General features: G+C 34.5%; 5 protein-coding genes and 1 long non-coding RNA gene across 7 annotated transcripts in view; 4 read left to right on the plus strand and 2 right to left on the minus strand.

Annotated features, from left to right (window-relative positions):
- The first annotated feature begins 8,354 nt into the window (after positions 1–8,354).
- LOC120211402 (probable protein phosphatase 2C 60) lies at positions 8,355–10,666 on the plus strand. Its single transcript, XM_039209943.1, has 4 exons — positions 8,355–8,736; positions 8,975–9,342; positions 9,790–10,026; positions 10,187–10,666. Exons 1-4 carry the CDS (start codon positions 8,418–8,420, stop codon positions 10,454–10,456), a joined length of 1,194 nt encoding a protein of 397 aa, XP_039065874.1. The 5' UTR covers positions 8,355–8,417; the 3' UTR covers positions 10,457–10,666.
- Positions 10,667–16,563: 5,897 nt separating this feature from the next.
- LOC120211404 lies at positions 16,564–17,966 on the plus strand. Its single transcript, XR_005524595.1, has 3 exons — positions 16,564–16,671; positions 16,860–17,083; positions 17,161–17,966. It is a non-coding gene; the product is annotated as an uncharacterized LOC120211404 (long non-coding RNA).
- A 1,231-nt stretch (positions 17,967–19,197) lies between these two features.
- On the minus strand, positions 19,198–23,239 carry LOC120211401. 2 transcript variants are annotated; one of them, XM_039209942.1, is made up of 8 exons: positions 23,155–23,239; positions 22,704–22,831; positions 22,308–22,487; positions 21,487–21,558; positions 21,204–21,403; positions 20,553–20,968; positions 19,839–20,023; positions 19,198–19,691 (listed from the first exon to the last, which is right to left on the minus strand). In XM_039209942.1, the coding sequence occupies exons 2-8, from the start codon at positions 22,783–22,785 to the stop codon at positions 19,318–19,320; spliced, it is 1,509 nt and encodes a 502-aa protein (XP_039065873.1). In that variant the 5' UTR covers positions 22,786–22,831; positions 23,155–23,239; the 3' UTR covers positions 19,198–19,317. The 2 variants fall into 2 exon arrangements, with proteins under 2 accessions (XP_039065873.1, XP_039065872.1); XM_039209941.1 differs by having other exon boundaries at positions 23,167–23,212.
- A 9,168-nt stretch (positions 23,240–32,407) lies between these two features.
- On the plus strand, positions 32,408–35,168 carry LOC120211405 (putative wall-associated receptor kinase-like 16). Its single transcript, XM_039209944.1, has 3 exons — positions 32,408–33,300; positions 33,399–33,566; positions 33,896–35,168. The coding sequence occupies exons 1-3, from the start codon at positions 32,439–32,441 to the stop codon at positions 35,104–35,106; spliced, it is 2,241 nt and encodes a 746-aa protein (XP_039065875.1). The 5' UTR covers positions 32,408–32,438; the 3' UTR covers positions 35,107–35,168.
- A 31,840-nt stretch (positions 35,169–67,008) lies between these two features.
- LOC120211291 lies at positions 67,009–68,411 on the minus strand. Its single transcript, XM_039209867.1, has 4 exons — positions 68,406–68,411; positions 67,804–68,240; positions 67,500–67,573; positions 67,009–67,391 (listed from the first exon to the last, which is right to left on the minus strand). Exons 1-4 carry the CDS (start codon positions 68,409–68,411, stop codon positions 67,009–67,011), a joined length of 900 nt encoding a protein of 299 aa, XP_039065798.1.
- Positions 68,412–71,004: 2,593 nt separating this feature from the next.
- Positions 71,005–72,089, plus strand: part of LOC120211406 (dnaJ homolog subfamily C member 17-like) — a 2,760-nt gene continuing 1,675 nt past the window's right edge. Inside the window, exons 1-3 of the mRNA XM_039209945.1 lie at positions 71,005–71,129; positions 71,281–71,339; positions 71,485–71,543. The gene's annotated coding sequence lies outside the window, so the exon portion shown is untranslated. The remainder of the gene's footprint in view (positions 71,130–71,280; positions 71,340–71,484; positions 71,544–72,089) is intronic.

Raw genomic sequence — 72,089 nt, forward strand, 5'->3', positions numbered from 1 at the left:
AGATCAAAGGCGTTCGAATGGAATTTTTATGGTCGATCAGTATTGCACGGAAATCGAGGTAATACTTTACTACCTCTTTATGCTTTATAGAACATGTTGGTATTGGTAAATGCATGAATGGAAATGTTTGGTCTCATATGTGTAATGAATGAAGATCTACACTAGATACGAATACGGTAGAAAGTAGATAACTGAATATGGCTCAGATGACTATTATAAGAAATTGGAGGACAGTTTGAATTAAATTACAAGTTCTGGAATTAAGTGATAAAAGAATCAACCATGGATTGTAGATTATAATTTATCTCATTAAAGGTACTTAGATGATAAATTATGATAATATTTCGATTTGGTAAAATTACGAAATTACCCTTATGTTGGAAAATGGCAAAAATTGTCTCTGGAAGTGGATTAATAAATTTGAAAAGAATTATTGATCTATTAAAACTATTGATGTGCATAAGAAATGTTAGTTTTACTTGGAAATTATGGATAACCGGTTTTTAACCCCAAGAAGGTTTATGCTAGATACTAGAAGTCTTTTAAGGAATCATTTCAAGATCAAAGAATGTTCAAGGAAGCAATTAATCAAAGGATCTCTATGTTATATTATTTTCGTTAAGAGCTAATATCGAAACTATATGGTTAAGAAATTACAAAAATGCCCTTGAGAGATAAAATAGTCTGAATTGACCCTGAATGAGAAAGTACTTTGAGGATTTGTAATTAACTCGATTAAGTACGAATTTAATTGTTAAGATCATGTCTTTGTACAGAAAAATTCATGATATTCCGTTTGTAAAATCTGAGAAGACACTTGACCCGAAAATATTCGAATAATGAGTAAATACTTGGAGAGTAATTTATCGGGGGTATTCTGCTGTCAGAATTGTTCGAAAGGACTGAAGTAAATGATAAGATTGAATTAAATAATAAGATCGGATGGTAGGAAAAGATTGAAATACCGTAGATCTGTAAAATGACCAAAATACCCCTATAATGTAAATGACTCAAGAATGTCACTAAGCTCAGGAATGATTGGATATCCTCGAGCTCTGAAATGAATGGGATAAAACTGAACACCAAAATTACCAAAATACCCTTATGGCCTATATTAAGTAAATGTATTGGATTAATTAAGGAATCCAAATAAGCATAGGTGTTGGACTACCTTTAAAAAATTATGGAACACAACTTAAGTAAGCCGATCAACTTTAATGATATGTCAGTACCTGAACGACATAGATATTACTTGAATGCGTGTTCGTCTACTCAAGTTTAGCTCGATGATAATTTTAGAAGTATTCAGCTCAGCTCAACTCTAGATCGCATTCAGTATTAAGAATTGGACGTTTGTTCGACAAATCAACCAAGAAGACCAAATTGAATGGATATGAAGTACAATATATATCTGAAATTCAGGAACGTTTGTATTACTATGGAAAATCCCGAAGTAACTGGAATGGACTTGAATGCTAAATGAACTAAGTAACTTCAATGACTGAGGATTAAGTAAGTGATTAGGATAAGCCTGGAAATTCGGAAGAATTTACATGATGTATCGTCCTTATGGAACATGAACTACAAATCAAGCACATTAGTATTTCATGATATCGTGGAAGCTTGGAAATGAAATAAAGACCATTGGAATATCTATTCAGCGATGATTCTGAAGATGATCTATGGACAAGAATTTGTGGTATTAAAGAGTAAATACCCTGGAAGGAAAATGAATTGACCAGTCGACATAGATTGTTAAGGTTCTGAATCTTCGTTCTCAAGTTGTTCGATTATCCAATCAATTGACATGGATGCAAAGGATTCTGAATACCCTTATGATTACGTACAACTTCTGAAAATTGTCCGAATAAGATATGATCCTGATAATTCACATTCTGAATAACTGATGATTCCGTCAGTTATTGAACATTTTACAATAGTGATTCTAAATTCTGACATACTATCGGTATACTGAAGATCCATATTTCTCTACTTGCTAAGATTATCCAGTACCTTTGAATAATATTTGTAAACACTGCTGTGTTCCCTACTTATATGAATAATTTATCTAATTTCTGATTTGAATTCTGTTTTGACATCTGATCTGAAATCTGTTCTGATTCCTAACATGGATTCTGTTCTGATATCTGATCTGAATTATGTTTTGATTTTTGATATCTCCGTTTACCGACGGAGAAATGTTTTAAATGGGGGGTATTGTTGAAGGAAGAATTTCCGCAGGTTCCTCGGCTTTGTGCTCAGGGCCTTATATGATGTGTTGGGTTGGGTGTATGGTTTTGGGGTACCTACACATTATGATGTGTTGGGATGGGGGTATATATATATATGTTTTAAAAAGATCTGAAAAGTTACATGGTTTTTGGGAACACACTAGAAAACCTATTATAATCTCCTGAACCTAGACATCCGAAATATTTCCATCTGAAATGAATACTATTTGTTACTACCTGAAATATCCGTAGAATCTCTGCTCAGTATAAAGATCTGTAAATGTCTGAATCGATAAGGAAAAATATGTTTATCTGTATCTGCACGTTCTTCAGCATCATCTGGTAGTTCTGTATTACTGAGCTTTCCAAAGCTCACTATATTACTCACCTTTTCAGGTTAAAAGAATTGTACCAGTGCATCTATCGACTTCAGTAAGGGAGTTCTTCCGGCGTGGTTGCAGAGTATGGTACATGTGATTAGGGGGCATGTAATTGTATTTTGATTTATATACGAGTTTGGAAATCTGTTTTATTTTTAAATAGTGATAACTGATTTTATAAGTTACACGTTTCAATAAAAGTTTTAAATTTTCCGCTATTTTTACAGTGGGTTGCTGCGGTGGCCCAAATGTGACACCCCAGATCGGATCTGGTTACCCGCATCGGCCTGTGAGGGTTACATTTAGTGGTATCAGAGCTATGGTTTGAGTCAAAATTTTTCAAGATAGACCGACCGGTCGAATGTCAAAATATGTTTGATCAGTACATGCCCTAGACTGCAATCGTACCTCTCTGAGCCGGAACTCCAAGGTTGAGTCCCTATATGTAATGAGCAAACCTAAGCTTCTATTCGTTAAGACTCTATCTTTGCAAAAAGGAATACATTAACATCTGTATAAATGATGTAAAGTACCTCACGAGCCATGTGAGAGTTAATTATCCGTGAAATTTTGAATCGACTTCGAAAATGAAATATGGATATGCTAATGCTCTATGAGCCTATTCTCATGACCAAGACTGAATTGATTACTCAAGGAAATTTTCGTTCGGATTCTTTTATTGAAATATTGAAAATTTATGATAAAAATGTATACTCACCTGGTTAAGGATAAGTGGAGGAATCGTACTTTTGTAAAAGCTATTGAAAGATTTGAAAGAACTGTTGGAAGTTTCATTTATGCAATTATGTGACATGAATGAATTTCGAGGACGAAATTCTTTTTAAGGATGGGAGAATTGTAACACCCCAAACTAGGGGCTAAAATTAAGAAATTATAAAGTGGTGGATTTAATTTGGTATTTTGAAAGAAACAGTGGGTTAAATTGTAAAATTTTAAAGTTGGCAGACCGTTTTAAGAAGTGCAGGAAGTTCAGTGACTAAACTCATGGTTTACCCATTTTTATTATGAGTTGAATTATAAATCCCCCATTCCCGTATGTTTTCTGGAAAATTTTCCAGATTTTCCCCTTCATTAAATCCTCTTTGAACTCCGATCTACTCGTCGTCTGACCTCCGATCGACGAGCCGAAACCACCATCGTGTTCGTTGTCAACCGAGGAACAAAACCCCTCAAACCTTTCGTTGTGAATCATCTCCATTCGTCGTTAATTTCAGTCGGAAGTATCGTCGGTAATAACTCGGTTTTAGTTGGTTTTTCATCGATTCACGACGATCGGGTCATCCGTTTACGACACCTCCTGCACCATCGTGTTCATTGCATCGTTCCGAGTTCGTCGGTGTCATCCTAAGTCTCCGTCGACGGCGGCGCGTGAGGATGTGAAGCGGTCAAAGTTTCCAATTTATTGAAATCGAGCTCTCCGCCGTTCAAAATTGTGAACTGAGCTTTGTAAGTATCTCGAAATCGCTCAAAATAATTTTTAGAAATTTTTCCGGGATTTTAGCAATGTTCACGCGCCGCCACTGCGCGTGGGGAAGGAAAAAGTGACCGGTTTGACAGGTTTTGGAACTGTTTTGACCGGTTTGACCGGTCATAACCCGACCCGACCGACCCGTTGACCGGCGTTGATCACTGTTGACCAAAACTTTGATCGGCTTTGACCAGGCATTAAACGACCTTTGACTTCGACCGAGTATACCTATCCTGACATTTTTCGACGTTCCAAATCTGATTCCGCTATCCGTTTTTCGAAATTCGAACCCGAAGATCTCGGAATTTCCGGTCAAACCCGTTGACTTTGATTTTGACCAAAAATTCCAGATTTCCGAAAAAGTCATATTTTATGCTTTAGACGTCCTGAATCCGAATCCGAAGTCCGTTTCGCCAAATTCGAACCCGGTAAGCCATCTTTCACTGATTTATCACCCGATTCGATCCGTTTATCGTAATTAAGCTCCGTTTCTGATATAATTTATATTGATATGTATCTGAGGAATTATTGGAAGTTGAATTGAAGATCAAAGGCGTTCGAATGGAATTTTTATGGTCGATCAGTATTGCACGGAAATCGAGGTAATACTTTACTACCTCTTTATGCTTTATAGAACATGTTGGTATTGGTAAATGCATGAATGGAAATGTTTGGTCTCATATGTATAATAAATGAAGATCTACACTAGATACGAATACGGTAGAAAGTAGATAACTGAATATGGCTCAGATGACTATTATAAGAAATTGGAGGACAGTAGGAATTAAATTACAAGTTCTGGAATTAAGTGATAAAAGAATCAACCATGGATTGTAGATTATAATTTATCTCATTAAAGGTACTTAGATGATAAATTATGAGAATATTTCGATTTGGTAAAATTACGAAATTACCCTTATGTTGGAAAATGGCAAGAATTGTCTCTGGAAGTGGATTAATAAATCTGAAAAGAATTATTGATCTATTAAAACTATTGGTGTGCATAAGAAATGTTAGTTTTACTTGGAAATTATGGATAACCGGTTTTTAACCCCAAGAAGGTTTATGCTAGATACTAGAAGTCTTTTAAGGAATCATTTCAAGATCAAAGAATGTTCGAGGAAGCAATTAATCATAGGATCTCTATGTTATATTATTTTCGTTAAGAGCAAATATCAAAATTATATGGTTAAGAAATTACGAAAATACCCTTTAGAGATAAAATAGTCTGAATTGACCCTGAATGAGAAAGTACTTTGAGGATTTATATTTAACTCGATTAAGTACGAATTTAATTGTTAAGATCATGTCTTTGTACAGAAAAATTCATGATATTCTGTTTGTAAAATCTGAGAAGACACTTGACCCGACAATATTCGAATAATGAGTAAATACTTGGAGAGTAATTTATCGGGGGTATTCTGCTGTCAGAATTGTTCGAAAGGACTGAAGTAAATGATAAGATTGAATTAAATAATAAGATCGGATGGTAGGAAAAGATTGAAATACCGTAGATCTGTAAAATGATCAAAATACCCCTATAATGTAAATGACTCAAGAATGTCACTAAGCTCATGAATGATTGGATATCCTCGAACTCTGAAATGAATGGGATAAAACTGAACACCAAAATTACCAAAATACCCTTATGGCCTATATTAAGTAAATGTATTGGATTAATTAAGGAATCCAAATAAGCATAGGTGTTGGACTACCTTTAAAAAGTTATGGAACACAACTTAAGTAAGCCGATCAACTTTAATGATATGTCAGTACCTGAACGACATAGATATTACTTGAATGCGTGTTCGTCTACTCAAGTTTAGCTCGATGATAATTTTAGAAGTATTCAGCTCAGCTCAACTCTAGATCGCATTCAGTATTAAGAATTGGACGTTTGTTCGACAAATCAACCAAGAAGACCAAATTGAATGGATATGAAGTACAATATATATATGAAATTCAGGAACGTTTGTATTACTATGGAAAATCCCGAAGTAACTGGAATGGACTTGAATGCTAAATGAACTAAGTAACTTCAATGACTGAGGATTAAGTAAGTGATTAGGATAAGCCTGAACCTAGACATCCGAAATATTTCCATCTGAAATGAATACTATTTGTTACTACCTGAAATATCCGTAGAATCTCTGCTCAGTATAAAGATCTGTAAATGTCTGAATCGATAAGGAAAAATATGTTTATCTGTATCTGCACGTTCTTCAATATCATCTAGTAGTTCTGTATTACTGAGCTTTCCACCTTTTCAGGTTAAAAGAATTGTACCAGTGCATCTATCGACTTCAGTAAGGGAGTTCTTCCGGCGTGGTTGCAGAGTATGATACATGTGATTAGGGGGCATGTAATTGTATTTTGATTTATATACGAGTTTGGAAATCTGTTTTATTTTTAAATAGTGATAACTGATTTTATAAGTTACACGTTTCAATAAAAGTTTTAAATTTTCCGCTATTTTTACAGTGGGTCGCTCCGGTGACCCAAATGTGACACCCCAGATCGGATCTGGTTACCCGCATCGGTCTGTGGGGTTTACATTATTTCGGCTAGTTAAGAACTCAAGTCGAGCTCGAGCTCGACCCGTGTCTATTCAAATCGAGTATTTATCAAACTTTAATCGAGTCTATTTCAAGTAACTCATGGTCTATCTCGTCTCATTTGCGACCAATAACGGAGTACCAATCATATCAATTTTATTGTCTTTAAGTGTTGTTAATACCATTACAATCTTATTGGATGTGATCCGAGTAGTTGTGTTTGAATGTAATAAATCATTACTCATTACTGAAAATAGAATGTGCAAGAAAAATAAAAGAATATAATTTAGGGTTTGTTAAAGCAATTTGAGTAATTAACTAAAGGGTTATTCCTCGTACGATTTAATAGAACGAAATTTTAAACTTAAAAAATATGCATAAAAAGATTAAGTTCAATACTAACAAAAGTGGTAAAATTATCATATAGGTCCCTGTACTATAAAGTGGAGTTCATTTTATTCCTTGTATTTTTAAAATGAACAAAACAATTGAGGTCAAGTTCAATAGATTAAATTAAAAGATAATAAATTGGATAAATATGCCGCATCACTTAAAATATATAATAATTAAAATCAGTTCTCATATAATTAAGTTCATCTAATAAAAATGTATTTTTCAACCATTTTTCTAACAAATATTTATTATCATTATTTTATTTTTGAAGTAATAATTCCAAAACACACTCTACCCTGTGAGAGACTACATCAACTAAAATAATACATTACATTATTATTTTTAAAAATATTTTTGCACATCAATTACTATTTCTAGTTAATCTATGATTAATATAATAATAATAATAATAATAATAATAATAATAATAATAGGAGAGGGAAAAGGAAAGAAATAGATTTTTTATATGTTGTTAGGGCCAAACCCCAAATCCTACATATAAAGAAAGACTTCCCCTTTTTGAAGAACAATGGAATAACTAACCCATCCATTTCAATTTCTCTGTTTATGTTCTATTCTTGTTCCACTCCAGTTATATCATCGCTAGCTGAAACCAACCAAAACCCAAACTTCGCCCCCCCCCTCTTTTTGATGTGATTGATCCATAGATCTACTGATTCTGGTTTTGAAGCTCGCATGAAGCTTTTGCCTTTTCTGTTTCCGGATCCTCCTTTCAAAGTATAAAATCAAAGTGGTCAAATAAAAAAAAAGGGTGAGCTTCTTTTTCTTATTATTATTTTTTTAATTTTTAGTGTGGGAATCATGAGTTGAATTATGATGATTGATGAGTTTAAGGGTTCTGTGAAACGTTCTTGTTTAAAGTTCTCAATGTGAAACTTTAGACCTTCTGGATATCGTAATGGCTGACCAACTACTTTGTTAGGTAAAGAATTGAGCTTTGACTGATTCTGTTGTCTGAAAAAGCCCTTCATTTTTTGTTGATTTTTCCAGCAGAGGTATGCTCATGTCTTTCCTTTTTTACACTGAAACAAACTAAAAGAAGGGAGCTTTTTGTACACAATTTATTGCTCTGCTAGCTGTTGGTTATATAGTTATCAAGTTTAGTGTACTATCAAGGCTTGAGGACTAGTGAAAGATACTAATTTCTGCTTGAGGTTTGCTTGATTTGGTTGTTTTTGAGTTGTAATTTCATATTGCAGTATTGTTAAACCTTTTGGTATGCTTTGTTGTTTGTGTTGCTGTAGTGTTCCGTTATCGTGTTGAGATGCAAAGGAGCGTAAGTCCTGGTTGTATTCGGTGCTCATTTAGATGTAGAGAATTTGGAGGTTTTTTTTGGAGGAGATGAGGGATGTTATCTGGGTTTATAAACTTCTTGAGGGCCTGTTTTCGGCCAAGCTCAGATCGAGATATTCACAGAAGCTCGGATGCTGGAGGTCGCCAAGATGGGCTTTTGTGGTACAAGGACTCGGGGCAACACTTTAGTGGTGAGTTCTCAATGGCAGTGGTTCAGGCCAACAATTTAATCGAGGATCAGAGCCAGCTTGAGTCTGGTTGTTTGAGTTCACATGAGTGCGGTCCCTATGGTACTTTTGTTGGTGTGTATGACGGGCATGGGGGCCCAGAGACTTCGTGTTACATCAATGATCATCTCTTTCAACATCTTAAACGTAAGTAAAAAGCCTTTGCTCGGTCAAATTCGAGTTAAGTTCTATTTACCGATTATGTAGATGAATGAAATATTCAATAGGCAATTGTTTTGGAATGATTGAAGGATTTACTGTGGTGTCCTTCTCGTTTTATGCCTCACTGCTTACTTGGCTGTAGTGTCCGATTTTATCTTTGATATTTTTATCTTGCACTTTTTTACCGATATGTTTGTTATTCTGTAAAATTTGTTATGTTCAGGGTTCACATCAGAGCAACAGACGATGTCAGCTGAAGTAATACGAAAAGCATATCAAGCAACAGAAGAGGGTTTTTTGTCTCTTGTTACCAAACAGTGGCCTATGAAACCACAAATTGCAGCTGTTGGATCCTGTTGCCTGACTGGCGTTATCTGTGGTGGAACCCTCTATGTCGCCAACCTCGGCGATTCCCGTGCTGTTTTGGGTAGAGCCGTGAAAGCAACAGGAGAGGTTCTAGCCATTCAGCTCTCGGCCGAGCATAATGCGTGCATAGAGTCTGTGAGACGGGAGCTGCAATCATTGCACCCTGATGACCCACAAATTGTAGTTTTGAAGCACAATGTGTGGCGTGTAAAAGGTATCATACAGGTAAGTTTCACTATACTAAGTGGTCACATTTTTTATTTCGAGTAATTAACCGCTTATATCGTTTAAGTAATAACATCAAATTCTAAACTGTGATACTTTTTTCATGGCTGTCATAAATGGTTAGGGAAAAAGAGATGAAATAAGACTTTTTTTTTGAATTAATCACTGGTATCCGATCTGTTGACCGACTAATCCAGATCGGGTATTACAGAGGCGAGGGCGACCCTCCCAACCTAGTTTGCTCCATTCGCAAACACTAGGATTCGAACCCCTGACCTTGCTTATGGGACTCTCTTTTATTTGTTGCTTACATCTCAATTTTCTACTAGAGTAACCATATGAACAAAGGAGCTAGAATAACCAGTTCTTGTTCAGATTGAGAAATATTGAGTATGCTAGTAATTCTTTTTGTTGAGAATTTTATTGATAGAATTCTCAACGTTTCAGATTTCCAGATCTATCGGTGATGTATATTTAAAAAAGGCTGAGTTCAACAGAGAGCCTTTATATCCTAAATTCCGCCTTTGCGAACCTTTCAAAAAGCCGATATTGAGTGCAGACCCGTCGATATCAGTGCACCAGCTGCAGCCACATGATCAGTTCGTGATTTTTGCATCTGATGGGCTCTGGGAGCACCTAAGCAATCAAGAAGCTGTCGGTATAGCTCAGAATCATCCTCGAAGTGTAAGTTTCCGCCTCGGTGTTTAATGTCATGAACTGTAATCTTTTCTTTTATCCCTCTGATACTTTCATTTGATTGTAGAATATAGAATTTCATCGTAAAATAAGGATTCGGAAAGAACAGAAAAGTTTTAACTTTTTATTGGCTTTGGTCTACATGAAGGGAATTGCGAAGAGGCTGGTAAAGACTGCTCTACAGGAGGCAGCAAAGAAGAGAGAAATGAGGTATTCCGACCTGAAGAAGATTGACAGCGGCGTCCGTCGCCATTTCCATGACGACATCACGGTAATCGTGGTATTTCTTAACTCAAACCTCGTGAGCAAGGCAACCTCCGTTGAGGCTCCTAATATATCCGTTCGAGGCAGTGTAGTTACATTGCTTCCGAGTACACTGGCTCCTTGTGCCATGCCAACCGAAGCCGGCAGTACCTGATGATACCGGAAAGCGACAAAAGGAATAAGCCTTCAATTCTTTAATGTACACTGTGACTTTTAACTAGAAACTAGTACTTTTCATTTCGCATCGGTGCCGAAACACTCGAAAGAGAACTAGAAAGGAGTAAAACAAGGTGACGATGAATATAGTTTGAATTTACCTGAGAATAGTTCCCTTACAAGTCTATGTAATAGTCTCCTTTTGTTCTTCATCTGGTGCATTTTGTCCATCAATGATTCTGTAAAAGCCATGGCTTGTTGTACGTACTGATCAGTGAAGAACAACTCCACGTTTCATGTCAGGTTTATATCAAGATCCCATTAATTAATTTAATGTTCATGAACATGTTAATTTAATGTTCCTTCATTGTTCCGCAACCAAAACTTCCTTTTCACCATTTTCTTGCAGGTCAAAGAAAAATAAGAAATTACACCACTAGTTTTTAAGTTTCTTGGGTTTGGCAGTTTGAATTTCAAAATTTATCTTATGTTCAATTTAATCCCTATATTCACTAATATTTAAAATGTGAAAATTAAAAGAAAATGAAAATTGAATAAACGAGCTTATAATCGAGCTAATAAATGAATTTGTTCATGCATATATACGAATTAAACACATTTGTTTTGTGTTTGTTCATTTATTAAATAAAACATACAAATTTTGTTCATATTCATTTATCTAACTTGATAAATGGATATTATATGAACGGTTCAATAAAAATAATTAACTAGACGATACGTTGATGTACACTTTACAACTGAAACCAGGTTGAGGTTGTCCAAGATTTTTAACTATTTGCTCCACTGAACGAAGAAAAAAAGAAGCCTTCAACTCTCTATTCGACTAGTGTCGTTAGGTATTTTGATTTCTTGTTCTATTCAAAGGGAGAATTAACCAAATTGAATCGAGTTGAGCGAAGGTTTTTAGTACCAAACTGATAAAAAATTCAATTTTTTCGAGTTGAGTCGAATTTTTCAAGTGAGGGTGATGACACTTGTCGGAGGTTTTTCTGGAATAACATTATTCATTTATGGACCATACATTGGATCAGAATGTTGGGCAACCAAGAAGGATCATGTAAGGAGGATAGAGACCGCAGAAATGAGAATGCTTCGATGGACATGCGGTAGGACTCTGTGGGATATGACAACAAACTCTGCTATTAGGATGTCCTTGGGGGTGGTGTCTGTTTCCGAAAAATTGAGGGAAGGAAGACTACGGTGGTTTGGGCATGTCCTTAGGCGACTACCGTCTGATGCGGTCAGGAGGGTAGAGTCGATTACAGTCGACGGTGCCAGAAGGAGAGGACGACTAAGGCGGAAGTGGGAAGACTGCTTGAGATCTGATTTGATTGATTTAGCCCTTACCGAGGACATGATCTCTGATAGGAAAGTATGGAGACTTAAGACTAGGATAGTCGAGTAGTGTGGGTCACATCTCTAGGGTGTATCATCTCTGTCTTCTTTTAATGCCTTTGTAGTAATTTCCATGACTTTTATTTTTTATTCGTTTCTGTTATTGGTATTTATGAAGGCTTAGAACTGAGCTTGCTATCTTTTGACTTCTGTGTATCATTCTCTCCACTTTTAAATTTAGTCGGGTCTTACGTTTCTGTCTATATACAGAGATTTTTTCGCAGGGATTTTTTTTTTTTGCAGGGATATATGCCCAGTACAGACGCGCATATGATATTAATGACTGCATATGAATACTGTTCAACTATGTATTTATGTATTTATTTATATATGCATTGCATTTTATCTATATTTTTAATTTTCTGACTGCCGGAGGTCTTCCACGGAAGTTACTCTCAACCTGGCGTTGAGGGCAGCCTACTACCCTACCTCCCCCTTACCCCATTACATATGGGAATTGGGTTTTGTTGTTGTTGTTGTTGTTGTTGTTGTATTTATGGACCATACAAGAACCTTCATTTTCTAAACATGACCACTCAAAACTCCAAATCCATGCAAGAAAAAAAATACTGTTATTCACCAATTGCCCAGAAAACAATCTTTGTTAAAGAGATTTGTCAATAGCAGTAAAGACCAGTACAGTCAAGGTTAAATCTTCTGATTTTGTGAATTCCCCACTTAATAACTCATTAAAGATTTAATATAAGCTTAATATAATACAGAATCTAACATGAAACACTATATGATACGAAAAAGATTCATCCATTACATACTTCTAAGCAAAAGACAGAACTCTCTTACCTTCTCTGGGGTTGTTGCAGTGGTGTGATCACTCTCCTTCAACTAGACTAGATTTGACCGTTCTTTTTTACTCACCAGGAAACATGTCTGCTTATAAAATGGAAATGATAATATATTTTTAATGTTTTTAGCACTGTTCTTTTCTAATCTCTTTCCAGTACCCATTAAACTCTGTCATTTACTGTTCTACTTGCCCTTTCTCTTCATTACAGTTATATATTAATTATTATCCAAAACTAGATATAGTTTAAGTTTTGCTAGTAAGTGTCTAATAAAGTAACTTATATTAACAAGTGCATTTATATTTATATTACTGTACTTCTGCAGGTTCTAGAACTGCTCATAAAGCTACATTAAACCCTTGTAAATCCAACTCATTATTTTTCTTCCATTATTGTTACAGACAATCCTTCTTTTTATCAGAAAAGAACACTTAGATTCCCCCAAAAGATTACCTTTCTTTACCCTATCCCCATATATTCAAAAGTTAGTAGCTTCTACGCCTATTGAAACCAGCAGAAAAAGAGAAAGAAAAAGAAAAGGCAAAGCAAAACACTCCCCACTCAATGGGTTGTGTTGCTTCAAAACTTGAGGAAGAAGATGAGGTTGTGTCGAAACGCCTTATTAAGTTAGCCGTAGATAGAAGATATGCACTTGCAGAAGCACATTTTAGGTACGGCCGAGCTCTTTTGTGGTGTCAGCTGCCATTAAGCTCTTTGTAGCTCGCCATTCTTCACCTGCTTCACATTTTCTCATCACTTTTCCACCGCCTTGTCCGCCTACGCCACCGGCCACGGACCAAAACGTGATAACCAATACAATGTTGCTTCAACAAAGACCTTTAGAGTCCACCACCCACGAAGCCATTGCTTGTGAGTCTTGTGGTTCTTCAACAAGCTCGGATAGTTCAGATGAAGTGACTGAACAACAAAAACAACAAGAATATTGTGGGTACTTTTATATGCAAATGCCACCACCAATGCCATCACCGCATAGGAATTTTGGCTGGGACTTTTTCAATCCGTTTGATGTTGTTAGACCAGAGATTATAAGTGGATATAAGAGGCGTTCTGAGGATGATTTAAGAGCGGCAGAGAAGAAAGTTGTCATTGTTGAAGAGAAATATACTAAGAGAGAGCATGACGAGAGTGAAAGTGGTGTATTGAAAGCGAAGGAAGAGGCACATGTGAGCCAAGGAGAACAAAAAAGGATCACAGTGACTGATAGCCCAGATAAAGGGAGGGAGCTTTAGAAGCCTTGAAAGCTATTGAGGATTATTTCATCAGGGCTTATTATTCTGGGAAAGATGTGTCAAGAATGTTGGAGGCTAATATGCTTCATTTGCAGTCTGGTTTGGAGGGAATTAAAGGTGAATACGAGCTTTACTCAAGCTTTAATAATGTACGTTTAGTTAGTTTCTGCTTGTTCAACAAAAACTAGCTTTTTTTGCTCAAAATCTTTGAGTCTCATGCCCTGCGTTTGCACATATGGGTCTAACATAAGTCCCATCCTACTCATCGCCGAGTTTGAATAACATGGTCCTTAGCACGATTTGATGGCCTTAATGTTCATATTGTAACAAGTAACCAATGTGATGTGATCATGCCTAGGACCAAACTTCATCAACACATGATCACACCATGGACGTCTACCTTACTAATTCTAAGGTAGTCTTACCTAATTTTGTTACTTATCTACTTATTTATGCTTTACATGTCATGTGAATATGCTTGACTACTTATTTTAGACTATGCTTGTGAATTATACGCTGTCATTTATATGTATAACATATTATATTCATGCATGACTTATTCATTCACATCTTTACTTAGCTCAATTCATACACACATATCTTATACTTAGCTCATATAATACTTACGTCGTGTTTTGCATTTAATCCTAACTCATTTGCATTCATAACCTTCAAGGTAGCAAGCATTCATCATTATCCTAGCTCAATTCCTATCTAAATACTTGTTCTTATGCTTTGCATAGGTATATTGGAAACTAAGGCAACTTATGGCAGCTCATCGATTGAAAACACAAGCCCGGGCAACTCATGTTAGCTCACAAAAGTGTCATGCTTGCTCACTTAGCTCAAGGGAGCTTAATGGAGCTCTAGGTTAGCTCAAATGATCATCCAACTCAGTTGGTAGAGCACAAGGTTCTTAACCTTGAGGTCGTGGGATCAAGTCCCATGGAGGGCATTTCATATTTTGGAGGTCTCCTACGGAAGCTGTTCTCAACCTAGTGTGGGGGCAGCCTACTATCTTACCTCCCCTTACCCCATTACATATGGGAACAAGGGACATCCATTAGGTTAGCTGAATGAGCTAAAGGGGAGCTGAACTTAGTTGGAGAATAGCTGGGAAGACTAAAGGGAGCTGAATACATTCAAGGTACACAATATGAACACATTAATCCAGGGGACAGTTCACATAAGTCAGACTGTTCGCGATTTTTGAGCTGGTTCCAAGCATATCTGGGTGATTATGTCTTCTTGACTCTTATTCCCGTCTCTTAGCTTTCCAACGCACTTCGAATCACATAAATCCGACCTTGGGAGCTCGAGATATATCCAAATTACCGAAGACAGTACAGGCTGGAAATCCATACGGGATTTGCATTAAAGAAGTCTAATGTGAACACACTAAGTGGCAACAACCAAGTGAAGAGAACAATTCAACATGTTTATGAAAATGAATCCATTTAATTCAAAGATCCATTCATGAATGGTGCATGTGCATCCAAGTACATTCAACCAAGGCAGCCAAGAGTCTTGTTCACACTTAAGAAGGATGAATTCATTTAATCCATGTACATTCATCCAAGCAAATTCATTCAAGTAGCCGAATGGTTTGGTGCACATAAGGGGAGATAAATTTCAGCCAAGATACATTCATGAACATTCATCCAAGAAGACAAACCATCACGTTCACACTTGGTGCATGCATTTTAAAGGGAGCCGAACCTACATGGATACATTCCTCCAAATCCATGCAAGGAAATGAACCAACATGTTCACACCAAGGGAGGATGAATTCGGCTATGAAGATACATTCACTTAAATGGATGAACATTCATTTATTTAATTAGTCCATGAACTTGCATAGGGGCTGTGCATTGTATCTACTTAAGGATGAACATTCATCCATGAATGTTCACTCATTAAAGCCTTGTATTCACACCATGCGTCCTTAGGCTTATAAATAGCCTTAATATACAACTTTAATTTATAAAATATTTGTGAGAGTTTTTCTATTTAGTTCTTAAGTGAACTTTATCAACTTATCAAGCTTATGCTTGTGGCGTCACCCCCATCTATTTCCACCTTGATACTTATGATTCTTTTGGTTTAATATACCTAAAGGGTCAAAGTCCTTAAACACCACCCCTCAAGTTTCTATAAGGTCTAGGGTTAAGCTTTAATATAGTTTAGTTTGATTCCTTTGTTATTTGAGATACTACCTTCATTCTTCACTACCATTTCCATAATTCTTTCTTTCATCACCATACCACCATTCCTCCATACAAATACTTCTCTAAATCCTAACAAACATACCATCATCATTATCTATTCCACTGCCATTTTTTATCTTTCCATTTCATTTATTTCCATCTAACCATTCTATTTTGAGTTTTCTTGCTTGTAAAGGATCCTTGTTGTCTTCCTAGATTCAAACAATCAAAGGGGCAGCCTTGACTTCACCAACATCTCAAGTGAAGATAGGGCGACCTATCTCACAATGGCTCTGCAAATTTTCTTGCAGAGGACTCAACTAAAATCATCCAGGCTGTTACATGACATCGGTCGACTTTGTCTAAGCCTCAATCATGTATAAGTCTTGTGGCATCCAGTTCAAAGAGTTCATCAGCATGTACAGAATATAAGACTGATATTTTTTTTATCGATATGGAGGGATGGATTCAGGGAGTCATTCATTAACACTAGGCTGACTTTATGCTTGGGAAAAGACTCTTTACGACGAAGTTAAGGTAAAAAATAGTAATTAATCTTAATTTTTGTGAAGTTAACGTTTTGTTCTTACAAAGAATTCAGGGTTTTAGGTAATGTGTGAATAGTAATAACTCAGGCTTCGTTTTGAGTTCTTAATAATGCTCGTGTTCTAACACATATTCGAACATAATTATTCGAGTGTTTGACGTGTTGATTTACTATACAGGCTGGTGATAGCACAAGGAAAATTTACTAGAGAAAATATTATCGACTAAGAAACCAGGATGTCAAGGGATATGATGAGCTTACAATGGATAAAACCAGAGCTGCAGTGAAGGATTTGTATGCATGAATCTTGATCCCGATTTGAAGTGAGGAATCAATCTCGAAGAGAATTCAGAAACTCAGAGATGAAGAACTACTGCCTCAAGTTATTGAACTGTTGAAGGGGTAGGTAAAAGAATCTTCATAAAATCAACATTTTCATCTGAACTTTGGATTTTGATTCAACCTTGCCTTTGATGCAGCCTAACACGAACCGGGAAAGTTATGCTTGAATCTCATGAAACCCAAAACAAAATTCTTTCTGAAGTGAAATCTTCGCCTGCCCTTCATTAATTGGAAAGTTCAGCAACGATTCTCATCGACTTGCTACGCTTCAACTCGAAGCCGAGCTTCGAAATTGGCGTGCTTCCTTTTCCGAGTATGTTGCAGCTCAAAGAGCATACATTCAAGCTCTTCATGGTTGGCTAACTAAGTTCTTGGTTCCTGAAGTCGAATTTTATTCCAGGGGGAGGAGCTCTGGTGCACCATATGGAGGTACTGGGCCTCCACTTCTTGTGATATGTTATCACTGGTTAACTTCGATGGAGGAGTAACCGGATAAGGCGGTCACCTTTTCATTGAAAAGCTTTTCTAAGGAGGTGAAGGAACCGTGACCACAGAAAGGGGAGGAGCAGCAACAGAAGAGGAAAGTCGATGGTATGGCAACAGAACTTGATAGAAGGACCATGGCATTCCAGAAAGAAGAAACCAGGTTCTTGGAATCCAAGCTGCTTACGGAGTATAATTGTATAAACCCGAGCCGGAGATGGAGCAGGAGGATGAATATCTAATGGAGAAGAAAGATCAGTTGGATATGATGAGGAAGAGGTTGGATGTAAACACCACAATTACATGTCTAATGACTGTTGATGAAAGATCTTTGCAAGAACATCAAGATTATCAGTTTCCTTTTCTTTTCCGGGCCGATTGAGACCTTCTGCAAGTGCTGCATTTAGCTAAAACTTAGAGTTACAATAAACCCAAAATCATTAGTAGGAATGCATGAAAGTAATGGAGCCAACCAAGGAAACAGATACGCGAGTCATTTCCTCTCTGGACAAAAGAATAAAAGAAAAGCTGATCTTCCTATTGAAAACAGCAGAATTTACAAAGAACAAAAAACATAGTATTACAAAAGCTAATTGTCGAAGAAGGTTTTAATAAGCACCCGGGAGCCAGACTGCGAATTCTCTATAAATACATTCACTGCCGTTTAAAATCTCATCGTCCCAAACCTCAAATCTTGCTGAAACACACACAGACAAAGTCCGATACCCAGGACCATAACTAAAGTTTAAACATTTACTCAAATCTTAAAAAAATTCAAATCTCAAACGGTGGGGCAATGAATCAACCTGCGGGATAGCTTCTTGATTATCCTTACTAGAGGGCCATCATCGAGTCCATTCTAAAATCAATCTATTAACCTTTAAAATTTTTAAATTATTGAATTTTATTTTGTAATAAATTAAATAAAAGAAATTTAGTTTTTTCAAGTCGAATCTTATTCCCTTCTAATTAGGTGGTGAGGGAGCTGTGACAGAGACGATTAGGCCGGACAGAGTGTGTTGATGCAGCCATTTTCGAACCCAAAAACAGAAAAAGAAACAGAAAATAATGCCAATGTAATACTAGTAACGGCATGTTTCTGTTCTTTGGAGACCTATTAATTCGTGCAACTTTTATAACTTCTTTGTCGGTTTTAGTAAAAATACTCTCCGAGTCCCTGTACTAAACACACACAGCTTGATCTTGTACTTTTTCAAAACGAACATAGAAAAACAAGCAAAAAGAGATTATTCTTTTAATCATCAATCAAACATCAGTTAATTAATCTTAATTGACATTTTTAACTAATAACTCATTGTAGTTTAATTCAAACTGTTACATTCAATTTAATACTTATGAATAAAATTCTCTTTCTCCTCCCCTAAGTAGAAACCGATAAAAAGAAAAAAACGCTTAATATAGATATATTCTTTGGTGATACAAACAATCTCTTTAACCACTGAGGTAGTTTAAAATAGGTATAAAATTAAATCGAATCAGATGCAACAATTCAAATTAAACTAAAAATGGGTTAAATGAATCTCCTACCTTGCTTAAAATTATTACGTCATATCTTCTAATTAAGTGCGTCTAACAATTTTTTCTATTTGTTAAAAAAATAATTAATCTACTTGTTTTTCTAACTTGCATGGACCAAAATGCTTATTTCACTCGCTTATGCAGTGTTCCCATCTATCATACAGTCATTTATACAAGGCCATCAGTCTTAAGCAGTGATGGATCCATAAAAGGTATCATTCGATAAATAGTTTCGAGCTCGATAGACAATTCGAGATAGCTACTGAGAAGCCTCAGCCTGCTTTTGATGTTCTTACCGCTGGTGGGAGGGTAACCGAATCAAGGTTTTTTGGATATGGAGTCCACAAGCCGAATCCTCCTCTACTCTCTTTCATGCTACTACCACTTCCCTTAAACTCGCTCAAATTCTTAACCCACTCTACTTTAGAAGAATGCTCCCTAGTATGCGGGTGCAAGACAAAAAGTGAATAGTATTCACAATTCCGAAACATAAAGAACTTAAACAAGCCCCTTAACCTGTAAACGACGTAGCCAAAGCTCAGCTGGTCTCTTGGTGTGAATAGATTAACCTCGTTGAACCACAAGCAGTTGAACAAATTATTGAGTGCAGTATGTTCCCTTATGATTATGGCTCCCTCGGGCACATCTGCATTTGGTTATGAAGACGTATATTAGCTTGCACCGACAGAACTATAGCCTCAATACTACACATTCTTCATGAACCCAGATGACTTAATAAAAGAGGGCATACAAGAAATACATTCTTGTAAGCAAAATGATTATCCCTTCATACCGCTGATAGTGTTTTTCTTCGAACTCCATGGCTCCATTCCTTCATAATAGTATATCTTCATCTGCAGATCAATAAGAGGTCTGGCATAACGCTTTCTCCGCTTGTTTGCATCAGCCTCCTCATATATGCTCCTATGATGTTTGTGCTGAGCTATCGCATAAGTATGCTTATCACGCCATAGGTACCTACCAATAGGAAATGATTCAATCCAACTGTTTCTACATCGAGATGATAATTCAAGCTTCACATAGCTCGTGAGAAAATAAATCAACCAGGATGGTTCTCGATCAAAAATTCCTCTCAAACAGGTAAATGTTATGTTTATATCAAAGGATCGATATGCGTGCTTTTAAGTAATATCTTTACTCAGTTTATCATCAATCATCAATAAAGTTGTCAACTATTGCATTCAATATAAAAATTATTACTATAAACAGAAAATTAACCAATTTTAAAGAGCATCTTAATATGGCCACACTTTGCCAAAACCTATAAATCTGATGTAATTGTATTCCCGTCTCAATCATTCACAGGGAATAAATATGTAAGCTGCAAAGTTCTTAAGAATTCAATAACATTATAGTATGCCTAATTTATAAAGATTTCCATGATGCATGCTAAATTAAAAGAGATCGTCTTTTGTCTCATTCATCAACAGGTAGAAAATATGGAAACGGCAAAATTTTTTAACGATTCAATAACACGTGAACATACCTTTCAAGCATAAGCAAAGGATCAACTATCAGCTCCATTTTACCATCAATCCATATGCTGTACTGTGCTTCAGGGAATAACCTGTGGGTTAAAATCTTGGGAACCTTCCCATTCCTTCTAGGCTCATCATAAGGGGGATGCTTCAGTGGGATCAGACGCCATATGCCTACCCACATCCCCTTATCTCTATCTTTCCTGATGGTCACATTTTTTTTAATAAACTTTAGAGATACTTCATCAACAACCATAAAAAAACAGAAGAGCTTCTTAGAACGAGCGCTTATATTTGATGGCTGGTGAGGTACATCGTATCCGTCAAAAATCCCAGATGCAACCACAAACCTACATTTCTTGACATATTCAATATCCAAAGGATTCATGTCAGCGCCGCCATTTCGCAGAAATCCGCAGGGTACCTAAAGGAAAAAAATGAATACAAAAGATCACTTGATTATATTTTCAGCCATCTAAAAGAGGTAAGCAAAGGCAAGTGTAGAGGCAAGAGTGAGGCCATTTTCACCCCAAAAATATATGAAACTTAACAACTAATTATGGGAAAAATAACCTTTTCAATCCTCACAATCTAGAGCCTTATTTGCTTTAGTTATGGATAAGAGCAGAGGATTAAAAGAAAATAAAAAAAAGTTTTACCTTCATACTTGGCTTTAATTTGAAACTCTTTTCTCTTTGCTGCCAGTTTTGGTTACCTCCAAATACTGGGAAGGAATGAGATCCGTTGTTAACCAAACTCTCCTCCTCAATGTAGATTAAATCTTTAACAATTACATTTGGTGTTTTTCCCTCTGGAATAACTATTTTATCAGGGTCATCAGCGACTGGAATTGGACAACCTATTTGATCAATTTACAATCAATACTAAAAGTAAAAGCAGAGAGATTAGTATTTGGAAAAAGAAGAGTTCGCATGACCTTACGATGTTCTGCTTTTGGAGTCAATCCAAGCGAGTCCTTTGAGATGATTACCTTGCCCTCTTTCTTGCAAATCGCTGCATAAAAAAGGAACAATATATCATCTCGAACGAATGATGAAACATGGCTACAATTTCTAAACCATAATTTCATATTGCACTGGACATTTCACCAAGAATGGATGTAAGTGAAGCACACAGAAAGGAGACAAAGCAACTTCTGAATTGTTTCGAGAATTCCCTAATATAGGAAAGGACCCAACCAACCTTTTTTCCAAGTATTTACCAGACCAATTAATTAAAAAATGAAAAGGACATCACTACGTCAAGCCATGTCTTAGCATACATGTTGACGTAACAGCACAATAGTCCAATGCAGAAACATAATTCCAGTCAACTTTACAATAAGGGTTATTACTTGATACATTTCCAGTAGAAAATAAATAAGTCCACAAGCGGTCTTAAGATGATGACTGGCATATTTAAATCCTTTTTTCACTGCTTGTGGAATTATTTTTTCCACTGGTGGTGAATCAAATCATAATCTTTATTAACAGTTTCTGGAACAAAAAATAGCTCGGTGAAGGAGGTCAACATCTTTCAGGTTTTAGGACCCAAAAAAAGCCCACCAAACTGAACCTAGTTCATTCACTGAGCTCATTGGCAACTAGAGCAGTGTCTGTTCAAATTTTAGATCAAGATACCAGAAAAGTAAGTATAATACTCCGTTCATTTCATTCTCATTCTTCTAACTCATATACAAACAAATTTGTATTTCTTTTCCAAAAACCAACAGAAAGCTAACAAATAGAAGAATGAAATCATACCTGAAAAGGAAGATAACAAAGATTGGCAAGACAAAACATGGAATAGTAAAACAATAAGAATAAGCAACATCCATAGAATGGCTGCGACTAAAACCAATCGAAAAAAGCCCTGCTTCCACACAGTTTTCATAGGATTATCTTGTGGCAACCTTACCGAAGAGAACAAACCACCCCCATCATCTGCATCAAGACAAATAAAATCCCCAAAACTACACCTCATCAAGTAATTCCAAAAATCATAATCCGTAAACCGAAACAAGTAACAAATACAAATTACCCTCCATTTTAAAGAATACAAAGATATAATATATACAACATAAACAAATGCCATAATAATAACCCAAGTTTTCATTGCACCAACCTAAGTGAAAAAATAAAATTAGGGATTTCGTTTACCTTCAGCACATGATCTTTGATTACTACGATCTCCTCTGCGGTTTAAACGGAAAGAAAGAGGCCGTTGAAGCTCAGTATCCATTGTTACCTTTCTTTCACCTCATCGCTAATAAAAAACTTCAAGAATGCTACACATAAATATATCAATCAGATAAGGTAATTTACTAAGGAACTATTTGAAACCTTAACAAACGGTAAGAGAAACTAGGATCCGAGCAAATTAAACACAAAAGGCCAACAACAAAAACGAGTTTTGAGTGCATAAGATAAAGTAACAAAAATAATCAACCAACTCATGCCAGAGAAATTCACAGATAAATACATAATAGACCTAAGAGCTTGCCAACTCCTGAGAAAACAAAGGATTCTAACAGTGAAAACTAAAGAAATTGCTGCCGTTAAGCATTTGTTCCTACAGGGATCGAGTGAATTCCAAGGAAGAGATGCTTACTGAAAACTCGCCAGTCGCCACTGACAGAAAGGAATAGCCGCCTATTAAACCCTTCTTTTATTTGGAGGCGTCTGCTGTGTGGAAACTGGAAACTGCATTAACCATTGTGGCAAATATAAAGATGGTAAAATATGGAGTACACGGTCGTTAGTCCCATGAATGTTTATTTATAAAGCTGGAAAAATTCATTACCTGGTCCTCCATATTTGCTCTAAACTCATCATTTTATGTTAAAAATTGATGATTATTTGAGTTAAATGTTAACAAACTGATTGAGATATAAAAAAATTATATTTTAATGATATCTACTGACCTCACCGTTACTTTCAAGTACTGGCTCGACATCATAATATTCCAAGCACCAATTCGAATGTCATAATATAAACAGAGACTCAATTCACAAAATACACTTGAAACATTTCTGGGATAAGACTTTATCATATCTCAATCAACATATTAACGTCCAGCTCAGAAGACCGTTAAATTTTTTTAAAAAAATAATGAGTTTGAAACATATGAATATAAAAAAATGAAAGGGGTGATAAGTTCTCGTACTTGTATAAAATCAAGAGAAAGAAAATGTACGGCTAGGAGATAAATGTCATTGAGCTATTTCAATAAACTGAACACCAAAGAGGTTCAATTTAGGAAGAATATAAAATCAGTGACGATATGAATGACAATGAATCTGCTGAACACACACTTAGAGACTGCATTATTGTCAAATTCGATTGTAAATGTACTATTGAAATAGCGATTGTTTTATAACGATAAAAGTATTGTCTTAAACTCTTATTTCACTATCGTTAAATCTGTAACAATAATATAACACCAGCTATTTTCATAATTACAATAACTATAACGTGATCATAAATGTAATTTAAATCTCTGATTATGAGTAAACTGTAGTTTAATCAAGCTTATGGTTTATAGAGTACAGTGGGAAACCTGCAGTCCTTGGGGTGTGTGGAAATACAATTAATGTTAGAAAAAAAAATGTGCACATTAATATGAGAATGATATAAAAAAAATAAATAAATATTATTATAAAATATCAAAAGTACAAAATGATAAAAAAAATGAACGAGTTTACTCTTATTTTTGAGATTGTTATCCGAAATAGTAATTTGAGACAAAATTAATCATGAGAAAATAAAAAAAAAATGTTAAACTTCTTAGAAGATAAGATAAAAATAAATAGAAATAAAATACCCCTTTTATTTTGATTTATCGATTGGAATCAGTTGAGGCCTGTCGCTATACAGTTTCCTTAAGATAGATTTTCGGCCACTCTTTTGGTGCTCGAGTTCGTTAGTCATCTGTCTACCAAGATACAACAACTAATGATCAACTATAGTAGCACATCTGCACATATCACGAAGGATCCTTGCCTTCGACTATCACCGAAAAAAACTAAGAGAATTTTTTTTCAAAATAAGAGAGATTCTTGAAAAACTGAGTTGTGAGATCTGTTAAGATGTGAAAAACCTAATAGGTTTACTCACTATTTATAAGAGATTTTTAAGAGAGATTTAATCAAACCAAATATCTTTTAATTTTCAACATTAAACAGATAACAATATCTTTTAATTTGAAATATTCAAAAGATAAAACTCATTTTATCATTTAAACTTAAATATGTATTATTTTAATTTGAAATAAACAAAAGTATATAATTATCTTTAATATTCAAAGTTAAAAAATGTAACAACTATTTTTTTAAGTTAACATATTCAAAGAGTAATTATCCTACTAATATTCAAATTAAATAATATATTTAATTTACAATGGTCAAAAGGTAAACTCATTTTACTATTTAAACTTAAATAAATATCATTTTAATTTGAAATATACAAAAGTATATAATTATCTTTTAATATTCAAAATTAAAAAAGATAACAAATACCTTTTTAAATTGACTTATTAAAATATAATTATCCTACTAATATTCAAATTAAAAATTATATTTTAATTTGCAATAGTCAAAAGGACTATGAATTTAGTATAAATATTAAATTCACCATTTTTTCAACAATCCCCCACTTGAATGAAATTGATGGTTTAATCAAAAATATTTCGGCACGATATGGTGATAGCCTCTATGATTGATAGTTGCATATGATAGATAGGTGTTCTCCTTAAAACCTTCCCTTGTGATAGTATGTTTACTTTACTGGTTAAACAATAGACGCAATGTCCTTGAACTGTTATACCATTTGATGACATACTTCACACAACTATCCATATGATAAGAATTTAATTATCATGGGTATGTCCTTAAAACCATGGACATTCCCTGGTTCTGCAAGAGTTTGAAAGAACTATGGCTAATAGTCTCCTTGAAGCGGTCTCACTTCACTGCCACATAGGTGACTTATGTTGCTCGGCTCACTGAAGCACACAATGGTCATTAAAAGCTTTTTGCTTAGCCTATACCACTTTGATCATTGTTTACATCATATGAATGAACTTGGGATAAAAAAACCCCACAGTGACCGTACACAGGTTATTCAATTAGGTTGTTCATTTTAACCTAGATCTTGGGATCTCCAGTCAACAAGGTAGGGTTTTCCTTCACATAACACCTTTAAATTTCATGGGCTTTAGTCACGTTCCTTTAGATGTTTTCTCAACTTGATCTCGATTTAACCCTTAGGTTAGCATATCTGTAATGTTATCCTTTGTTCTTACAAAATCAACAGAGATAACTCAATTTGAGATCAATTGTATATGGTATTATGTCGATGACGCATATGTATCGACTTACCATTATACTTGCTAGTCACAGTATAAACATATTGTGGGCACATGTTTAAGTCATTTAATAATATCCTCCAAGAAATTCCAAAGAGATGCGAATTATTCTTTAGACTTATCTAGAGCTTCAAACTCAGATTTCACTATGAATCTGGTTATAGTCGTTTTCTTAAGAATTTCCATAACACGACTTTTCATTCTAATGTGAAATATATTCACTTGTGTCGTTGATATCATAAATATCAAATTCCAAATAGCATCAGACTATCTTTCTAAATAATAGGATAGTTAAAGAAAATACAATCCATTGTTTAGAACTTATATTCATTTGTTTTGGTAATATGAAAATTACTTTCTCAAGACTACCCCACATTTTCAAGTGTTTGTGTGATATAGGTTTTCACCTTTTCATAGCTCATGTGGTGTCTTGTTCTTTTTCTTTCCTGGGGACCTTATTTAAAAGGTAATTAGTTGACAGAACAACTTATTTTTCCCCCACATGTTTTGTGACAACTCAAAACTTCTTAGCATTGCTTTCAATGTTCAATTCTTCCGCTTTGCTACTCCATTTTTTAGGAGAATATAGTGATGTCACTTCATGAGTAATATCATGTTGTACACACTTCTTACCATCTTAATTTATTTATTAAGTTGATTTTCAACTTCATGTTTATAAAAAATATTTTTTTCTATATAACTTCGTTTTGCTCTTTTAGCAAATACACATAACAATACTTTTACTATCATCAATGGAGATAATAAAATATTTATTCTCCCTCGTCTATACCATTATTATGAAGTTTAAGAACTTGGTCACTAATTATTTATTAGTATCAGCATCTTCTGTTTTGTATATATGATTCAGTTGTACACCTTATATTGTGTATATGATAATACATTCAAGATGCATTTCCAACATAGGAAGTCATAATACTTCCAAAATCCGGTAACAACATTTACCTCATCCTCTGTAATTAGAAGGATCGTCTAACATTTGGTCAAATTCACCATGACCAAATAAAACAACATATTATGTTATCATAACTTAAAATTATGTTCATAGAATTTTACAAGCTTTTATCATAGCTCATGACCACTGGCAATCATGATTTCGTTTAACATACGAAACTAGAATTAATAATAATTCCAACAATAAACCAAAGTTAAAATTTGATTTATTCTATCAACAAAATTTAGTCATGAACTAAAATTTTGAAACAAATCAGTAACACGATTTTTACTTTCTAACGATTTCTATAGAAATCAAATAATTCTGTTACACGACATAATTAAAATCTCAATTCATTTCAAATATGAAATCAAAGATTCCAATAAACAGAAAATTAATTATTGTTTATTTTTTATTTTGTTATTGAATAGAATCAAAATACTGAAACAAAATCAATAACCACAGTTACTTTCACGACAATTTCTGTTATACAATTTTGTACACCTTGAGATTTTAGCAAACCCCTTAAAACAATAGGATAAATCCTGAAATAAATTTATTTGTTATTTTATTATCCACGATATCTGAATCATTTAAGATTAAGAAAAGTAGAAGAAAGAGTTTCAAATCGTTTCAGGTTAAAGGGAAATATTCAGATTTCACCTACCTGATTGATTTCATCGTTGTTAATCAAAACTTGAATTCTTGATCATCTTTATTAACTTTACCATTGTTAATCAAAACCCAAACCATCAAGATTCAAGGTGTGGCTCACAAAGTGTGCAACAACAGAGATGTTGCAAAGATATTAGAATCCAATTATTTAAATCCCTACACAGAAATTAATGGAGCCATATCTCACATTAAAATTAACTTCAAAATTATTCCTCAAAGAATTTGAAATCATAAATTCAAAAATTGAACGAAACTTGTATTTGGCATAAAATCCTCTTGATTTTCGTCGAATATTTGTTTTACCGAATTTTTGACACTTCCCTTATACACAACAAGGATTAAACTCAAAATTTTTATATCATCTCGGAAAAATAAGAGAATTAAATATGTTTTAAGATTGTTAGGAAAAACACACACATTAATCCGAGAATGATATAGAAAAATAATAATGAATAAAAATCATTATAAAATATCAAAATTACAAAGTGATAAAGAGAATGAAAGAGTTTATTATTATCTTGAGACTGTTATCCGAAATAACAATTTGAGACAAAATCAATCATGAGAAAAATAAACAAAAAAGGTAAGCTTCTAGAAGATAAGATAAAAACAAATAGAAATAAAATACTCATTTTATTTTGATCTATCGACCAGAATCAGTTAAGGTATGTCGCTACACAGCTTCATTAAGACATATTTTTTGCCACTATTTTGGTGCTCGAGTTCATTGGTCATCTGTCTACCAAGATATAACAACTAATGATCATCTGCAGTAGCATATCTACACATATCACGAAGGATCATTGCCTTCGACTATCACCAGAAAAACTAAGGAAAAGAAAATTTTTTCAAGATAAAAGAAGTTCTTGAAAAATTGAGTTGTGAGATATGTTAAGATGTGAAAAATATAACAATTTTACACATTATTTATAGGGATTTTCAAGAGAGATTTAATATAATCAAATATATTTTAATATTCAACATTAAACAGATAACAATATCTTTTAATTTGAAATAAACAAAATTATATAATTATCTTTAATATTCAAAGTTAAAAAGGTAACAAATACATTTTTAAGTTGACATATTCAAAGATTAATTATCCTACTAATATTAAAATTAAATAATATATTTGATTTACAATGATCAAAAGGTAAACTCATTTTACTATTCAAACTTAAACAGATATTATTTTAATTTAAAATATACAAAAGTATATAGTTACCTTTTAATATTCAAAATTAAAAAGATAACAAATACATTTTTAAATTGACTTATTCAAAGAGTAATTATCCTACTAATATTTAAATTAAATAATATATTTAATTTGCAATAGTCAAAAATAAATTCCTTTTACTATTCAAACTTAATTGATTTTATTTTAATTTGAAATATACAAAAATATATAATTATATTTTAATATTTAAAATTATAAAGATAACAAATACATTTTTAAAATTAATTATTAAAAGAGTAATTATTCTACTAATATTTAAATTAAATCCATCAATTAAAAGATAATTAAATCCATCAATTAAATTCACCATTTTTTCAAAAATAAAACAAGTAGGAGTGTTTACTATTCGGTTTCAACCAAGTTAATCGACTGAATCGAATTAGTCCAGTTAATTTGGTCAGCCATCGAATTAGTTCGGTTAGGGAACAATTAATTTTTTACTATTTGTTTAACGATTAATTCGGTTTAAAAGCGGTTAATTAACCGAATTAATCAAAATTCTTAAATATTAAATATATATTAAATCCATATTTTAAGCTTAAACTCATTAAGAATTAAGATCCAATTATTTTTAAACCACGCTAAATTCATTAAATTATCAATACTTAATTAAATTTTAACCCAAATAAAAAGTATCTCAATTATAATCAAATTAATCTAATTAAAAAATTATAAAAAAAAATCTGTTAATTTAGTTAACCGATCAAAATAATCAAACTTTGTTCGGTTAAAAAAAGTTTGATTCGATTAATAGTTTTTTTGTAATAACGGTTTGCATATTTTATTAACTAAAACATAAGCAAAACAAACATCAATTCGAGTCTCGTTAAAAAACTTCTCTAACTTTAAATGAAAGAAAAATAGTACGCCATATATCGACAAATAAGATACAAATCGTTCAAAACGATACTCATTACTGATGAAATTTCTCCAGAACCCAAAAACATGGCAACTAGGCATTACCTGATCTGCGACCAATCCACCTCTTTGCAGCAGCACCTGTACGCTGAAAAGGCACCTAAACGGGCGGAGCTTCACACAAAGCTCTTCACAGCACCGTGGTTTAGGCTTAAAAGTCAATTTGCCTCTACAATAGCACACACTCTGTGCCCACATACATATGTTTGTTCTTACCATAACCAAAAAGTAGCACAAAAAGAGTCTGCACCACCGCTACCACACCCTCCAAACAATCAAATAATAATAGAAAAAAAATTCGATTAATTCAGTTAATGATAATTCGATTCGGTCGATAACCAAACTAATCGTTTGAACGCCCCTCAAAATAAGTTACGGTATCAACCTCAGTAGGGGGTTTGATCTATGATGATAATGGCCGATGGATAGGAGGTTTTATGTTGAAGATTGACAACATTGATGGTGTAGGTCCCATATTTTAATAGTCAATCCAACCAATCATTTTATCGAAAGGATAAATTACGTGTTTAATACCTAAACTATTAGTTTTGATCATCTTAGTACCTAAACTTTCAATTTTTTCAAGTACATACATGATTTTCGGTTTTTGTTTGGTTTTAGTATCTTGCCGTTAAAAACAAAATGGTGATTTGCATATGGCATCTTTTTATTGGTAAATTGCATCATTAATCACTCAACTATCTTCTCACTCCTATTTTGGTCACTACAGTTTAATTTTTTTTAATTTAATTACTTAAATTTCAAATTACTCCTAATTTAATCACTTTAACTTTCAATTTTATTTTTATTTTTAATTATATATTAATAAAATAATACAAAAATTCATTTCACAAAATTATTAATAAAATAAATTAGAGCTATTAAAATAGGAGCAATTTGAAAGTTGAGTAGTTAAATTGAATTTTTTTAAAACCAAAATAAGAGTGAGAAGATAGTTGAGTAAAGAATGATGTCATTTACAGTGTCATTAAGTTTTTAATGTCAAGGTACTAAAATAAAACAAAAAACTAAATGTTAGTATGATTTTGAAAAAAAAAAAATCCAAAGTTTAGCTACTAAAACATACCAAAATTGATAGTTTAAGTACTAAATGCATAATTTACCCATATATAAAACTGTATTTATTTATATTAATATGGCGTAAATACAATGTAGTATCTATTCAAAGATAACTCTCAACCATTTGACATTAAGCGCTCACACCTCTGCTATTCCTAGTGCTCGAACTCAAGACCTCAAAGAATAACAACAATTCCTTTATACCGAGTTCGATCGGTTTGTGCATGTATTATTATATATTTCTCGAGTGTAGTAAATGATACTTAAGGGAGCCGTAAAGATAAAAAAATTAAGGATAAATTACACAAATGATCCTCTTACTATAGAGTGATGCTTTGTTGATTCCCTGATTATTAAAAGTTACAAATTGACCCCCTCAACTATAGGATGATGTTTTGTTGAGTCATTCGACTATTAAAAGTTACAAATGGTCACCCGACTATTCATATGTTTCAAACTCATCCTTTTTGTTAAATAAATGGTGGTCGTCTGAGTTTTAAGTTAACATGTTGACTGAGATATGATAAAATATGATCTCAGAACTATTTGAGATGTATTTTTTGGATCGACTCTCCATTTATATTATGTCGTTGAGCAAATACTTGAAACATTCTGTCCTCGGGCCAATGTTTGAAAGCAACGACAATGTCACTAGACATTATTAAAATATAATTTTATTATATCTTAACATGTTAATGTCAAGCTCAAACGGTCGTCAAATTTTTAACAAAAAATGATGAATTTGAAACATATGAATAGTCAGATGATCATTTTATAACTTTTAATAGTCGAATGACTCAACAAAGCATTACCCTATAGTCAAGGGGTCATTTTATAACTTTTAATAATTAGGGGACTCAATAAAATAACATCTTATAATTAAGGACCATTTGTATAATTTATCCAAATTTTAATGAATCAAAATATAAAATTCATCTGAATATATAATTCATATATATTTGTTTTAGAAATATAGGAGCTCCGTTTTTTATGAGATGTATTAATATGAAAAAGTATGTTTTATACGTATTTTGCACGAATTAAACAATTTTAATAGTAAAAAAATCGTTGTTATTTCTTGAAATATCGGATTCAAGCATAAGAAATATCAGGGATGTAAGAGTTCAATGTCAAATGATGGATAGTTATCTATAAATAGTTAATGTATTGTATTAGCTCATATTAATAAAAAAATATTTTAAATCACTTGAATATTTAGAATACATACGTTGTAAACTTTAGTTTGGTTAAAATTATATTTTAGATTACATTATAATAATTAAGTGTGACAGTTGTAAGTTCATTGGATGCTTTAAATTGAGTTTAATATGAGAAGGGTTTGGTAGAAGTATTTTCTGATAAAATAAGTGAGTCAATCACTTAGCAAATTCGACACATGATCAAGTTCATGGCATGTTAATTCTTTGAAGAGTCAATAATTCCCCTCCTACAAGTTGATGTTACAAATTGACGTTAGTGGAAGGTATTTAATTTTATTAAAAGGAAGACCGGGTGAACAGGTTAAGAGGACAAAGACCTGGTGAACGCGTTACGAGGACTAAGACCTGGTGAACAGGTTACGAGGTTTGAATTTTAAGCATTTTTTTCTAATAAGAACCAATAGCATACGATTCGAAGTTCTCAGAACCATCATCTTATTTTCTTTCCATGAAAATGGGTTCAATCGGAGAGTTCATCATGCTTATCACTATATTGGCTGCAACAATGGCAGCAGAAGAAGCGAAGCCCGGCTGCCAAAGCCAGTGCGGCAACCTCACTGTCCCATACCCTTTCGGCATGGAACAAGGTTGTTTCATGGAAAGCAAATTTTTCATCAGATGCGACACTTCCAACACTACAGAGCCTCCCAAAGCGTTCTTAAACAACAGCACCATCGACGTCCTCGACATCGATCTCAACGGCGGCGAGTTGCGGGTCCGTAATTGGGTAGGCTATGACTGTTACGATTTATCGGGCAGCGGCAGTTTCCAATTCGAGACATGGCTGAGAACTGGTCTATACAACATATCGAGCACCAAGAACAAGTTCACCGCCATCGGCTGCGACACGATTGCCTTCATCATGGGAAGCACCGGACAAGCTTACGCGACCGGGTGTTTCTCGTTGTGTAATGAAATCGGTGATGTAACAAACGGTTCTTGCTCCGGTATCGGCTGCTGTCAGGCGAATATTCCGAGGGGAGTGCGTGATTATAACATCAGCCTCACGAGTTCTTCCAACCATTCGGGATTATTAACCTCCAATCCGTGTTCCTATGGATTTGTGGTGGAGGACGGAGAGTACGAATTCTCTACTTCCGATCTTAACAGAACCGATGTGCACTGGAAACTTCCGATGGTTCTTGATTGGACCATTGGGAATCAGAATTGCAGTGAAGCGAAGAAAGGTACTGAAACGTACTCTTGCAAAGAGAACAGTATCTGTCGTGAACCGGAGTTTGGTAATGGATATTTGTGTAGGTGTAGCGATGGTTTTGAAGGTAACCCTTACCTCTCCAATGGCTGCCGAGGTAAATTACTAAACTGTCCCTTTTTATGTTAAATCACAGCATCAGTTGGTTGTTTCCATGGCTATCGAAAGATAAAAACTTTTATTGGGATTTATCAGATGAAGACGAGTGTGAGACTTTGAAGCCATGCACATCTGCATGTCATAATACGTTCGGAGGTTTTTACTGTTCGTGTCCGAAAGGATATGATGGTGACGGCCACCGGAATGGAACTGGTTGCAGTCCTAAGGTCAAGGGAACGCACGTTGGTGCTCAGATTGCCATTGGTCAGTATGCGTCTATCGATTAGACTTTTTAATCCGTGAAATTAAATAAGATTTAAGATAAATATATATTAGAATGATTTTTCTAGTAAAAGAAAAATTCGTTAGTTTAGAGAACTCAAATTTAAATAATTATATTTATAGAATACGTATACATAATCAATGATTATAAAGAATTTTGAATATATATTAATGTATATTATCATTAAATTTTTGGTTGAATTTAATGTCGTAAATCAACTCGACGCCGATGCAATTGCAAAATACTTAAAAAACCTTACTGAAGTATATTAATATTATTATAAATATTTTAATTCTGAATTTGAATACAGGGACGAGCATCGGCTTTTTGGTTATCTTCGTGTTCATTTCGTGGTCGTTGGCATTTAAGCAAAGAAAAACTGCGAAGATGAGGGAGAAATATTTCAACCAAAACGGTGGGAATTTATTGCAACAACTTTCAAAAAGCCGAGGGAGCTCTGAAAATGATAAAATATTTGCAGCCGCAGAACTCAACAAGGCCACCGACAGCTTCCATGAAAGCCGGATTTTAGGACAAGGAGGGCAGGCAACTGTTTACAAAGGAACTCTACCGGGGAATAAGGTGGTCGCCATTAAGAAATCGAGAATCGGAGACCAAAGCCAAGTCGAACCATTCATCAATGAAATCATGGTGCTCTACCAAATCAACCACAAGCATGTCGTCAAGCTCCTCGGGTGTTGTTTGGAGACCCCGGTTCCTCTGTTGGTCTATGAATACGTGACCCACGGTTCGCTTTTCGATCACATCCACGACGTTGTCGTCCCTGGTGCGGCACCTCGGTCTTTTCTTATGTGGGAGACTCGGTTGAGGATCGCCATGGAAACAGCGGAAGCCCTTGCTTATTTGCACTCGGCGGCTTCCATTCCGATCATTCATCGGGACGTCAAGTTGGCGAACATACTCTTGGACGAGAACTACACCGCCAAGGTGTCAGATTTCGGAGCTTCGAGATTAGCCCTGTCCGACCAGGCACAAATGACTACAATGTTGCAAGGAACTTTCGGGTATCTAGATCCCGAATGCATGCACACCGGTCAATTAACCGAAAAGAGCGACGTCTATAGCTTTGGGGTTGTGCTCATCGAGTTATTAACGGGGAGAAAGGCGCTTTGCGGCGAAGGACCGGAAGAAGAGAAAGTTTTGGCTAAGTACTTTGTTTCATTGATGAAAGAAGAGCGGTTGCACGACATCGTCGACGCTCGGATGCTTAACAACAATGTGGAAATGGAGCAGGTTAAGGAAGTGGCAGCTTTGGCTAGGGAATGTGTGAGGGTGAAGGGAGAGGAAAGGCCAACAATGAAGGAGGTGGCGCATGAATTGGCAGGATTGAAGGCAATGGAAAGGTACCAATGGGGCAAACGTAACTTGCAAGTGGAAGAATCGGAGTATTTGCTTGGTGATGAACTGAGCAACATTTATGCCGATTATGGCACTACCAGCTCCATAGGGTACGACAGCATTAAGAACCAAGTCGCATTTGAACTCGACGGTGCCCGATGAAGCTATTTTCACGTTGACTTGTAATAATCGCTTCGTCTTTTCTTATTTGCTTTATTCCATATTTAAAGAATTGAACTAATAAAAAAGGCAAATTGAAGGTTAAAATGTCACGTTCATAAAGGTGTTTATAAAAAAAAATTATTAAAATCTTTTTAATTTATTGACAACTCACGAATATTTGGTTGAACACAGAACCTTTAAGAAAAATATAAATTCAAACAATTGTGTTTATAAAGTGTACATGCAATGTTAGAAAATTAAAAAAATATATATATATAGATTTAAATAAATATTATCATATAATTATATGAGACGATTAAAAAAATCACACTCTAGCACAACATCATAGAATGCCAGGTTAAGAGGTAGTTTGTAAGGCAAAACGAGTCGTTTCTGCTTCTACAATGATTCCAACCCTCACATGGTTTATCGACTGAGATCAGATCATGGATTTAAATAATAATATGTTATCGAAATAATAATTATTGTATAACAATAAAAATATTCTACGAAACTATTATTTCATAATCGCGATACTCACAATAACACTTGCTATTGTTGTAATCGTAATAAACGTAATATAACTAAAAACGCAATGACAACCATAATTTAAATCTATAGATAAGATTACCAAAATACTACCTTATTATCTTTGATTATAAACCCTACCCCTATCTTTCCTTTTGATGAATTGAGCAATGAAATAACATTTTTTAAAATAAAATTAAAGAAATTATCAATTTGTTTTATAAAAATTATTGTTTAAATATGTTATTTTATATATTTTTGAATTTTTTACAATATATATTGTAATTTGTACATTATTATAAATTTTCAATAAGAAATTGATATATATATATATATATTGAGTCAATCCATCAAGAAATATGGTTAGAGGGGGTGAATTGACAATTTAAAAAATTGTTGGAAGCTTTTGTAAGAAGTAAAAAGAAAGACGCAAAGATTTTAGAGTGGTTCAACTTCTTTAATGAAGCCTACATCCAATACTTTAGCTTCCTAACTAGGGATTTCAACAAATTCACTAATTGGTTATAACCCTTTAGGACAAGGTGTAACCTTACACAACATTAAGACTTAAACCTCAAAGTCTTAAGTGTTCAACCCTTCCCAAAAAGTAATTACAAATAAGAAAACTTTGAATATCCACACAAATATAGAATGTTTACGAATTGAAACTCTCACACACACCCAATAACACTAGAATGAAAAATATAATGAATGGAATAATGTTCTATGAAAGAAAGGCAAAGAATAAAATTTGTCTCTATTTGCTCTTTGATTGTTGGAATGGGTTTTTTGTCTCTTCTTGGCTATTTGAAGACCCCTTTTATATGCCCTCATTAATTTCTAGCTGTTTGTGGTTGTTGGAGGAAGTTTGGAGCTGTTTGAAGCATTAAATTTGTGAATTCAATGCAAACCAACACAGAGGTTTCGAAACCACCTAAGGGGTTTCAAAACTCTCATTTAAAAATTTTGATCATTGAATCAGGGGGTTTCGAAACCTGTGAGGGGGTTTTGAAACCTTAAGGCTAATTTTTGCTATTACATTAGAGGTTTCGAAACCACCTAAAGGGGTTTGGAAACCAGGCTCAAAAACTCTTAAATATGCATTGTTTCATATTCAAAAAAAATATTTTAAAACTTTATAAATTTTAACAACATTTTTAAATTTATTTTTGACATTTTGATACTAAAAAATTATTTTTAAAAACTTGAAAATTCTTGAATCGAATAAAATATTAATTTTACAAAATTTTCAATTTAGTTCTATGTTATATCAAAATCATTTAATTACATTTATCAATCTCCCCCTTTTGATATAACAAAACCATTTTGTAAAAATTTATTAAAAATAAATTTTGAAAACGTCAAAATTATTTATAAGTGAGATTTTTCATTTTTCTCCCACTTGAAAAAGAATTTAAGAGTATATGATTAAAAGCATACAAAAATGAAAAGTTTGACAAACACAATTTTGACTAGAATATTCTCCCCCTTTTTGTTAGATCAAAATCATTTAGCTACAAGAGAGAAGATAAGATTAGAGCATAATGACGAATAATCTCAAAAGAACCAATAAACAATCAATGTAATATCTTAAGCAAAATAGCCAAAACGAGTATGCTAGAAATATCCAACAAAAAATATCCATCATAAAATATAAAAGCATCCTAAAAGTCTAATAAACAATGCAAATGATCAATCCTCAATATCCAGATAAGAAGAGGAAGAAAGACCAAAAAGAGGAAACAACTTGGAAAGACAGCCTCCAAAGCATAAAATACAAGCTCCCATAATATCAAAGCGGCTATCGACATGATGAAAAACCTCATCAAAACGAGTGGCCATATAGTCGTAAAGAGAGTCTAAGGTGAAGGGAGTGTGAGGAGGAACGACATCAATGGGTGCATCATCTCCATGGGCAGTTATCAACCGGAGGAGCACCATCACAAATTCTAACCCAATTTTCATTTTCAAATTTAAACCCTATTTTTTAACCAAGGTATAATCAAGCTTGCTCGAAAGAGGAACAGAAGGATCAAAGGAGGTATTAACTGAATGGGTACGAAATATTTGACTTAGAACGCAAGCATAAGCAATGAGAAGTTCAAATTTGGTCATTTGGTGATAGTGATCACTAAGTTAAGGAAGATAAGTGTCTTTTTCATTAAAAAGGCCCACAAAAGGAATTCCTAAATCCCTAGCAATAGATTTGGGAGTAAGTTAAAGCTCGACACCCATAAGAAAAGTTGAAATGGAAAATATCCTATCGGAAGGAATTTCCCTACAAAATGTAGCATTACAAAAAAAATGCTCGAACAAGTTGAGGATGAATTGATTGCTCAATCGAGTGAGAAAAGGAATACACTTTCAATCAAGTAAGGTACGATAAAAACTCAATTCATATTCACCCTAGCTAAGAAAATTGAAATCAAAATTACTTTCGGGATGAATAAGATGAGTGATAAAATGTTAGAGATAACGGGAAAGAGCTTCGGGATTAGGAAAGCATAAACTTTCAAAAGTTGGAGTTTTAGAAGCTTAATTGGTCCTAGGGCGTTTAATAGGAAGTTTAGGTGCAATTGGATGTAAGAAAAACAAGTGTTTAAAAAACACTTTCGTTTCAGACTTTTTACAAACACTTGGCGGGCAACATTGAATTTTGAGTTTCTAATGAAAATGGATTGATGAGTAAACCTCTTACATAAAAAACATGTATATATGATTCTAAATAATAACCCAACTTTAACAAATATAAATCATTTTTGCACAGATTTAAAGAAATTAAAAAAAACCTAACTAAGGAAAGCTTTGGGTTTTAAAGAAATTACCAAGAAAGAAAACGAAAGAGGAAGCAAGTAGGGTGAATGGAGACCACCTGAGTGAGCGACGGCTACTAGAGTGAGCGACGGCTGCCGGAGGTCAGAGCGGTCCTCCTTGGTGTGACAGATGGACATTGAAAGGAAGGGGATTTGAGTTTTGTTTGAACAGTGAAGAAAGAAAGGTATTTGAGGTTTTTTAGGATTTAAAGCACAAAAGCCACGAAATTTAAAGGGGAAACCTGTTATAGGGGGTTTCAAAATCTTTAGTCCGAGAAAAGTATTCTACCCGACCGGTTTCAAAACCACATGGAGGGGGTTTCAAAACCTTTAGCCCAAAAAGCATTATGCCCTACTAGTTTCAAAACCTCGAGGAGGGGGATTCAAAACCTCTGTTCTTGAAAGGTAAATTTAATAAATTTTGAGCAAGGAAATCATCTGGAACAAGAATATATTATGCATGAGGGTTATATGGACTTTAAAAACATGCTAAAATATGATTAACGATGTATGACATGAATTCAAGAAAGTTTTCTAATCATATTATTATGAAAGATTCTATTTTGACATACTTAATCAATTTTGAGATGTCCAAAGGTCATGAAATGACATGCATATCTCTCCCTCAATTTTTGCTTTGGATAACCTTATAGAATCACTCAAATATATATAAAAACCAATTTTAAGCCAAAAATTCATTCAAAAGCATAAAAATTCAAAATTTTGGATTAAGGCCTAGGGAATGCTAGAAAGTCATAACTCTCTCATAAGTGTCCAAAATCTTTCTTTATCTAAAGGCTTGGCAAAATAATAGTTATTTGATACAAAGTATCAACATATTATAGAACTATATCTTCCTTAAAGACACGATCCCTAATGAATTGATGCCTAATTTCAATGTGTTTAGTTCTAGAGTGTAGGATGAGATTCTTAGTGAGACAAATTGCACTACTATTGTCACACTTAATTGGAATGGTATCAACATCAATTCCATAGTCTAAAAGTTATTGTTTCATCCATAAAACTTGTGCACAACAACTACCGGTCTAAATGTATTCTGTCTCGGTGGTTGATAATGCATCACTATTTTGTTTCTTAGAAAACCATTATATTAGTATATTTCCTAGGAATTGACATGTACCGGAGGTACTTTTTCTATCCAATTTGTAACTTCCAAAATCTGTATCTGAGAAGGCATGCAAGCTAAAGTTTGAGTCTCTAGGATACCAAAGTCCTAAACTAGAAGTGTCTCTAAGGTATCTAAAGATTCTCTTAATGGCATGTAAATGAGATTCCTTGGGACATGATTGATATCTAGAACACAAGCAAACACTAAACATAATATATGGTATATTCGCGGTAAGATAAAGCAAAAAACCAATCATTGACTTATATAATTTAACATCTACACATTTACCTTCCTCATCTTTGTCAAGCTTTGTTGAAGTGCTCATTAGAATGTCTTGAGGTTTAACATTCTCCAAGCCAAACTTATTAAGCATATCCCTTATGTATTTAGTTTGATTAATGAAGATGTCATCCTTTATTTGCTTGATTTGGAGTCTTAACAAAAATGGGAGCTCCCCATCATGCTCATCTCAAGTTCACCTTGCATCAACTTAGAGAATTATTGGCAAAGAATATCATTAGTAGCACCAAATATAATATCATCAACATAAATTTGTACAACTAACATGTCATTCTCTTTTATTTTAATGAAAAGTGTAGTATTAACCTTCCCTTTAAAAATACATTTTTCAATTAAAAAGTTTGATAATCTTTCATACCAAGCTCTAGGAGCTTGTTTCAAACCATATAAAGCTTTTGAAAGTTTGAAAACATGGTTTGGAAATTTTGAATCTTTAAAAACGAGAGGTTGTTCAACATACATTTCTTCATTAATAAAACCATTTAGAAAAACACTTTTAACATCCATTTCATAAAGCTTAAAATCATTATATTTTTAAAGAAATTAGGGCTTAATTAAAAACCCTTTCTAATCATATAAGTGGAAAATAGTACCTAATAAATATATTACCCAAAATGAATGTCATTAGATACATCAGAGATGATAATCTCGGGACAAACTGAGTCAAAAAATAAAGTACGCCTAGAACGAAGAGCCCAAAAGGCTAACGTATGCACAACCTTATTACAAGAACGCTCAACATAACCAACTGCAAAAGAAACATGACTAGCTAGAATATCTCGAACTTCTTGAAAATAGAAGCCAAGGGTGGATAATTCGTCCAGATCACCATTAAGCTTATTAACAATCATACTGGAATCTGATTATATAACTGTCGACACCGTTTTTTACCCGGGCGGGGAAAAAACTTAGTATGACTTGGGGGTTTTCTTTTGAAAAGGTTTTGAAAGGTTTTTGGTGTTGCCATCTGCCTTTTGAGTTAGGTAGGTCGAATACCTAAAAAGTTTCTTTTAAAAGTGTTTTTAAGAAAACATCATTTTAAAAGATAAATCAATTTGCATATAACCAGAGATTCATTCTTTTTGAAATAAAAAAGGGTTCGGGGATTGATTACGTGTGGGGAAGGATAAACACCCCCACAATACCCAAAATTGATACCCCATCGATTATAAATTGTCTCTAATAGTGAAAATCTAAGAATTCGAATATAAATTTAAATTACGATCTCATTATTCTAAATTCAACCATACAATTTTTATTGAATAAAAAATTCTAAGGAGAAATAGAAAATATTCTAATATTTCCAATAGAAGAGAAAATAATCCCTAGAATACTTTAGGACGAATATTTCTCTTTCCAACTGAAATAAAAGGAATACTATAATTTCTCCCAAAAATTTGAAATTAAAATAATTTGATTCGACCAAATAAAAATCAATTAATCCAAATTACAGATTTAATTTGAAAAGATAAGGGATGTTCAATTATTTAAAAATATCGAGACATAATCCCTAATAAAATTAAGCGAATTGTCTCGATAAGTTTAAATAAAAGAACATTCCATTTCCCTTTAACCTTGATTAAATTAAGCATACTCTATTTTTTAGGTTATTCCACTGGGGTATTTATTTTTTTTAAAACATCGGAAAATGACATCTAGTTACTTTAAGATCGTCTCTTCTCAATATTTTAAAATAAATAAATAAATACTACCCTTAATCCAATTATAAAATCGATTAAGTTATGCTTATGAAGCTTTCATACATATTCGAAATGTCTAGATCTACATGCACGAACAAATTGACATGGTAAAGGAGGAAAATTAAGTATTAGCAAATTAAATGTAATATTACAATATATCTACTATGAACCTAACTAAAGTGAAATCCTAATTTCTAAGCTTGATTCGAATATTAATCTAATTTAAAATCAAATCTAAGAATTAAAACAATGAAACAACTAAACAATTAATAAACATAATTAAAATAATAAAATAACATTAATAAAAAATAGTAAAAAATAAAATAAACATAAACATAAATAAAAATAAATAAAATAAACTTGCATTGGAACCAGATTACACAAATGTCAAATTACCATGCTAAAAGAGAATAAATTAAACATAAAAAGGGCTAAATTAAAATAAATGCAAACATGTTTTCATGAATAAAATAAAATAAAATAAAATAAAACATATAAATGACCAAAACAAAATAAAACCTAATATATAGCCTAAATCGAAATAAACAACAAAAGGGGAGATCTAGTGATCTAAACGTAAAACACGGCCAGATTCCAAGGACCTAAGAGAAATTTCCCCGCGAACAAATGCTCCAAACGTTACATCTGCTAAAGGCAAGGATCACACATAAATTTACCCATAAACTAGTGGCCAGAATATAAGGGGATTCCTAAAGTTACATGACCTATTGGAAATTAACCCACTATTTAGGGACCTAAATGTAAAAACACATTAAAGATCTAGGGACCTTAGCATGATTTACCCAAAACCTAAAATAATAAACACCCCTTCCCCAATCTCCATTCTGTTCGACAGTTCCGAACTTTCCCTCTCCCTCTTTTCTTCACTTAATAACCCACGATAGTCGACCCCCAAATAATCGGCCTTCGTCGCCTCAGCAACCCTACCTAGGTGGCCATTCAACTCCGGTTGAGATCCACACGACTTGGGAAACACTACGGCCAGCCCCTCACAACACAACTTATACCATCTTTCCCTCGTGCGAAAGCCCATCGAAGACCGACCACCACACACGGTGGTCATTTGACTCCAAATCAACTCACGAGCCTACCCTCTCCCCGACGACCCTATCTCTCCGACAAACCCAACGGCAGTAAGGTATCTCTACATCCCTCTTTCTATTTATTTATATTTTTAACATAGAATTAGTATAGAATGAAAGAAGAGAAAATAAATTAGAATACCTTCAAAAAAATTTGGTTCTGATTTTTTATTGCTGAGAAAAGTTTTCTTTGTGTTACATTTCAATCGGTTTTTATAACCCATGGAAAAATACATAGGCTTTGAATAAAATCCTAGATCTAATAAGTTCTGACTCCTGCTTTCTCTGCTTTTGATTGATAAAGTCACTGTGTGCAGAGGAGAATCAGTCGGCGGAATCATGAGCAGTCGTCGGCAGTAAATCATACCCCTAGGGTTAGGTTTAAGAAACCCTAGGGGGCCGGGTCAGATCCCGAGTCGGGTCTGGATCCGGATTGGATGCTGGGTTACTGGGCTGGTTTGGGTCAGCTTGGTGCTGGGTCTGATCTTGGATTAAACAATGGGTTGTTGAGTGGTGTTTTGGTTGTAATTGGGCTTCTGGGTTAGGGCTGAAAATTGCTGATTACAATAACAACATAATGCCACTGGTCCTCGACAACAAACTTTAAACCAACAACAACATCATGAATATCTGTGAGGCCAACCCCTATACAAGACGGAGATGCCAAATCCATACCGACTAAAGGTAACCAGTTTGTATCATGAAAAATAACCCCAACAGTAGCAAGACGTCTACTAGGGTCAAAAGCTCCATCCATATTGATCTTTATGAAATCTTAAACCAGCGGTCGCCATTGCTCTGTGGAGGTAACTACAAACAAAGATTGTTGCCATGTCATCTTCCTCTAACCTTCCTCTTCAATGTACCTGGCCACTAGGCCATCATTCGATCGACGATGGTGTAGGCTAGTTGATCCATGAGTAAGGTTTTTGCTGAGAGGTAGTCTCTTTGAAGTGATTGTGTGTTAAGGGCCACAATCCACGGGGACTGGTACTTAGCATCATGAACATGAGTGTTGTGCCCATTCCATTTATTCCATAAAAAGACTATAAATTCATCAAATCTTTTTATATCCAAAATAGGAACCATGGTTTCAAACCAAAGCAAAGGTGACATGACGTCGGCGGATCTAATCGAGCCATAAAATCCCGTCAATCCTAAAGTATCTCATGCGTACGAACAATCTTTTAGCACATGGATGATAGTCTCATTCTCTAATTGACACATGAGACATACACCATCGCTTATGCATGCTTCACGAATGTGCTTTTCCAAGCGTAAACCATCATGTGCCACTCACCAGACAAAGACCTTTACCTTTGGTATTACCTTGAATTTTACGAGAGCTTGCCAAACTTTAGAAGTTGGTTTCACAGAATGCTAAGGCCATTGTAACCACCAGTATCTCGAACGAAAAAAATACGTGGAAGAGTCATGGAATCCCCATATTAAAATCTCCTTTGGACAAGGTGCAGTGGTAGTTGCTAATATCCTCTTAGCATCATCAACCGTGAAAATGTCTTTAACCTGGGACACAATCCAACTAGTACAACCTGGATGCATAAAAAAGTTGCCTTAAAGTGATCTAGGAGGGAGAGAAATATAGTCACCAAAGAGAGTTATCCAATCCAAACCACCCCATTGATCTTTTAGAAGATTCGATTTGCTATCGATACCAATACGTCAAAAATAGCACTTGACATAGCTTGGAGCGCCTTATATATCCCTTTCCAAGCATAAAAACTCGTAGATCCTTTTTTAGCATTAAGAATGTCATTGCTAGGGAAATATTTCATTCGTAAAACATGAGAAAGCAAACAATTGGGATATTTAATGAGCTCCATACCTGTTTATCGAACAATGCTAAATTAAAGGAGTGTAAATCTCGTAAACTAAGGCCTCTTTGACAATTCGGTTGACAGATCTTTGACCATGCAATAAGAGGCCACCCTATTTCTATTGTCTTTCCCGTCCACCAGAAACGACACATTACGAAAATTATCTCATTAAGCAAGTGCTTAGGAAGCATGTAACAAGACATAGCATACTAAGGTGATGTCCGTGCCACTAATTTAAGAAATATCTCTCTACCACCATAAGATAAAAGACATTTTGTCTATCCCGTAACAAGATCTACAATTATGTTCCGTAGATAACCAAAAGCATTAGTTTTGCTCTTCCCAATGTACAGAGACAATCCCAAATAGTGTCCTAGAGAATCAACCGGCTGAATACCAAGTATGTTTGTTAACTGACGTCGATAAGTATTGATAGTCTTAGGACTAAAATAGATGATTGATTTATCCAGATTCACCCTCTGCCCATGTCTCAGGATAGACTTGTAGAATTTCCTTAATGTGTCATGCATCTGTTGTAGAATTCTTCATGAACACTAAGCTATCGTCCATAAATAATAAATGTGTGACATGCAGCCGATCTCGACAAGTAAAAATGCCCTTGATTATACCCTCCCTTTGCGCCTTGTGAAATAAAGACGATAAACCTTGCGTCACAAAAAGGAAAATAAAAGGTGATAACGGATCGCCTTGCTGAAGTCACCTAAATGGAGTAAATTTCCTGGTTAAAGATCCATTAACACGAGCTGTGAATGTAATAGAGGTGATACATTACATAATAGCATCCACAAACTCACTATTAAAGCAAAGTTTGACCATAACCGCTTGGAGAAAATTCCATTCAATCCGGTCATGTCTTCTCAATATCCAATTTAAGTTTTGCACCTTTATTTGCACCATTTCGGGACGAATTCAAATAGTGAAATAACTCATGGGCCACCAAAATATTATCCGCAATTTGACGTCCCGAGAGAAAGGCTGTTTGATTATTACTTATACATGAAGACATGGCACCCTTCAATCGATTAACTAACACCTTAGAGACCACCTTGTAGACAACATTGCATAAAATAATAGGTTGCATATGTTTCATGTATTTCAGCTCGTCGACCTTTGGGATTAGAACCAATACCGTCTTATTTATAATTCCCATATCCATAGTTTCATTTAGTAATTGTAAGCAAAGGTTAATAACATCAAGATCAACCAAATCCTAATGCAAGCGATAAAAAATCATCGGTAATACATCAATTCCTGGGGCCTTCCTAGGATTAATGTCTTTAAATGTAATTAGCACCTCATTTTTAGAATAAGGCTTACAGAGATCAACATTCATAGATGTGGTGACAACCTCATCAATTGGCTCAAGAACGGCAGTGTCCGGAATTGGATTAGAAGACATGAACATGTCTTGAAAATAGACCACTGTATCCTGCAACACAACATTATCAGTCGTCCATTGTCAATCACTATTAAAAAGACCTTGGATCATATTCTTTTTCTATCTTTGACTGGCACGAGCGTGAAAGAAACCATTATTCCGGTCCCCATGCATCAACCAATTAACACGGGCGCACTGTGCCCAATATTTCTTTTCTGTATTTAAAAAATGTTGCAATTATTTCTTTGCGACAATAAATCGCGCTAGATGTCATCCATGGAGCCGAGTATTAAGACCAACATTAACCTGTTTCCAAAGAACTTTTACGTGAGCCCTAGTATTTGTGAATTTATCATGCTGCCATTTCCGAAGAGATGCACTAACTGCTTTAATCTTATTTGATGCAGAGCCACTTGTATATGTCCACACTGCGTGTATTCATTCACCACATGCATCCTTGTTTGCCCAACATGTATTGAACTGAAAGTAGTGCTCTTGCTCATTTCGCTCATTCAAGCCTGCTCTCCAATCCGTATCCATGACAAGGTAGCAATTATGGGAACAATCATCAAATTCCGCAGCGATACAAAATTGAGGATTCAACTGCATCTAATCTTTCGAGGCAGTATACCGGTCTAATTGTTTCCAGAACTGTGGAGCTATTATGAGTACCACATGTCCATGTGAACCAACCTTTGAACGGTTTAAGGTCAGATAAACCATTACTATACAATGCATCACGGAAGGCATTAATATGGCCTCTTTATTTACGTCGACCTCTGTAAGGTATGGCTCATAAATATACCGATAAAGAGGACAGGGGACGGAGCGGAGTGAGTGAAGCAAACATCAACTGTCCTTACAAAGAAAGTCTCGTAGTAGGGGTTACAATTATGTGGGTTGGGGGTGTGGGGGCGCAGTACAGGGTTATATTTGTAAATATGTACCAGGGTTTATTTATTATAAATAGAGATGTAACCTAAATCTATGAGACATTGAATAAAACTTCTAGCGCCGCCTAGGCACCGAGAACGTAAGCATATTGTCGAACCTCGTTAAAATTCATGTGTTCTTTCATTTTTCTTTACCCGATTCTTCAACAATTGATATCAGATGTCAGGAGCAAAATTCGAAGTTGTGAAATTCGATGGTCAGGGTAACTTCGGATTATGGCAAACAAGGGTGAAGTATCTGTTGGCGCAACAAGGGATTTTGAAGGATTTGCGTCCTACAAAGCCGGCGTCGATGGAGGAGGAAGATTGGGAAGAATTGAAGCAGCGAGCAGCAGGAACCATACAATTATGCTTGGCGGACGAGGTCATGTATCACGTCATGCATCTATCGTCTCCAGATGAAATTTGGAGGAAGTTGGAAAGTCAATTTATTTCCAAATCCTTAACGACTAAACTGTATCTAAAGCAGCGGCTGTATGGGCTGAAGATGCAGGATGATCATGATTTGGCGCAACATGTGAATGTTTTCAATCAAATCATTTCTGATTTGGCTCGGCTTGATGTGAAAATTGAGGATGAAGACAAAGCGATGATTTTGTTGTGTTCGTTGCCTCCCTCTTACGAACACATGGTGACTACTCTTACATATGGGAAAGAGACTATCAAAGTTGAGGAGATTACTGCAGCCTTTTTGGCTCACAACCAGTGGAAGCAGAATGCAGGGGAAAGCTCTCAAGCTCATAGTTTATATGTCAAGGGTAATCGAGATCGTGGACGGAAGCCAGAGAAGGCAGGGTCTGGGAAGCGGAATTTCATATCCAAATCTAGGGATAAGAAGACAATTCATTGCTACAAGTGCAAGGAGGCGGGACATATGAAGCGAGACTGTCCGAAGTTGAAAAAATAGACTTATGAGAAGCGTGATGACTCATCCAAGTTTGTGAATGTGGTCGAGGATGACAATTCTGATTGCAGTAAGGGTGATATGCTCTCTATTTCAACGACTCAATTGACGGATGTTTGGATTCTTGATTCTGGATGTTCTTATCACATCACGCCAAATAGGGAATGGTTTTCGACATACAGGTCGGTTAATTCTGGTTCTATTTATTTGGGTGATGATCGAAGTTGCAATATTTTTGGTATTGGTGAGGTCAGAATTAAGATGTATGATGGCTCTGTTCAGACGTTGAGTGGTGTTCGGCATATCCCAGATTTGAAAAAGAATTTGATTTCTTTGGGCACTTTGCACAATAATGGTTTTATCCCTAAGGCTGATGAGGATAGGGAAACCATTCGGATTGTTAAAGGAGCTTTGAATGTGATGAGAGGAAAGATGATTGCAGGGAATATTTAGTTAGGGAGTACCGTTGTAGGTGGAGTTCATTCTGTTGAGTCCGATGATACTACCAAACTGTGGCATATGCATCTTGCTCATCTTAGTGAACGTGGTATGGCTGAATTACATAAAAGAAATCTGTTGCATGGTGTTAAAAGCTGTAAGCTCGATTTTTGCAAGTATTGTGTTCTTGGTAAACATACTAAAGTTCGTTTCAAGACTACGAAGCACACAACTGAAAGGATTCTTGATTATGTGCATTCTGATGTATGGGGGCCTTCCACGACATCGTCTTTGGGTGGATCTAGGTATTATGTTACTTTTATTGACGATTTTTTACGGAAAATTTGGGTGTATTTTTTGAAACAGAAGTCTGACGTTTTTGAGAAGTTCAAGCTGTGGAAAACTGAGGTAGAAAACCAAACAGGACAAAAAATCAAGTGTTTGCGGTCTGACAATGGTACGGAGTACACAGATTCACAGTTTCTACACTTCTGTAAAGAGCATGGGATTAAGAGACATTTTACAGTGCGTAAGACACCACAACAGAATGGTGTTGCAGAACGGATGAACTGGTCGTTGAATGAAAGAGCCAGATGTTTGCGGTTGAATGCGGGGCTTCCCAAACACTTCTGGGCTGGGACTGTTAACATGGCGTGTTATTTTATCAATCGATCGCTAAGGGCATCATTAGCTGGGAAAGTTACAGAAGAGGTATGAACTGGTCATGATGTTACTTTTGATCACTTATGGATTTTTGGTTGTCCTGCTTATGTACATGTACCTGCTGATGAAAGATCCAAACTTGATGCAAAATCGAAGGAGTGCATTTTTTTGGGTTACAAGAAAGGTGTCAAAGGATTCAAGTTCTGGGATCCAATTGCGAAGAAAATTGTGATCAATATAGATGTTGTTTTTTATGAACATCCCGTGTTGCAGCAGAAGAAAGACACGACAGTGGTGGATTTCGAGCAGTTTCCATTTGAGAAAACAGAAACTTCTCAACCTACTTCTGGTGGTTCCGCCACGGATGATTTGCAGGATTATAGGCTCGCCAGAGACAGGGTGAGACAAACGAATATAAAGCCTCTGAACATATTGGGTTTTGAAGACTTGGTCTCTTTTGCACTTACTGTTAGCAGTGACGATCCGGTTACTTTTCATGATGCAGTTACTAGTCAGGAAAATGACAAGTGGATGGCTGCCATGGTTGAGGAGATAGAGTCTTTGAATCACAATTGTACATGGGAGTTAGTTTGCCTTCTTGAGGGTAAGAAGACGATTGGTTGCAAATAGGTGTATAAGAAGAAACCAGCAGTAACAAAAAAAGAGGGGGAGAAGTTTAAGGCTCGTTTGGTAGCAAAGGTTTTTCACAGCAGAAAGGAGTTGATTATGATGAAATTTTCTCTCCTGTAGTGAGGCACACTTCCATCTGAGCAGTACTTACATTGGTGGCTAGTTGGGATTTGTATTTAGAGCAGATGGATGTTAAAACTGCTTTTCTGTATGGTGATTTAGAGGAGCAGATCTACATGCGACAGCCTGAAGGTTTCACTCAACCTGGAAACGAGCATTTAATTTACAGATTGAAGAAATCTTTGTACGGGTTGAAGTAGTCTCCGAGACAATGGTACAAACGGTTTGACTCATATATGATCAAGATTGGCTACAAACGATGTGAGTATGATTGTTGTGTCTATGTTAAGAGTCTTGATGATAGTTCTTTTATTTTTCTTTTACTGTATGTTGATGATATGTTAATTGTTGTGAAAAACATGGATGATGTTACCGGTTTGAAAACTTTATTGAGTCAGGAATTTGATATGAAATATTTAGGTGCTGCAAAGAAAATTCTTGTAATGGAAATTTGCAAGGACAGAGACTCCAGGAAATTGTGGTTATCTCAACGGGGTTATGTTGAGAAAATGCTAGAAAGGTTTGGGATGAGTAGCACAAAACCAGTTAGCACTCCATTGGCGAATCACTTTAAGCTCTCATAAGAATAAGTGCCCTAAGACAGATAAAGAAGCTGAATATATGTCAAAGGTTCCGTATTCTAATGTTGTTGGTTGCTTGATGTATGCAATGGTATGTACTCGTCCTGATTTAGCTCATGATATTAGTCAAGTTTGTAAGTACATGTCTAAACTTGGTAAGCAACATTAGGAAGCAGTCAAGTGGATCTTTCGGTACTTAAAGGGTACTGTGGGACATGAAATTGTTTTTGGTAGTCAGTGGGATAATCCTTTGGTTGTAGGATATGTGGATTCAGACTATGCAGGTGACTTGGATAATAGAAGATCTACGACAGGGTATGGCTTTACTCTTGGTGGAGGGCCTATTTGTTGGAAGTCTACTGTTCAATATGTTGTGGAACTATCTACAACTAAAGCTGAATACATGGTAGCGGCTGAAGCTGCAAAAGAAGCTTTATGGCTTACTGGTTTAGTGAAGGAGTTGGGTGTTCAGCAAGGTGGAGTTCAGTTGCTTTGCGATAATCAAAGTACTATTCACTTGGCTAAGAATCAGGTATATCGTGCCAGAACTAAGCATATTGATGTACGTTTTCACAAGATCAGAGAGTTGGTTGCATCTGGAGAGATTTTGTTTCAAAAGGTACATACTGATATGTTCACCAAGCCAGTTACGACAGACAAGTTCAAGCATTGCTTGAACTTGTTGAATGTTTTGAGTTGTTAAAGAAGGTAACCCAACCCACATTGAATGTTTCCTAAGGGGCAGGATATTCGCCAAGGTGGAGATTTGTAAGGTATGGCTCATAAATATACGGGTAAAGAGGACACGGGATGGAGTGGAATGATCGAAGGGAACATCAATTGTTCTTACAAAGAAAGTCTCGTAGTGGGGGTTACGATTATGTGCGTTGGGTGCGGGGGTTGTGCCCCGCGGTACGGTACAGGGTTATATTTGTAAATATGTACCAGGGTTTATTTATTATAAATAGAGATGTAACCTAAACCTATGAGACATTGAATAAAACTTCTAGCGCCGCCTAGGCACCGAGGACGTAAGCACATTGCCGAACCTCGTTAAAATTCTTGTGTTCTTTTGTTTTTCTTTACCCGATTCTTCAACAACCTCTTTGTTTCTCATAATCATTTAAGACTTCATTGAAATCTCCTCCAACTAACGAGGGAAGCGTCGAAGCACTTCTTAGAGCATCTAACTTATTCCATGTTACTGTTTTAAGAGAGGTTGTAGAATGTCCATAAATACCATAAAAATGAAAGTGATTTGGACCATCATGAATTAAAGCATCGATATGGATAGCAGAATACGACAAAATATCCACTGTAATATTATTCTTCCAAAGTAACATAAGACCAGTACATTGTCGCCCACTATCAATAGTGAAACAACCATGCATACCTAACTTACTCCTAGCATCGTCACTCTTATTCTGCTTTAATCTAGTTTCACTTAAAAACAAAATAGAAAAAGAATGAGAAGCATTAAACCTCCAAAGAGAATGAACTATCGCAGCATTAGCTAGGCCACGACAGTTCCAACATAACAGTTTCATGGCATCCGGCGAGGCTGTCCCGTAGTCTCCGCCGATATCTCTAATGTCTTGCCAGAGAGCCCAACCCCATTATTTGGAGTAGAGGAAGACATGGATTATGTTACAGTAATAGGATTAGTAACTATGTACTTCTTTTGCAAAACTCTTTTTATCGCTTTGGGAAACATTTCCTTCTATCGATTAGTAGCAGATTCATCCCCATTAATAAGCATAACATCACAAGTCGAAGACTTAGATAAAGAGAAAGACACATTCGTAGCATTTTCCAAATAAGAGAAAACGTTCACAACATTTTTCTTGTTCTCGGTAGCGTAGAAACGTGCTATAACAACCGTTGAAGCGGAAGCTGCTTGTGTCCCTTCACCAGTCATGTTTTGTGTTGCTGTCATAGTATTGGTACGTGCATCAGAATTTGCATGCCGCCTAGTGTTTGAACCCCGCGAAGATAGCACCGTTTCAACAATCGTTATAACAATAGTGGACCCCATTTGACTGTTTTTGGATTTGAATATCATCCTGTAATATATGGATGTATACACACATAATTGCATGTGTGAAGTTTGGTCCTCTATGAAATTGACTTGTTTTAAAAGAAAACACGTAGATCCGTTGCCAGGCAGGCTTCTATTATCATTAGATTTCCAAGAAACATATAAATCTTCGTTTAGCTGCGGTTTACTCAGACCAGAATCCGTTTGGAATTCAAAATCATAATTAAAAATCCAGGCAGTAATTGACTTAGTTTTAAACCCAACAAAGTAGGAGATTAGGTTGTTTAACCTATCATAAACTTTGAAATTAAAAAACCACGGATGTTGAGTATTGGGAATCCATAAGGTTTCCACGTGCCTCCAAAATGATAGAGGATGCCATATCTTAATCCACTGTCGTTCACGATTAACCAAACTACATGTTGCAGATATCCATACATCTAGTGAACTGCCCCACCCTGGCAGAGTCAGTTTTTGCCTTGGATATTGGATTTTCATATAAAATTATTTATTTAACATCCTTTGATCATGCTGACATATACCCCATTGTATTGTACTTATGACTTCAATATGTATAGATGGAGATGCCTAATGACTTGATATATAAATATTATGGTTTAAATATGCTTGTGAACACCATTTAGGATCCATATTACTGCCCCAAGGGTACAATATAATGAGATGTATAACAAAATTTCTAGAGAATTCTACATCCCTTCCATATGTCCCAAAGATATTGTTCCATTGCAATAAAACAAAACTATATAAAAACTGAGCACAATTTCGATCTTTATCCCACCTTGTATATATTAAAACCCAGCTACTAATATAGAATTGTAGTTGAAATATAACACGAATTCTTGGGAATTTATGCAATATTAGTAGTTCTTCGGGTCCCACAGACATAATCATAACATCTCAAATGACATGCTTGGTAACGTATCTATTGCTGGTAACTATGCTAAGAAACGTAACCTGGTAAACAACGAACCTAATTCCAACAAATCCGTAAATCCAAGTCTCCGTCACCTTGGATTGCTTGTACCATACGCGCCACCACTGTGCAAAGAATCATCGTCGGTAGAGATGACCAAAAAGTCTTAAGGGGACATTTGGTTCACGAAATGTAAGATTATATTTGGGAATAACATACTGGAATGTAACATTACTATGTGAATATTGTATTATCTTGTTTGGTTTGTTTAGCAGGAATGTAAGATTGCAGTGTTTTGTTGGAAGAATATAAGATTACTTGGATGCATATTTTACTAAATTATCATTGTGATATATTTTTTAAAGTTAAACTTTAATATTAATTTATAAATATTTGAATGAAAATTTATAAAAATATTTTAATCGTTATACTATCTAACTTTTGAGGAGAAATTACATTTAATATATAATTAATATAATTAGTATATTAAATTATATTTTTAAATAATGTTCATAAATATCATATTTATTTATATAAAAATATAATATAAAAAATAATATTATGGTAGTAAAATATTATTTTAAATAATTACATTTTTACAATAATACTATTTTTTTCATTCCATAAAATTATAAATAGTAAAATATTGAATATTAAAAATATAAAATATTTTAAATTCTTAAAATTCTTAATATTTTAGTAAAAAATTATTTTTTTTATAATTTTGAGTAAAGTATAAAAAATAAGAATTTAGAAGGATCATTATAAAAAAATTCATTAGTCCAATAGTATTCTTGTCCAAAGTGGTGGGAATGTAAGATTACCTAAGAATTTGGAGGTAATGACATTCCCACCATTTTAACCAAAAAATGTTACTATTGAGAAAAGAGTATTCCTGATAATGTAAGATTCCGTGAATTAAACGTGAGAATACAATTCCCGAAAAAAACATTCAGTGATGTAAGATTCCTCGAACCAAACGCACCCTAAGTATTGTAAAATAGTACTGATCTTCCACACATGTAATCTGGAATCATATCGAGAACGAAACCATAACCGTTTGACAAAACCTTACGTCAGACCACCAATGAAATGGGGCTGACGACCAAAGAATCCCTCATCCATGCCAAATAAGCAGGGATAGAGATCCAAAGAGAATATATTCAACACAGAATAACATTTATTAGAATCAAATATCAAAGCAAATAGAGAGATGAATGTTGAAAACCAAACCAATCCACCGAAAGGTGGAATTAAAAATCCACCGAATTTTTGTAGTCAAAAAGGGGCTACATAAATTGTCAATTAGGAGTTGTCTTTTGTTGAATTTTGGTGATGATAAAATTATACTTTTAGTCATTATAATTTAGGGTATTTATAAATTAGTCCTTAAGATTCAACTATAAATACCCTAGCTCATTTAGCTTCAAAAACCATCCCAAAGCATTCTAGCTTTCTTCCAATACTAGAGAGAATTTAGAGAGTTTCTTGAGAGTTGTTTTCTCCTTTTTATCAATAGAGAATTATCGTTATTTTCTCCTTGGTAGATCGAGAGAGGTTGTAATTCCTATTTTCTCATAGTGAAATTCTTCTACCGTTGCTCGTGGTTTTTACCCTATATTATTTAGGGGGTTTTCACATAAATTTTGTGTCTTCTTTATCTTCATTTTTATTTTCTCAAATTATCAGTTGCGATTTTTCTCTATCCGATAGCCGTCTTCCGCAACAATTGGTATCTGATCCATATTAGAGTGTGTAATATCTGCTTATTGTCTTTGTGGTTGCCACCAAAAGGTGGATCCTCCAACATAAGAAAGTAAGAAGTTATTACCCATTCTTTGAAGGTTCCAGAGAACTATTCACGATAGTGAAATAGTGGGAGCTATCCGTAAAAGAAGCTATGGCAACGAAATTTGATATTGAAAAATTCAATGGGAGAAATTTCTCATTGTGGTAATTGAAGATGAAGGACATCCTGAGAAAAGACGGTTGTCTATCAGCTATCAGTGAAAGGCCGTGGATTTCATAGATGACAACAAATGGATCGAAATAGACGGGAATGCTATGACAAACTTTCATCTAGCATTAGCAGATGAAGTATTGTCAAGCATCGAGGAGAAGAAGACAACTAAGTAGATATGAGATCATCTCACCAAACTGTACGAGGCCACATCGCTGCACAATAAAATTTTCCTTAAGAGAAAATTGTACACTCTCCGTATGCCAGAATCTACTTCAGTGACGGAGCACTTAAATACACTGAACACTTTATTTTCTCAGCTTACATATTTAAGCTGTAAAATAGGAGAACAAGAACGTGTTGAACTTCTACTTCAAAGTCTACTGGATTCGTATGATCAACTCATCATAAACTTGACAAACAGTAATGTCACCAGTCTAGTCTTCGATGACGTTGCAGCTGCTGTTCTCCAAGAAGAAAATCGGCACAAGAACAAGGAAGACAGACAAGTAAATCTACAACAAGCAGAAGCATTGACAACGATGAGAGGGAGATCAACAGAACGTGGCCAAAACAGCAGTCACAAACATAGTAGATAGAAGTCGAGGAACAAGAAGAATTTAAAGTGCTACAACTGTGAAAAGAAGGGTCACTTGAAGAAGGATTGTTGGAGTCTAAATAAAAACTCCAATCCACAAGGCAATACCGCAAACACTTTAGATGATGGAGATGCTCTATGATGTGAAGCGTCAACCACCGTGGAAGGAAGAAAAAGATTTACAGATATATGGCTCATTGATTTAGGAGCAACATATCACATGACCTCAAGAAGAGAATGGTTCCATCAATATGAACCTGTCTCAGGAGGATCTGTGTATAGTTGCAATGATCATGCCTTAGAGATCATTGGCGTGAGAACCATCAAATTGAAGATGTATGACAGAACAATTAAAGTTGTTCGAGATGTGCGGCACGTGAAAGGCCTGAAGAAAAATTTATTATCCTACGGATTATTGGATAATAATGCAAGTAAGATTGAAACACGGAAAGGAATCATGAAGGTGTTCCGTGGAGCGCTTGTGGTGTTGAAAGGCGAAAAGATAGCAGCAAACTTGTACATGCTGAAGGGAGAAACTTTGCTAGAAGCAGAAGCCTATGTTGCCTCATGTAGTTCAGATTCTGCAATGCTATGGCATCAGAAACTTGGACACATGTTAGAACAAAGAATGAAAGTCCTTATGGAGCAAAAGCTACTTACAGGCGTAACAAAGGTATCACTTCCTTTGTGTGAGCATTGCATAACAAGTAAACAACACCGGTTAAAATTCAACACATCAAATTCTAGAGGCAAAAGTGTTCTAGAATTGGTTCACTCTGACGTATGGCAAGCATCAGTTATATTCCCAGGCAGAGCAAAATGCTTTGTCTCATTTATTGATGACTACTCTAGGAGATGTTGGGTGTACCCTATTAAGAAGAAGTCAGATGTGTTTTCAACTTTCAGAAACTTTAAAGCGCGGGTGGAACTTGATTCTGGAAACAAGGTCAAGTGTTTCAGAACAGATAATGGAGGAGAATACACAAACGAAGAATTTGATGACTTTCACAGTGGCGAACACTCCTCAACAAAATGGAGTGGCAGAGCGGATGAACAAAACCTTGTTAGAAAGAACAAGAGAAATGTTGAGGGATGCAGGCCTAGAAAAATCATTTTGGGCAGAAGCAGTCAATACCGCCTGTTATTTGGTGAATCGAGCTCCATCAACTATAATAGAGCTGAAGACACCAATGGAGATGTGGACTGGTAAACCAGGTAATTATTCAAACCTCCATGTATTTGGAAGTATTGTATACGTGATGTACAACTCTCAAGAAATTTCAAAGCTGGATCCAAAATCCAGGAAATGCAAATTCTTGGGGTATGATGATGGTATAAAGGGGTATCGCTTGTGGGATCCCACTGCCCGCAAAGTGATCATCAGCAGGGATGTTATCTTTGTAGAGGATAAACTATAAAGAAAAGAAAGTGATGATAGCGCTGAAAAGTCAGAGACTACACATATACATGTGGAAAAGGAGATTGAACAAGGAGATTCTTCTGAAGCAGAACCATCACATGATGAACAAGAACCAGAGAGTTCTGAAGCTCCAACAACTCGTCAATCAGATCGTGTGAAAAGACTTCCCAATTGGCACTCAGATTATGTTATAGAAGGTAAAATATCATACTGCCTTTTAACAGAGGACGGTGAGCCATCAACATACCAGGAGGCAATAAACAGCTCAGATCCTTCACTATAGATGATGACGATTCAAGAAGAAATTGAAGCCCTTCATAAAAATAATACATGGGACCTTGTTCCACTACCACAAGGAAGGAAACCAATTGGTAACAAATGGGTCTTCAAAATCAAGCGAAATGGTGACGATCAAGTAGAGAAGTATCGTGCAAGACTGGTGGTCAAAGGATATGCTAAAAAACAAGGTATTGATTTCAATGAAATATTTTCTCCTGTGGTTCGACTAACAACAGTTCGAGTAGTCTTGGCAATATGTGTTACATTGAATTTACATCTAGAGCAGCTAGATGTTAAAACAACTTTTCTTCATGGAAATCTTGAAGAAGAAATTTACATGCTCCAGCCTGAAGGTTTTGAAGAAAAAGAAAAGAAGAACTTAGTTTGCATGTTAAACAAATCTCTGTACGGTCTAAAGCAGGCGCCGAGGTGTTGGTATAAGAGATTTGATTTCTTCATTATGTGCCTTGGATATAACAGACTTAATATAGACCCTTGTGCTTATTTTAAGAGGTCTGGTGATAACGATTTTGTTATATTACTGTTGTATGTGGATGACATGTTGGTTGCAGGACCCAACAAAGATTATATTGACGAATTGAAGGCATAACTGGCTAGGGAATTTGAAATGAAAGACTTGGGATCAGCAAACAAGATTCTAGGGATGCAAATTCACCGAGACAGAAGTAATAGGAAGATTTGGCTTTCACAAAAGAATTACTTAAAGAAGATCTTGTCACGATTCAGCATGCAAGATTGTAAGCCAATTTCTACCCCTCTTCCTATTAACTTCAAATTATCCTCTAGCATGAGTCCTAGCAGTGAAGAAGAGAGGATGGAGATGTCTTGAGTATCGTATGCATCGGTAGTGGGAAGTTTAATGTTCGCTATGATATGCACAAGACCAGACATTGCACAAGCAGTGGGAGTGGTTAGTCGGTACATGGCGAATCCAGGCAAAGAGCATTGGAATACAGTAAAAAGGATCTTGAGATACATCAAAGGGACCTCAAATGTTGCATTATGTTACGGAGGATCAAACTTACTAATCAATAGGTATGTAGATTCTGACTATGCAGGGGATTTGGATAAAAGCAAATCTACTACAGGATATGTGTTCAAAGTTGCTAGTGGAGTTGTAAGCTAGGTTTCAAAATTGTAGTCAGTTGTGGCTACATCCACAACAGAAGTAGAATATGTAGCAGCTACACAAGCCAGTAAAGAAGCAATTTGGTTGAAGATGCTATTGGAGGAGCTTGGGCACAATCAAGAGTATGTCTCTCTATTTTGTGACAGTCAAAGCGCCTTGCATCTAGCAAGGAATTCAACATTTCATTCAAGGGCAAAACACATACGAGTTCAGTACCATTTCATTCGTGAAAAGGTGGAAGAAGGGACAATAAATATGCAGAAGATCTATACCAAAGACAACATAGCAGATTTCATGACAAAGGTGATCAATGCTGATAAATTTTCTTGGTGTCGATCCTCTTGTGGCCTGACAGAAACGTAAGCAACATGAAGGTACAAGGTAGAAATAATGGTGTGAAGATATGATTGTTCCAATCAAATCTTCAAGTGGGAGATTGTTGAAAACCAAACCAATCCACCGAAAGGTGGAATTAAAAATCCACCAAATTTTTGTAGTCAAAAAGGGGCTACATAAATTGTTAATTAGGAGTTGTCTTTTGTTGAATTTTGGTGATGATAAAATTACACTTTTAGTCATTATAATTTAGGGTATTTATAAATTAGTCCTTAAGATTCAACTATAAATACCCTAGCTCATTTAGCTTCAAAACCATCCCAAAGCATTCTAGCTTTCTTCCAATACTAGAGAGAATTTAGAGAGTTTCTTTAGAGTTGTTTTCTCCTTTTTATCAATAGAGAATTATCATTGTTTTCTCCTTGGTAGATCGAGAGAGGTTGTAATTCCTATTTTCTCATAGTGCAATTCTTCTACCGTTGCCCGTGGTTTTTACCCTATATTATTTAGGGGTTTTCCACGTAAATTTTATGTCTTCTTTATCTTCATTTTTTATTTTCTCAAATTATCAGTTTTGATTTTTCTCTATCCGATAGCCGTCTTCCGCAACAATGAAATCATGGGTAATGGAAAGATTGTTGAAAACCGAAAATTTTAAACAAAACCTAATATGCAGCAGAGATATATGACTTAAACCTAATGAGATTGTGAAAGTTTTGAAGCAAACATATCTAAACATCATAGTCCTTAATATATCACTGATGGTCGTCAATCTATCTCGTTGGGTTCTGTGCAGATGACTGGTCGACCGATTACTAATAGGACATTCAAAAGCCATAAAAGAAAAACAGGGATCAAACCATGTCTTCGCAATTGTTTTTATTTCGAACTGGGCAAAAATATTCCAGAGGGAATTAAATAAAGTAATACTTAATCATATATTCGTACCTGGTTCCATACAGTCTTTGTGATTAGTGGAGATCATCACCAGATCTGAAGTGGCTAACTGATCAGTGTATGATCCCGAACAACAGTGATACAAGATGCCTTTACATCATGAATGATGGAGACACTCTTTATATCCTGCAAATAAGACAAAGATGGAGATTTGTCACCAAACGAAAATAAATACCAATCAACAAAGCAATTTCCGTGCATCGATTCACCACGAGAGTGGTAGCGATGGCTGAAGGAGATCAAATCCTTGCCTCCGGCGCAAGGAAAGAGCTTCAAGTGTAGGGGAGAGGGCGGCGGAAAAGAGAGAAAAATCATTAAAACATGCAAAAGCAAATAATAAACTAATGACTTCCATTCTAGCTACGAAAATATATATTTCATCAAAATCAATTCACTCTTCTTGAATATAACCTTAGCAACTAGTAAAGTTTAATTTCTCACTATGTTACTACTTTATTTCTATAAACTCATTTAGTACCTATACTGTATTTATTTCTCAACTAATGTTCATATTTTATTTCTCTCAAATTGATTTAACTCTTCTTGCATAGTCATAATCCAATATTCATCATTTAATGTTTATTTGATATTCTTAGGCTCTATGCATGAGATAAATGCAAAAATTTCACCATCTTTGGCATAGTTGTACTCTCTTGAGCATGAGATATCCCTTTCCTATAAGTTAGATTCTTGAGGGAATCTTGAGTTTTCTTATTATTTATTTCTTTCAAGGATGGTTCACCAACTTCATTTGGATTTAAGATACCTACATCATCATCAACACAAGAATCCTTCCTCGGAATGTGATTATCATTGAAAACAATATGTATGGACTCTTCTACCTCAAGAATTCTTTTATTAAAGACTCGATAAGCTCTAGAATTTGAAGAATAACCAAGAAAACAATTTCATCACTTTTTGCATCAAATTTGCCAAGATTATCTTTTCTATTATTTAAAACAAAATACTTGCATCCAAAAGGATAACAATAACTAATGTTAGACTTTTTATTTTTGAAAAGTTCATATGGAGTTTTCTTTAAAATAGGCTTAATCATTACTCTATTAATCACATAATAAGCGGTATTTGTAGCTTCCGCCCAAACCTACTTTGGCAAATTATTTTCACAAAGCATGGTCCTAGCCATTTCTTCTAAAGTTTTATTTTTCCTCTCAACAATTCCATTTTGTTGAGGGGTTCTAGGGTTGAAAAATTATGGCTAATTCCATTAGAATTACAAAATCACCAAAACCAAGATTTTGAAATTCAGTTCCATGGTCACTCCTAACATTTAAAATTGAGTAACTTTTTTCATTTTGGTTTATTTTTAGAGAAAGTGATGAAATTTTCCAAAGCTTCATCTTTTGTACTTAAGAAAAAAACCCAAGTAAATCTAGAATAGTCATCTACCAAGACAAATACATATTGTTTTCCACCCAAGCTAGTAGTTCTAATAAGCCCAAAAAGATCTATATGGATCAATTGTAATACTCTACTAGATGATAAATCATTAATAGGTTTAAAATAATTTCTTTTGTGTTTTCCGTTAATACATGCATCACAAATCTTATCGAGATCAAATTTTATCTTACTAAATTAGCTTGAACAAGTTTTTGTAAAACACTCATGCTAGCATGTCCAAGTTTCCTATGACATAACCAACAATCATGCTCACCCTTAGCAACTAAGCATACATTAGAAATATCAATATTATCTAAATGCACCATGTAGATATTTCCTATCCCATGACTAACAAACATAATCATATTAGATGCAATGTCAACAATTTTGCAACCATTAGACTCAAATAAGACATTGTATCCCTTATAACATAATTGACTAATATTAAGTAGATTATGCTTCAACACATTCACATACAAAACAATTTCAATCAGAATGGAAAAGTTGTTACCAATAGAACCAATTCCTTCAACGTGACCTTTTGAGTTGTCACCAAAGGTTACTACTCCTCCAGTTTTAGCTTTAAGCTCTAAGAATCGACTCTTATCACCTGTCATGTGTCTTGAGCATCCACTATCAAGGTACTATGAATTTAAAATTTTGCTTTGTGCCTTGTAGCAATGCTCCACCTAGTGGCGAATATAGAAAAATATTATTGACTGGGCCAATTACATATATAATCTTTCAACTTAAAATTTTAATAACAATTAAAACTAGTATAACTAAAAGTTCTAAAAAAACTTTAAAATTTATGTAAAAGATACATAATTTAAAATATAATATTTTCATCAGTTAGGATGAACTCTCATTTTCATAGAAACAAACTCATTTATGATCAAGATGAAATATACTAAATGATTTTAATTGAATAAAATACGTTATGAGAAGTATCTTTTAAATTTTTATTATAATCTTGTAGGTAATATTGAAAAATTGCTAAACAAATAACTAATAAAATCACAAGTTCATAAGTAATTAAAGAACAAAATATAAATAAAGCAAAAATTCAAAAAATCTGGAAAAAAAAACTCAAAATCTCAGTAAAGATATTTGCTTACTTTCATGCTTTTAAAAGAATTATTTGAATTTAAAAAGCACATAGTGAAAATAAATAAATAAATAAATAAATAAATAAGAGAGATAGCATCATATCATATAAATTAGAAGCAAACAACTCTTATTTTAAGATTTTAAAGAGGTAAAATTATAGTTAAATTTAAAATAAAATAGGACTTTAATTAACTTAATTTTAATTAAATAAAATTAAAATTAAATATAATGAAAGTATAAAAATATAATTTTCTCTTGGGCATGAGGGCCAAGGCCCAGGTAGGCCCAGGCTTACCTCCACCCCTGGCTCCACCTACAAACATAGATTAAGTTTTGATTTTTGGTACCCAAATTCTTTTGGGTCCATTTGTATTAGTTCGCAATAACCTCGTCTTCTTTCGTATCTATTTTTCAAGGATATCCTTATCATTAGTAGCGATAAGTCCTTTAGGGATTTATATTCTTTTAACTTTTCTATATGAGGTTCTTTGAGAACCTCTATGTTTGTAATGATTAAAGTTATTTTTAACATAGTTGGGTTTTGAATGTTCACCTTTTTCAAATCTTTTTGTCCCAACATTGTTAAAAGAAGCTTTAAGATCATCAAGTTTCTTTCGATGATCATCATGAACTCTTGAAAATAAGTTATGCAAGTCTTGATTTTTCTTTTCAAACTCTTCAAGTTTGACTTGCATATCTTTGACTTGACTTTCAAGTTCAAGATTAGTCTTAGAAAGTAGAGCATTTTCATCTTTCAATTTTGAAATATTTATTGTGATTAGAAATCATGCTCTTACATTCTAAGGCTAATTCATCATAAGCCTCTTATAATTCATCGAAAGAATAATCAATTGAAATAGATGAATTAAATGTTACCTTAGAATCATCTTCTATGGCCATGAGACACAAGTTGGCTACTTATTCCTCCTTATCATTAAAGGACTCATCATTACTTAATGTAGATACATATGCCTTGTGTTTCTTTTTAGAGGATCCATTCTTTAATTGTGGGCATTCAAACTTGACATGACCGAGCCTTTTGTAGTCATAGCAAATAATAAGACCCTTCTCCTTGGATTCTTTTTTGAAGCCCTCAATTCTTTGGAACCTCATTCCTTTGTTGGACCTCATGAACCTCTTGAATCTTTTGGAAAACATTGTCATTTTTTCATCTTCATCATCTTCATTTGAGTCATTCTCTTCTTTTGTAGACTTGAAAGCAACACCAACCTTTTTCTTCTTTTCCATTTCTTTTTTTTCCTCATCTTTGTTTTCTTGTTTTTCTTCTTCATTCACCATCATCTCACGAATGAGCAAATACCCAATGAGCTCATCTAGATTGAGAGTCTTTAGATTCTTTACTTAAAAAATGGTGGTCTTCTTGGATTGCCATGACTTGGAAGACTATAGATCATCTTCCTAACAAGTTTCTCATTAAGATTGACTTCTCCAAATCTTTTGAGACCATTGACAATAACCAAAATTTGATCAGTCATGCTTTTAATATCCTCATTCAGTCTCATCTTGAAGTTTTCATTATTATGATTGAGAAGACTAATCTTAGTTTCTATTACCTCATTAGTTCCTTCAAGTTCAACTCAAATCTTCTTGGCATTGGAAAAAGATGAAACTCTCTCATATTCATCGGGGTCAAGTGAATAAAATAAAATGTGCAATGTCTTTGCATTGAGTTGGAACAATCTCATTTCTTCTTTATTCCATTCCGTCATAGCTCTAGTTGGAGTATAATGTACACTCATCATGATGCTCCAAGCTCCCAAATCACTAGCTTGGATGAAAAGCATCATTATATTCTTCTAATAGGCATATTTAGTTCCATTGAAGTAATGAGGCTTGTTGATAGATTGGGAATCATTGACAACGTCGAAGTTTGATGTAGAGTCCATGGATGATTTGATTAATAACTTGATTCTTCTAGGATCTTCTCAAAAGGTGGTAAAACCTTCCAATGAGGCTAGCTCTAATACTAATTATTGAGTCAATCAAGGAAAATGGCTAAGAGATGTGAATTGACAATTTAAAAAATTGTTGAAAGCTTTTGCAAGAAGTAAAAAGAAAGACAAAAAGATTTTAGAGTGGTCCAATTTTTTTAATGAAGTATACATCCACTAACTTAGCTTCCTAACTAAGGATTTAAAAAATTCACTATTTTTTCTAACCTTTTAGGACAATGTGTAACCTTACACAATACTAAGATTTATACCCCAAAGTCTTAAGTGTCCAACCCTTCCCAACAAGTAATTACAAATGAGAAAACTTTGATATCCTTACAAAGATAGAATATTTGCAAATTGAAGCTCTCAAAAAAACCCAAGAACACTAGATAAAAATACAATGAATAGAATAGTGTTCTATGAAAGAAAGACACAAATGAATACAAATTTGGCTTTATTTGCTCTTTGATTGTTGGAATAGCTTTCTTGTCTCTTCTTGGCTATTTGAAGACCCCTTTTATATGTCCTCGTTGATTTCTAGTCGTTTGTGATTGTTGGAGGGAGTTTAGAGTCGTTTGAAGTATTAAATTCGCCCATTCAATGCAAACCTGCATAGAGGTTTCGAAAACACCTAGCGGTTTCAAAACTCTCCTTTAAAAAATTTGACTATTAAATAGGGATGTTTCTAAACCTGTGAGGGGGTTTCGAAACCTTAAGGCCAATTTTGGCTACTGCCTTAGAGGTTTCAAAACCACCTAAGGGGGTTTCAAAACCAAACTCTTAAATTGGTCTTGTTTCATATTCAAATAATAATTTAAAACTTTGTAAATTTCAAAAACATTTTTAAATTTATTTTTGATATTTTGATCCTTAAAAATTATTTTTACAAACTTGAAAATTTTTGAATCGAAAAAAATATTAATTTTACAAAATTTTCAATTTAATCATATGTTATATCAAAATTATTTAATTATATTTAACAATATATATATGGGTCATGATCCACTTACACAATGTAAAATTCTTTTAGTTTATATAGATTTAGGATCATTGGATGAATGAAAATATATGGTTGAGGTTAAATTCTTGTTTTTTAGTGAATATCTTCTTATTTTCTACTGTTAATCTCAATCATTTATTTTCACTCATCCAACGATCCTAAATTTGTATAAAACTAAAATAGTTTTACATTCTATAATAGAATCATATCTCATATATAAATTAAAAAATTAACTTTTTTATAAAAAAAATCTCAATCTTTTAAAATCATATATATTTTTAAATTTAAATTTTAAAATTATAATGTATATATTTTGAATTTTATGTTTTTAAAAAATTAATATTTATATTATCTCGAGAAATTCTTCTATTTTTAATTTTTTTCAACTTTTAAAGAAATTATTATATATTACATTTTATTTTATCTTTTTTATATAATTCAATTATAGCATTAATCTAAAGGGACAACAAAGGTATTACAAGAAACCAAATGAGGAATCACCCTAAATCCCCCAACCCTCACATAACCTCAAATTTACCTTATCCACCCTATTAATACAGCAAGACTGCAATCGAATACAAACCATATCCTTAATACAATCAACAATTTCTCTAGTAGATCTAATTACCCCTACGATACTACCTACGACTACGTTCTTCCCACACAAAGTACATAAAACTCACCCAAGCAAGTCTCAAAATAAAAACAATTAAAGACTTACCTTTGAAATTTTCTACAACCCCCTCATAACAGTATCCCAATCATAATGCACATGATGTAAGCAACACAAATGCTAGACACTACCCCAAAATTTAGAAGCAAATGAACACTCCATAAACAGGTGATTCCTAGTCTCGACACAATCACCACATAGAATGTACACCCCATCATTGGCCACACCCATTCGAGTCAGCCTATCTTTGGTTGGCATTCTGTCTAAAATCACCATCCAAGCTATAATCGAGTGCTTGGGCACATGGAGAGGGAACCACAAAAGCCTATGTCAATAAACTCGATCCGTATTTTCTCTAAGATTATCCCAAATCCACTTACAATTAACAAAACTCCTGTTAACATCAACTCCAAAAAACACAACAATCTCTCTCCTTAACTTCAATAACTTCCTAACGGTCCAATTATAATGAGGCTTACAAACCACCCTCCCAAAATCTTCACCCTTAAACACATCCTCCTTAACTCATGCAATCCATAAGGAACCCTCGTCTGTCAATATACTTTTTACAAGCATAAACCCATAAAATTTATTCCAACACAACAAATTTTTAACCCCGAGACCTCCCTCAGCTTTGAGAAGACAACCTGCTACCAGTTAACTCGAGAACCATTAGCAGGAATATCACCGCCTTTTCCGAAAAACCCTCATGCACATCTGCTTAATTTTCTTAATCACCACCTTAGGAAGCAAGACTTGTCCAATACAAATAATTTAAAACACTAAACAAAACAATCCTGATCAACTTCAATTTTCTAGCAAAACTGAAAACCTTCATTGACCAACTTCCCGACATATCTCGAATTTTCCTAATAAGGGAAACAATCTTTTTTCGGTAAACTTCCGAGTGAACAAAGAGATACCAAGTATCTCACAGGTAACCTACCCCTTTTAAAACTAGTCGCCCTCAAAATTCTAGTAAGTTCTTCATCTCATATCCCACAAACATAGATCTCAGTTTTACTAACATTTAACCTCAAGCCAGACATCTTATGGAATTGATCAAGAACACTTATCACCCCAATAACTGTATCAATAGAACCATGACAGAAAATAAGTAAATCATCTATAAAACACAGATGATTAAGAGGAATCCTCTTACACTTGGGATGAAACCTGAAAATTCCACCATGAGCAACCACATCTAACAGACTTGAAATGAAATCCATAATCAAAACAAAGAGGTCAGGGGACAAGGGATTCCCATGCCTTACCCCTCTAGCACCCTTGAAGAACCCCATTGAAAGAACAAAAAATATAGTGGTAATAACACAAGCCTTTACCCATCCTCTAAACACCTCAGGCAACCCCAATACTTCCAAAACACACAAGAAACCTCAATCCACAAAGTCAAATACTTTTTGCAAATTAACTTTAATAGTGCACCTAGGAGAAAGAGTTATCCTATAGTAACCTTTCATACCCTCATATGCTAGCAAAGTATTATCAACAATACTCCTAACCTTAATAAAAGTTGATTGATTCGGAGCAACCATCCTAGGGAAAAAATTGCCAACCTAGAGACTAAAATTATAACAACAATTTTATAAACTACTGAACAGTAAGAAATGAGCCTATAATCTTTGGCCATGCAAGCATCAGGAGATTTAGGCACCAACACAATTGCAGTAGCATTAAAAGCATACAACAAAATAGAAAATTGAAAAAAGTACCTCACAACTACAATAAAATTAGTTTTAACCACATTCTAATAAGCCTTGAAAAACCAAACAGTGAATCCATCAGGCCCAGGGCTCTTGTCATTTCCTTGCCTGAACAGAGCTTCCTTAATTTCTTCGGAAATAACCTCCTTTACCAAATCACCAACAACCCCAACAGGGAAAGTGTATTGCAACAAATCCTTCAGACGTCCTTTCAAGGGGCATCTCATAGTGGCATCAAAAGTACCAATAAGGCCAATGAAAATTTTGACCATTTCATATGACATCTTCTCAAATGTCTCCAACTGATTTTCCTCCTCATCCTTTAGTAGTCTAATTGTGTTATACTTCTTTCTAACAAGAACAGTCGAGTGAAAGAATTTAGTATCCATGTCTCTTTCCTTAAGCCATTGAACCTTAGCTTTCTTCCTATATAAGGCGGATTCAACCTTCTTCAACTCCAACAGCTCTAAAGAAACATGATGATTCTTCCTCGCATCCCTCTGATCAGTATAAATAAGATTAAACAACTCTATTTTCTTCAACTTCTTACGTTTTTCATTAACTCTTTTAGAAATATCATCATATCATCTCTTATTCAAATCCCTTAACTCAGGCTTGAGCCTTTTCATTTTCAAAAATAACATTTGCATAGGATCACCTTTAACCTCCATTTACTAATAATTTCTAACAATATCCGTAAAACCACATTGGCAATCCAAAGATTAAAGAACTTAAAAGGTTTAGGCCTATTGGCCTGACTATCCCTATGCATTCACACCACAACATGACAATGGTCAGACACTCCCTAAGCTTGGAACTAAACATAGGAATCAGCAAAACCCTGCAACCAAGCTTGATTGATTAAGACCTTGTCAAGCTTATTGGCCAAAAAACCCTCATCTTTCTTATTAGTCCAAGTAAAAACTTGACCAGAAAATGGATGGTTAACCATACATAAATAATCCAAACAACTGACCAAATCCTTCATATTAGCACTAGAATGAGGTCTCATCCTCCATGTCAGACTTTAACATTCTTATTTTATCATGTTATGATTTTTTATCATATTATAACATCTTTATGAAGTGGCATGAATCAAACGATCTCGAAGGTAAATGAATTATTTTTATTCCTTTTTTAGCATCACGAATATCAATTTTTTGAGCGTTCAATGCCAAACGATCTCGAAGGTAAACAAAAATTTGAGGGGTGTACCTTGGTATGTTATGTGTCTTAGAGTTAGGGCTATCATTGTTATCATGGAGTTATATAGATTGAAGTGATAAATGCGACTGAAACAGGTCGTAGTGGAATTATATTAGTGAATCACGTTGTAGAGTTAATGAAACGAAATTGGGTAATTCAATTTCAACATGTTCCTCGACAAGGGAATAAACTAACATATTATTTAGTGAAAATGACGTACCATAACACATTTGAGTGCATTAAGTGGACCATTTCATTTCCACTGGTGATAGTGTTACCCTTGTTGTATGAGGAATAGTCTCTACATGAAGAATTGTTGTTGGTTATTGCGGTTTAGTTGAGTTTTCTTTCATGTATTTATCAAAAAAAAGGGTAAAGTATATAAATAGTCCCTGAACTTTTAGGATGTTTTCATTTTGGTCATCCAACTTTTGAAACTTTTAATACAACCATTGAACTTTTAGTTCATTTTCAGTAAAATCCCTGTCTTTACCTCTAGTTAAGTTTTGTTGACGTGGCACTTAACTCCCGTTGATTCCTCTTATTTACTACTACTACTACTGCTGCTGCTGCTGCTGCTACTGCTGCTGCTGCTACTGCTAATCTCTAAACTAAACCCAATTAACAGATAAACCATGTAAGACCCTAAAACCACTAAAAACCCTAAAATACCCTCATTTCTAAATTTTACAACTTTGCTTAAGTTGTTATTTCGATTTCAGGTACTGGGTTGGTTTTATTTACTTTGATTTTTAATTAGATTGCATGTATATGGTAATTAAATAATTATTGGTTGGATATGGGTTGGTTTTATTTACTTGGATTTTCTTAATCCCCTTAATTTAGGGGTTTAAAGTCAATATAACAGATTCAGACAGTAATTATTCTAAAAATGAAACATATTAATTTATTCTACAAACTTCAAATGTCCTAAGTCAACAATATAGTGAAAAAACAATCATTTGAAGCTTACAGTTTCTGTATAAGAACTGCTATAAAAAATTGAAGCATTTTATCCAACATTTAACCATGAAAAATAAATCACATGAAGATGTCATTTTACCTCTGAGTGTCGAAGAATTAATATCAATCATTTGCCAAAAGCAAAACCAACTGTCACTCCCCAACTCAACGAAGCATGCATTGGTTGAGATAAGCGAAAAATGCATCGTTAAAGCTTCTTGAAAAAATCTAGTGGTCTATAATTCATACTACACTTGATCAATACCTAATGTATTTGATCAGAAACTCAAACAATACTTCTTTATTGAACTCCAACCCATTCTCTTCTTCTACCAAAACATGTCGTCTTATGATGAGTTCTTCTGGTTAGCTTCTTTTAGCCTCTCTTGAATAATGAGGTTTTTTTTCGTTTTAGTAGTTGTTTGGTGGTTTTTATGTTTCTAGTAGCTAAGTTAGGGGGAGGTATTGTTGATGTTCCTTCTAGTTAGACACCAGTTACCCCTATAAAGAGTTCTTCAGCAAGTGCTGGTAGAGAATAAGGGTTTAGCTTTAGCCTCTAATTAGAAGCTTTAGGGGAGCTTAAATTACTAGGTCTGATCCGTTCTATTGACTTTAAACCTATTTCTAAACAATCGGTTTTTGGATCTGGGTTTTGCGTGAAAACAAAGGAGAAACAACAAAAATGAGAGATTTCAATTGATTTGAGAAATGTATTTAAGAAATAATCAGTTATGGATTGAAGAAATTGAGATTTCAATTGGATTGTGAATTGAATTGGATGTTTTAGTTTAGAGGAGGAGGTGAAGAAGAAGAAGAAAAAGAAAAATAAATGGAGTTAACTGAAGTTAAATGCCACGTCAACAAAAACTAACGACAATGATCTTACTGAAAACGAACTAAAAGTTTGATGATTATATTGTAAGTTTCAAAAATTGGGTGACTAAATGCAAGTGTCCTAAAAGTTTAGGGACTATTTATATACTTTACCCAAAAAATTATTTGTAAATTGGCAAAAAAAATTAAAATTATATATAAAATGATTTTCTAATGCTTTCTTTTGAAAATTCCTGACCCGCTCAGATTTTCGCCAAACAAAAGCCTCTAACCGCCACTTCGTCCTAAGCGGCTAAGCCTAATCGTTCTCTTTTTCCCCCCTCCCCAGTCCCTGACCCAAAGCCCTTTTTTTCTTAAGTTTCCGGTGGATCAGGGATTTAAATGAGGTAATTTTCTAAAACCCTAAACTCAGATTGAAGATTTATACTTTAATAACGAGATTTTGAGTTATGTTCGCTTTGTGTTATATCTGCTTTCTGCTATCATTAGGCTCTCTTTTTTTAGATCCTACTGCTCACCCCTCGTCTCCTCCTCCAGTGCCTGAGGCAAGCCCTCTCTTGCCTTCGAGCTTCCGACGGACTGGGGAATATAATAAGGTAATTTTTTTGAACCCCGAATCTAATTTGAAGATTACTTTCTACCTGAGTCGCGAGATTTTGAGTTCTATTGTCTCTGCATCTGCATCTCTCTGCTATATTTGATTTTTCTATTTTCGATCCTGATGCTTACCCCCTCCTCCAGTGCCTGACGGATTCAATTTATTGCCTTCAAGTTTCGGATAGATAAGGAGATTGATTAAGGTAATTTTTGGAACCCTAAACCTAATTTGGAAGATTACTCTACTTGAGCCCTTAGATTTTGAGTTATCTAGTCTCTGCATCTACTATATTTGATATTTATTTTCTTCTGTTTTTGATCCCCACTGATTGTTACTCTGTCTCTATTTACATTGTTGAGAAGAATTATTGTTTTAAAAACTTATTGGTTTAATGCAAATAGTGGACCCTTATCGCCACTATTTTCGGTTACACTGCTATTTCCGGCTGCAATTTCCTGCTATTGATGTGAAATTTGTTCACACTGCTATTGTGGTCTTTAGTGGGTGGCTGAAGGCACTGCAATTGCGAAATAGTGGCCAAGACATAGCTATGCCTCCTCTAGTTGAAATGTTGTTACTGATTTGTATATTGTTTGAAATTAGATTCATCTAAGTATAGGGAACTTATATGCTTTGTTCCCTAAGTATTATGTAATTTCTGGGTTTTAATGAATTATAAGGCACTCTTTTCCTCCTTCCGCTGATTAAGGAGCACTTTGTGATCCATTAATCATGAAGGGGGTTTTTA

This window comes from Hibiscus syriacus, unplaced genomic scaffold, assembly GCF_006381635.1.
Source record: "Hibiscus syriacus cultivar Baekdansim isolate YM2019G1 unplaced genomic scaffold, ASM638163v2 tig00109972_pilon, whole genome shotgun sequence".
In the NCBI taxonomy this organism is placed as follows: domain Eukaryota; kingdom Viridiplantae; phylum Streptophyta; class Magnoliopsida; order Malvales; family Malvaceae; genus Hibiscus; species Hibiscus syriacus.

Bases quoted from the DNA above. Each gene is read 5' to 3' on its own strand.
- LOC120211402 (XM_039209943.1), top strand. From the start codon at position 8,418: ATGTTATCTGGGTTTATAAACTTCTTGAGGGCCTGTTTTCGGCCAAGC. The intron at 8,737-8,974 runs GTAAGTAAAAAG...TGTTATGTTCAG, and splicing joins TCTCTTTCAACATCTTAAAC to GGTTCACATCAGAGCAACAG. The intron at 9,343-9,789 runs GTAAGTTTCACT...TCAACGTTTCAG, and splicing joins GTGTAAAAGGTATCATACAG to ATTTCCAGATCTATCGGTGA.
- LOC120211401 (XM_039209942.1), bottom strand. From the start codon at position 22,785: ATGGATACTGAGCTTCAACGGCCTCTTTCTTTCCGTTTAAACCGCAGA. The intron at 21,559-22,307 runs GTATGATTTCAT...TTTTTTATGCAG, and splicing joins TTTGTTATCTTCCTTTTCAG to CGATTTGCAAGAAAGAGGGC. The intron at 19,692-19,838 runs GTATGAAGGGAT...AACCAAATGCAG, and splicing joins GAAGAAAAACACTATCAGCG to ATGTGCCCGAGGGAGCCATA.
- LOC120211405 (XM_039209944.1), top strand. From the start codon at position 32,439: ATGAAAATGGGTTCAATCGGAGAGTTCATCATGCTTATCACTATATTG. The intron at 33,301-33,398 runs GTAAATTACTAA...GGGATTTATCAG, and splicing joins CCTCTCCAATGGCTGCCGAG to ATGAAGACGAGTGTGAGACT. The intron at 33,567-33,895 runs GTCAGTATGCGT...ATTTGAATACAG, and splicing joins TGGTGCTCAGATTGCCATTG to GGACGAGCATCGGCTTTTTG.
- LOC120211291 (XM_039209867.1), bottom strand. The intron at 67,574-67,803 runs GTTTTTCAAGGC...TTTTTTCCCTAG, and splicing joins CCTGATGGATTCACTGTTTG to GATGGTTGCTCCGAATCAAT. The intron at 67,392-67,499 runs GTATGAAAGGTT...GTGTTTTGGAAG, and splicing joins TACTTTGCTAGCATATGAGG to TATTGGGGTTGCCTGAGGTG.